Source organism: Ixodes scapularis, unplaced genomic scaffold, assembly GCF_016920785.2.
Source record: "Ixodes scapularis isolate PalLabHiFi unplaced genomic scaffold, ASM1692078v2 ptg000943l_1__unscaffolded, whole genome shotgun sequence".
NCBI classification, from domain to species: Eukaryota; Metazoa; Arthropoda; class Arachnida; order Ixodida; family Ixodidae; genus Ixodes; species Ixodes scapularis.
Window position 1 is genome coordinate 154,796 of NW_024610073.1, and position 72,089 is coordinate 226,884.

A 72,089-nucleotide genomic window follows, 5' to 3' on the forward strand; every position below is an offset into this window, starting at 1 on the left:
GCTTGTTCCGTTGCGGCGGGGGTCAATGCTGCTGGGGTGCGGGTTTGCGACCGCACCGTGCCAGTTTTCGCCAGCACTTGCAGGAGCAGACTGATGAAGATGGTTCGCTTGGGTGGTGATCTCCGTTGGGCCCCAGCTTACGATAGGGCACGGCCAACGACCTCCCACCTGTCGTGGCGACCCCCGCCCGAAACCCTCACGGGCCTCGCTGTGACTTCCGGGGACCTCTCGGGGAGAGTTAGGCGAACATACGCTTATCCCGCACGGGAGTTCACCATGCATGCCACGCCAACTCTCCTGGTTGACGTGGTGGGGAAGGGAGGTCTCGTTCGGACAGTCCACTTGCGTGGAGGCCTCGGGGCCCCGCCATGCGCATGCCGGTTCGAGCGCGTACTTGGCTGGTGGCGGCGGCACGTAGTTCCGCTCGGCATGAAGAGCTTCCTCGATGAGGCGGGCGCCCCGGGCTAGCTCTTCAAGGGTCTCAAAGGTGCGGTTGATCAGGTAGACGCGGTACCTGGGGTGACACTGTCTTCTGACCCGAGCTACTCTGTCCGACTCCGGTGACTTCGGGTCCGCCCTCTTGAAGAGCTCTTGCATGACCCGAACGTACCGGACCAGACTTTCATCCGGGTGCTGCGTCCTTGCCTCGAGCTCTCGGAGAATCTGCGTCGCGTAGCCTGCAGGCAGGAACTCGTCTCGAAGCCTTGTCTGGAAGTCCGCCAGGCTGGTGAAGGGGGCCTGTGACCCCAACCAGCACCTGGCGCTGGCTTGCAACGCCAGCGGGACAATCCGGTCCACGATGAAGGCTTCTGAGGCACCGGAGGCAAGGTGGTACGTCTGCAGCTCGCCCAGGAAGTCTGCCACGGACTTGACGTCGTCGTACCCCATGTAGACCGGAACAGTCAAGTGTGGTCTGGGCTCTCGCGGTGGGGTCTCCTGCTGGCCAGGCGTGTGGGCCAGGCGCTGCATCACGGAGTCGCACATCTCCGTGACCTTCGTGAGCAGGTTCATTTGTGCTGCTGCGGCCTTCGCTTCCTGCTCCCGCGTGAGCATTCCTGCAAGCACAAAAAAAGAAACGCCCCCAAAAACCCAACACAAGCGCGCAAAACGATTGCCGCGGTCACAAAACAAACAGTCAGAAACACGCCAATACAACAAACGTGGACGTGACGGAAGCACGAAACAACGATAGGAAACACGGGGAACATGAAAAAGGCTTACCGAAAGAAGAAACCAAGCCCCGTGAAATTCCTGCGAGTGGGTAGCATACCACGGTTGGGCGCCATTGTGGTCGGTTTGCCTTGCTGCATACCCGACCCGGAGGAATAACACGGAGCCAACGGTTTCAACAACAAGAAACTACATTTAATTGGACATGGACAAGACGATTAACATTGCTACTGGCGCTGCCGGAGTCCAGGCAGCGACTCTCCGTGCGCCGCCTCTGATCTGCCTTATCAAGGCGGCGCATCCGATGTGCGCGTGGCTGGCGTGACGTCGCCGCCACGCGGGAAAAGTTCGGCTTGAGCCTCGCAGTCGGGCAACTTGGCTTGGGAGCCGCCAGGGTGCCCACACAGTGAATGCCCCCTATTAGCGATGTGCGCGGCCAAAAGCGTCGCTGTGGTCAGATTTCCACGATTGGCCAAACCATGGACATATGAGCATTGTCAGATTGTCAACGTTGACGGTGTTAGTTTCGGATTGCGATGGCTCCTAGCTTCTACTGTGCTTTTTAAACACACCATCGAATTCGTCGTCATACCCGATGGTAAGTAGCCAGAATAACAACTGGTGACGTCACGGTGACGCAAATCCCAGTTGTGACGTCACGGAGGGAAACCATAAGAGGGCGCCACCGAAACATCTCGGCGCTAATAGGGGGTATTCACTGGACGCTATATGGGCAATATTTAGAGCGCATGCGCCGAACGAGCTCACATTTTTGCCATATTTGCCATTTGTACAACATCACCATATTTTGGCGCGTTATTCACAGCGCATCCGCGGTAGGCTTGGGAAGTGGTATGGTCAGCCCAGAGCACTTTATACTTAGAGAGTTTGGACTTTTCAGAGATATTGAGAGCCTGCTAACCGCAGCAGAGTAGTCTGACAACCAAGGGATGACTAATTCTGTCCGCCACATTGTGGCTCTGACTCATTGGAACTCTATGCGATTTCTCAGGAATAAACGAGACAACGAAGTAACGCAATTTTGTGTTATCGCGAAATCCGCTGGTTCTAGCGCACCACAAGCTCCGCCTATTGGCCAAACTCTCTCAGTGTGGACAGCTCTGGGTCGGCCCGGCAGAGGTCCCCGCATCATCAGATCGAGCTCCTACATATCGTCTGCTAAGAACAGCGATCTTGATGGTGTGGAATGGACGTTGCGGAAGCACTCTGGATTTCTTCGCCAAACTTAATGATACCGTTCAAGCCCGAGCTGTCTACACATTTGCGCTGTACTTCCGGGAGTTGCCCTGGGGCGGGAGGCATTCAACGTATAACTATACATCGGCCTCAAAACTACCGGGCTTTGTTCATGCAGAAATCGTTGTATTCATATTAAAATTAGTTTTCGAGCGTTTACGAGCGGCAGACTGGTCTTTCTAGGGAGCTGATACCACGCAGTTTCTGGCTAAACAAAGAAATAAGAGCTAACATTTTGTTTCTGTACCCCTTTAAGGGCCAAGGTGTCAATGGGAAAGTTGTAGAGCATATTAAGAACCACTTTTTAATATCCTGCGCGCCACGCGGCATTCTATTGACCAGGTCAGGGCAGCACGGTGCCGCCCCGAAGTGACGTAGAGAAGCCATCGCCAGTCGATATGCTACTGCCGCTCGCTGCCCATTTTCACCTCTCGTGTGTACCCTGTTTAGACATGCTCTGAAGGAACGAAGTCCATTGGTGCGCTGTCCGAAACAGGGCTTTGAGTTGGGATATTCCCCGAAGATAAGCACGGCACGAGACGGTTCATTGCGGCGCCTTGTGCCGCAATGCCCCGTCTTGGACAGCGCGCCAGCTGCAAGGTGGACTTCGTTCCTTCGTAGCACGTCTAAAAACGCTGTAAGCGCGACACGGGGGCGCGATGTCTCGTTTTTTTTTTTTTAATTGTTTCGCGTCTTTTTTTTTTTAGTTTAATAAAAAGAAACGCGCAAAGCGTATCAAGTAGTAAACACCTTATTATGGTGCTCATCAATGCACTCTACGAATTTTCATTTCACACCTCGGCCCTAGCACTATAGTAAGTTTAAAAAATCAGCTAATTAGTTTACTAATTGCTAGGTGCACCAAAAAAAAAATTGTGTACTTTCCCAATACACGTTTTAGCAACATGCAACTGGTTTCACACTCACAAAGCGCTCCGTTGTTGTTGTTTGTTTGTTCTTTGTACAGTGTGTTTTAAGACATTTGGGACACTTGTATATACTTGCAGTATTGTGTAACCACTGTTTAAAATAAGAATAGAAACATTTTAGGTTTTTCTTATTATACTGCAGTGGCACTACGACGCTATGGATTGTGCTATTTTATGGTGTGATTTCGACGAAAATAGTTCAAAATATGTTTCTGGCAACGATATGAAAGGAATGTAGACCTCACGACACGTTTCCGTCATTTAAAGAACTTTTACTTTGGATATAAACTTAAGTAAAGTAAATTTATCTTATTAATGTACATTAGTTTGCGTGCTTTATGTATAAAAACATTTGCGATGTAGAAAGTTTACTTTCTATCCTATGGTCTTCAAGATTGCGTCAAGGCGCGATTGGGGAAATCGTTGTTCCACTTCACCTCAGACGCGATTTGCTTTGCAAAAACCAGAAAGTATTTTTTTTTTGCAAAAGTAAGCATTGTTTTATTGTTTGGCTACCTCATTATAAACATTTTATTTAAAACAAAAAGTAGGCGTAACATCCCTATGACCGTCCTTAAGTAAACACACCCAGCTGTGACGCACAGTGGAAAATCACTCTTTTCAAAAACATCACGTGATGTTTTTCCACTTTTTACAGAATCTGACCTCGATTTCAAGGCTATTTTCAACACACAAACACAAACACGAAAACAATAAATATATGGAGGAATGTTGGCTTGAAGGCCTAAGAAATTGAAAACAGGGATCTAGAGTGACGGTGGAAACAGCAAAAACAAAACAGGAGAATTTATTCGACGTTTTGACATTAGGCAGGCATTCGTATATACCGGGTGTTCATTTTTAATTTGAACAGATTTATTTACAAAAATCCGTAAACGATGCACTGATACGGTTTGTGCAGGTGAGTAATACGGCCAGGGGGACATATTATAGCGGGCTAATAGTAAAGATCAGTTGGCTAATTAATTAAAATCGTTAATTAACTTTTTAATAATTAAAATAGACATATGGTTCCAATTAGAAACTTGCACAAGGTTACCGAAAACCACTAAATCAGTCATTTTCAGAAAGTCTTTGAGCGCGTGAGAAGCGTAGTAGTGCACTAAAGTTACGACTCGTGGAGCAGGTACAAGGCTGGGGCGAGATAAGAGACGGAAAAATCGCGCGGGGCGCCTTACCGCAACCGCTAGCTTTGTACCTGCTCCACGAGTGGTAGCTTTAGTGCACTACTAAGCTTCTCACGCGCTCAAAGTATTTCTGAAAATGACTGATTTAGTGCTTTTCGATGACGCTGAGCAAGTTTCTAATTGGAACCATATGTCTATTTTCACTAATTAAAAAGAAAAATTATCGAATTTTAGTTAATTAGCCAACTGATCGTTACGATTAGCCCCCTCTAATATGTCCCCCTGGTAGTATAGCTCACCTCCACAAGCAGCATAAGAGTAACTTTCGCGGCTTTTTTTTTTTTTTTTTAATATGTTCGGATTAAAAATGAACACCCGGTATATATATGGGGTGACGTATACGTCAGAACACGCGATAATTTTTAATTAGTTCGATAATAATTAGAAATGACTAATTAAGTTTTTACTTAGTGAAAATACACAAATGGCACTCACTGAGCATCATCGAAAACCACAAAATCAGTAATTATCAGAAAGACGTTGATCGTGTGAGAAGGGTTGTAGTGCGCTAAAGTTACCGTTCGTGGAGCGAGTACAATGCTACTAGTTGTGGTAAGGCTCCCGCGCGATTTCTGCACCTCTTATGAGAGCCCCAGATTTCTACCTGCTCCACTTTGGCGCATGTCTCCATATATTTATTTGTTTTCGTGTTTCTGTGTGTGTGTTGAATAAAGCCTCGAAGTCGAGGTCAGATTCTGGAAAACGTGGATAAACATCACGTGATGTTTTCGAAAGGAGTGATTTTCCACTGTGTGTCACAGCTGCGTCTGTTCCCATAAGGACAGTCATAGGGATGTCACGCCTATTTTTACATATATAAATGCTTCAATGAGGTAGCGAAACACGTCCGCACAAGGGAACAGAAGTTACTTCTGCAAAAGAACCTTTCTTGTTTTCGTAAAGAAAATCGCGTTTGAGAGAAGGTTGAACAACGATTTTCCCAATTGCTCAAACACGCAATTTTGAGGAGCGCAGGAATAAAAAGTATAACTGTCCACATCGTAAATATCTAAACACTTAAATCACACAAACTACTGTACATGACTAAGTTAAATTTATTTTATTTTATTTTATATCAGAAGTCAAAATAAAATGGCAAACTTGGCCTTCTGCGCAACTCTTTTATATTGGGGCATTTTTCGGCGATGTTTAGCACGTTTTAAATTATGTTCTTAAAGGGGCGGTGCAACGATTTTTAGACTTGCAAAATTAAGTGCTGAAATTAATCGGTGTCGCCCATGGAACGAAGAACAGAAAACCGTATTTTATTGCGAGCGGTAGTTTTATGTAAAAAAATGAAACAAATCGAAGGTCCAAGTGCCTCTCAACTCTCCACGTCGCCTCTCGAGTGACGTACTTTGAGGAATCACGTGGTTTCCCCGTGGGCACTCTCTTTTAGTGACCCCAGCGCAGAGATGTACAAACTACTCAAAAAAGGTAGTAAAGTTACTGAGTATCGACGCCAAAAGTAGTTGGAGTAGAGTAGAAATTACGCATTTGCAATAGCAATTGAGTAAACTACTGTAAACCCTGCGGGCCTTAAATAAATGAAGTCATTTTATAACTTACGTATTCACCAATATAGTTTATTCGCTAGCTGAAGCAAGAGACCCATCTCACCAGCCACTTGGACTACGCCTCCGATACCGCAATGCATTGGGGGAACTTTAGTCTTTGGGCACGTGGGACAACCTCGCTGGCGCTCTGCGCGTGTAGAGCATGACACTGCACGAGTCCTGTCGTGCTCTCCCGTATGGCTCCTGTGAACTAAATTTATGGCGGCGTCACGCATGCGATGAACGCTTAGTGAGATCTGTCTATTTACTTTCAAAGTCCTATCGGAGAGTTTTACCTTTTTCCTCCTAAAGACGTCCCCAGCCAAGCTAAAAAGACGTTCCACCGTGGCGCTTGGTGGAAAGACATCGTTGAATTTCAGGAACAGGCTGTGCAGGGTTGGGTAAGCGAGTGTCGGCATCTTTGGTGTCCATGACGAAACATGTGAGGTTTGCCTCGGCCCAGACGGTCTTTTATAACAAACTCTCCTCCTTTTTCATGTTTTCTTAAGTTGCGATTGTTATGACTGGCCCCTCTTTATTACCACGACGTTCGGAGAGTACGCTGAGCGAGTGCACCTGACCGTCAAGGGATCAAGTCTCGCGCCACGACGATGAGCTCATCCGGACGACTGCGCGTCTAGCTGCAGTGCTAGTGCTACGCTACTGGAAAAAAAAAGTTGTTATGATATTTCGACCTACGAAACTATTTTCCGCAAGGTAGGGAAATACCCCTAGCACCCCTCCACTTTTCACCCTCTACCAAAAGTCACGTGTCGGCGGGGGCTTCTTCTGTAGCGGCTTTTCCTGTAAAAACAATCCTCAAAAAGCGCGAAATGAGCGGCTACCTGCAAACGCCATAACGACTTGAGACGTGCAGGTGTCTTCCCTCGTTGACGCGGGCACGCTCAATCCGCGAGACTGAGGAAGCCAGCGCGACTGAACGCTTTTTCCCATGAGCTGCAGGCCCGAGGCCGCTCGGTCGGTGGAGATCGAGGGGTCGTGGTGTGCTGGGGTCGTTCCATCAGCCGCTCTCTGGCATCGTGCGGCTGCTGGAACCATTCCCGTGTTTGCACAAGGACTGGCTTGCGCAAGAAAGGGTTCAGGTCGTCGATAATACATTTCTTTCCGAAACATATAAATCAAGTGGCTTTCCCTAATCTCTTCATTACTGTCTGAAACACACATCTCCTCTCACAGGTTGTTCCTCCCATTTTGCACTATTTTCCGTGTTTATTTGTCCTTACCTCTGCTTGATGACTGTTCCATAACTTGATAAAGGCGCGCGGCCTTCTTATCTTGACAAATAAGAAGGCCGCGCGTTCGCACGGCCTTCTTATCTGTCGGCGCTGGAAATGCCGCGACGGCGCGAGTCTTCTCGGGGTCTGGGCGGACGCCTTCGTTACTAACCACGTGGCCAAGGAACTTCAGTTCGTCATAGGCGAACCGGCACTTTGACGGCTTGAGTGTGAGTCCGGCGGTCTGAATGGCTTGAAGAACAGCTCGGAGTCGTCTCAAGTGCTCGTCGAAGTCAGCTGAAAATACTACGACGTCGTCAAGGTAGACGAGACAACTCTGCCACTTCAGCCCTGCCAGTACGGTGTCCATGACACGCTGGAAAGTTGCTGGCGCCGTGCATAGTCCGAAGGGAATCACCTTGCACTCGTACAGTCCATCCGGCGTGACGAAGGCTGTCTTCTCTCGGTCCCGTTCGTCGACCTCGATTTGCCAGTAGCCGCTCTTCAGGTCCATCGATGAAAAGTATCGAGAGTGGCGCAGCCGGTCTAGAGTGTCGTCGATGCGGGGAGTGGGTAGACGTCTTTCTTCGTAACCGTGTTGAGCTGCCGGTAGTCCACGCAGAACCGAAGAGTTCCGTCCTTCTTCTTAACCAGCACGACTGGAGAGGCCCATGGACTGCTTGAAGGTTGGATTATGTCTTCATTCAGCATCTCTTGAACTTGCTGATGGATCACCTCCCTTTCCTTAGCGAAGACTCTGTGCGGCGATCGATGCACAGGGCGCGCGTCGTCCTCGGTAACGATGCGGTGCTTGGCAACCGCGGTCTGGTGCACCTTCGACGACGTCGCAAAGCAGTCGCGGTATTCGGCGAGGAGGTTAACCAGCTGACGCCGTTTAGGGTCCGGAAGCTTAGGGTCAATGTCGAGCTGCGCTGGCGACGTACTGTCTTGCTGGGGCGGCGAGGATTCGTCAGTAATCGCGGTGATTTCGGCGGGGTTTCGGAGTTTCTCGACGTGGCCCACGGCTGCACCTTTCGTGAGGTGTTGCGTTTCGTTTCGGAAGTTCGTCACGAGGGCCACAGTCCGCCCATCCTGAAGTTCAGCTACTCCCCTTGCGACGCGTATGCCTCTTCCCAGGAGCAATTGGAGGCTTCCCTCGAGAAGAACTTCACCACAGGAAGCTTCATCGATCCCGGCAAGTACGAAAATACTCGACCGCGGTGGTAGGTTTACGTGGTTTGCGAGGACTCGGACCGTGGGTGACGTCGCTTGGGGTTCCTCCGCTGGTGGAGCAGGTTTTCGTAGCGTCAGCGGTTTGTTCCGAGGTCGATGACGGCGCCATACTCGAAGAGAAAGTCCATTCCGAGGATAACGTCCCTCGAACAGTCTTGCAGAACGACGAACTTGACAGGGCACGTTTCACCGTGGATCTCGACGCGAGCAGTGCATCTCCCGACTGGTGTGATGAGATATCCTCCGGCGGTTCGTATTTGGGGTCCTTCCCACGGCGTCATGACCTTTCGAAGGCGGCGGGAGAGCCTCCCATTCAAGACTGAGTAGTCTGCTCCGGTGTCCACGAGTGCCGATGCGTCGTGGCCGTCGATGACGACGTTTAGGTCCACCGCACCACGGGAACCTCGTGGTGCGGTGGGCGCTGGTGACGGAGGGCGACGAAGGTATTCCTCGATGTCCCTTGGTCGTTCTCCAACACGAGGTCGACGGTCGTTTGGAGCGAATCCTCGCAGGCCGAGCTGGCGGTAGGGGCACCTCCGGTAAACGTGGTCAGCCTCCCCGCAGTGGAAGCACACCGGGCGTCCGTCATCCGTGCGCCACACGTCGGTCTTTCGAAGTCCACGCTGCTCTTGGCGCGGCGCGTACAGCGGCGAAGAGACTTCTCGTCGGGGTGCAGATGGGTACTGCCGAGCAATAGGAGGCTGCGGACGACGAACAACGGCGGCATAGGTCACAGCTGGTGGTTCCGGTGCGGCGTCGGCGAGAACGTCTGGCTGGAGCGCTTGCTGGACCTCTTCTCGAACAACCTCGGCGATCGAGAGTGAAGCTGGACGTTCGGCGGCAGGTATCAGCTTCTTCAGTTCTTCACGGACGATGTCCCGGACTATTTCTTGGATCCCCGGAATATTGGGGCTGAGGGCGCAGCTTGACGGCGTGGGTGCAGCGACGGCAGGAGCTCGATGGAAGTGAGCGGCTCGTGCTTGCAGGGCCCGTTCAATGTTAGTCGCCTCTGTTACAAACGTTTCGACGGTGGTCGGCGGGTTGCGGACGAGGCCTCCGAAGATGTCATCTCGTACGCCTCGCATCAGGATCCGCAACTTCTTTTCGTCGGTGGCTTGAGGGTCGGCGCGAGTGACCAGGCGCAGGACATCCTCGACGAAACTGGTGATGGTCTCGTTTGCGCCCTGGGTTCTCATTCGAAGAAGGTCCTCGGCCCTCTCCCGTCGATACTGGTTAGTGAAAGTTCGCCTCAACTCATTCTTGCCGGCGGTCCACGAGATCAACGAAGTCTCCTGATTCTCGAACCAGTGCCTGGCCGTTCCTTCGAGCGCGAGGTAAAGGTTCTGCAGGCGCTGGTCGTCCGTCCATCGGTTGTGCTGGGCCACCCGCTCGTACTGTTGAAGCCAGTCCTCGACGTCTTCGTGGGCGTCCCCGTGGAATGGCGTCGGAGTCCGGGGTACGACGGACAGGTAGATGAAGGCAGGAGCGGCCGGGGTCTGCGACTGGTTGGCCATCGTCGTCGTCCTCGGCTTGGGCTTGTCCAGTAACGAACCGCATTCAGTATCCTCTCCCTTGATGCGCCGGCTGGTCCGGGTTTCGGGTTCCGCGGGGACTGGTCTCCTCACTGGGCTTGGAACTGGACTTGCACTGCGGGCTCTTGGAGGGGAACGCTGCACGGGCATGCGGTACCCCGCACCTCCACCAAAATGTCACGGGTGGTGACCAAAAACAATAAATAAACAGAAAGAAATGAACGTTTAATGTGGCGAACTTGTGCCAAAACTAAAAGGGTACAAAGAGAATAACAGAGCGTCGCGGGCGTCGAAGTCGGCGCAGCAGCACAGTCGAACGCTGGGGCGAAAACTGACTCCGGCTTGCCCGCGGAGCCGCTTTTGTACACACGTTGGCTTCTGGAGCATTCGACGTAGAAGGTTCGACGCGTAGAACATTCTGACCTCGAATCAGCTAGACGGTTCTCGATTTCACCAGAACATCACAATACAGTATCATCAAAAATGCATAGCCGCGGCCAGGAATCGAACCCTGGCCCTTCGCGTGGGAGGCAAGCGCGATAACCGTTAGGCTACGGCCGCGCTGCCTACTTGGCGCGCGGCATTATGCGGGGGCTTGCGCGACCAACGCTGTACCGGATTTATCCAATATTGGAAAGATTGGCGTCAAAAGGGTGGAAGGAGCACACTGAAATTCTGGCCTCTGATGAAGACGGCGCAGTCGTAACATAGGTCTTTGCTTCACTCGCCTCCACAACGCCCCATCGCTTGCAGTATCACAACTTCTCAGTAACCTAGCTGTATACCCCATTTTATTCATAGTTACAATACATGTGGCCCCCCAGGCTTTCCCGTTATGAGCGAGTCGACTTTTTAACGACTGGCAACTCTCCTGTGAGAATAAATACTACCTTCAAACGACAACCACCCCTTTCTCTCCCCCCCCCCCCCCCCCCCCCCGCTTTCCCGAGTTGGGGAGATATTAGGCCACTACAGGATGCAGCCTACAGCCTGGGCTTTTTGGCTACTCATCCTCAACACATGCGAACTTCGAAGCAAACACCACGCATGAACTTCGCCCAGTTTATTTACAACCTAAATAATGTGGCTCTAGTGTTTGGAACCAATAAATGTCATGATCTATCATTATTTCTTATGATTTCATAGTGAATGTGTGTTCGTCGTGACACCACAGAAGTGATCAATTCAAAGGGAGAAATAGGTACTCGTACTTATTTTGCAGAAATGCTCGCTCCTGTGACGATCCAGTGCGTAAGGTCAAGCACTCGAGGCAGTGCGTAATACTTTACAACTGTCGTTATCGGTAAAATATTTGTGGGAAGTGCGTAAAATTGTTTACAGCATATTGTAGCCCCCTAAACAAAAGCATACCTTAACACAACAAAATCTCGCAATCGCAAAAAAAAAAAAAAAAATTGTCTCCGAAAACCGTTGCTTCCACCCCCCCCCCCCTCTCATTCTTTTTTTTTTTTTCCGCCACTACAAAGAATAGCGGCCAAGCAACGAATTGCCACCAGAACCTCGCTTCTTGGAGAAAGGACTCCAGTACGTGTATATGATAGTGAATCTGTCAGGGAATTTGTAGAAATAATCGGCGACCATTGAATCTAGCCTTCCGCACAAGTCAAGCTCGGGATATTTCCATTTGTGCGCAATTTTAACTATGTTTATACACCAAAACACTAAACACCAAAATGTCCTTCTGTGCTCGTGATGTTTAAAATCGCTCATCCACGTCGTGACATCGTGAGCAAAGTTAACTCAGAGAAGCACGTGGAAGTGACGCAGACCACCAGCCTGTTAATTTGGATATTCCGATTCAGTTATCTGAACATTTCTTTTTCAACCATGGACTTTAATGCTCTAACGTGAAAAGGCGCCCGACATAAAGATTCATGGTAATAAAACCCGAGTCTCAGGAAAGACACCACTCTCTAAAAAAGGGTGTATTCTTACACCCTCTGTCCCATATAATACACCCTAAAACTTCAGTTCAACGTACAGCGCACTGACTAGAGCACTGCACGGGCCGGAATTTTTAGGCCCGGCCCGGTAGAGACACGGCCCGGGCCCGGTCCGTGCCCGACAGAAGTTTTAATTTCTAGGCCCGGCCCAGCTCGGCCCGACAGAGACACGGCCCGGGCTTGGCCCGAGCCCGATAAAATATTAAAATAAAAGCCTGAACCCGGTTCAAGACAGAAAACCAGGGCAAAGATTTTTTTTTTTTTTTTGCACCATAAATGACTTAGAAGATGTATTTTCAATAATATGGGCGAAATATGCACATCATTTGCGACAGTTTTTGAACACATGGCAGACCGAGAAGTATTGAGACAAAAGAAGGACATTTCTTATTTATGAATGTTTTAAACAGATTATGCATTTTTTGTTGTTGCATTCAATTCGTTTCGCAGGGAACTTTCCTTCCTACATGTTTTTGTGGAGAAACAATAAACTGCCCATTGACTCTTTCTTCAGGCGGGTCCGTCTTGCTTGCATACCGTAGGCCTCCGCGCTAAGGTTCCGTTCGCTGCTAACACTCAGGGATGCACAGGATACGTTTGGGTAGAAGGGACAGTTTAGGGAATTCCTTCTCGTGCGCTCTCCAGAAGCCACAAAGCTAAAACACTCCTGAGCACGAGTAGTCCTTCTTGCCGTGCGGATATTCCACCAATTCGTCGGTGACTACCTTGTCATCCTCGGCCTCACACCAGTCTTGAAACAAACCCAGAACCTTGTTCTCGAAGCGGGATCTCGAACGTCATCGTCAGTCTCATCTTCATCTTAGGTCATTGCTACAGTGACACGGAGTTGCGGAGTTGGTGGAACTGAGGTCAGAGAAATGTGGCGGTTTTGCGGAGGAGTGAAATTTTCAGCTGTGTCTCCAGGAAATAACGAGCAGGGGCCTCGATCTTCTCGATTTCCACTACCTCTACTGCAGACACCGGAGCTATTTCAAGATACTTCTTCAACGCGGAAGCGTTAAACACAACCGAAAGAAGTTTTTTACGTTTCTTACCTCCTTGAGCGCGTCGCTAGCATTTTTAAAGGGTTGCAGGAACTCGATTAACTCGGTGAGTACTGTCTTGTTGACGCTTTCCACTGGTCCTTGATTCCAGTAGAGCTTTATCTCCTCGAACTGGGAGCAGACAGACTTTAGCATGGATACTTTTCGCGCACCGTGGTTGTCACTTTCTCCTTTACGTCTGCGGGCAAGGGAGGTTTAGGGCATTGAGGTGATAAAATATAAAAAAAAAAATACTTGTGCTGTTCGATGAAACCTTGCACTTGTAGCGACTGAGATGAGACGTCCCGATTTTTGAGCGAACGACCCTGAACATGTCTTTTTTTGCACCAGCGCTCTGGAGTTCACGGCTGTCAGAAATTTTTCCCACACAGAGCATTAAAGTTCGTCTTCTCAACAAGGTTATAAAGTGTAGGTGATGTCAAGCTCACTGATCGTCGATATTGACGCACCACCTTCCATTGCTGCCACCGGGACAGATGTTGGCATAGAAAATAAACGACAATACAAGAAAAGTTTCTCCGGAAGGACCCGTCGAGCGTCTATTTCTTATTGGTCGATTGGTAAAACGGGCAGGACATAGGCCGATTTTATTGGTCATTTCGAACGTGGAAAGATTCTAGAAGAAAAGAAGAGACAATCACAACCTCGCTAGTGCATCTTCAAAAGGCTGCGTATAAAAAGAAAATTATCTAGATTGAGTTAGCTTGTCATAGTAAGGCCCCCGGAGAAAGTACAAAGCCGAGGTCACGTTGTTTTTTTGTTCATTTTTAGTTTGAAAAGCAGAGGAAAATACAATTATGTTGTACTCTGCGACCGGAGTGCTCTCGCTTTCTTGCCCGCACTTTCCCATTATGCTGGTGGAGTCCATACGTTTTCTTTTATCCGCTTGAAGGCCTTCTAACTGCAAGACGCCTTTTTGTCATTGTGAACGACGCTGCAGTGACTTTACACTTCGCCTTTTTTTTTTTTTCAATGAATCTAAAAGTTGAATGAGCAGACTTTTTGTTCTCAACGATTTGGAATTTACGGCACACGACTGCCCGGGCCAGGCCGGCCCGGGCGGCCCGAAGACTTTTTTGTTCAAGCCCGAGCCCGGCCCGGGCCCGAAACAATCCCTACTACCTGGCCTGGCCCGAGCCCGGCCGCGTGCCGGGCAGGGAATGGGCTTTCGGGCTGGCCCGGGCCCGTGCAGTGCTCGAGACTGACGTCGATCCGACGGTACTAACTTCCACGAGAGGATTGATAGCCGTGTGGTACAACTGCATAAAGTAGTTAATGTACGTGTTACTGACTACAAAAAAATCGTTTTCTTTCTTTCTTTTTTTTTTTTTTCTTTTTTTTTACTGCAAAACCTCATTGTTTCCTTTCTGTGGTCTTTGATGCGTACTTTAGCTATTTAATGAGTTATATCGCACCGTTATGAAGCCCCTCGTAAAATTTGGGGCCGTCTGTACGTCGAACTAAATTATTGGGGTGCATTCTATAGGACAAAACCCTGTAAGGCGATACCCGTTTTTTTTTTTTAGAGTGCACCAGCTAGGTTTTTTTTTTTAAGTATTGTTGCGAAAAAAAGATGCTGATCTACTGGATATAATACATTATACGTGAAAAAGAAAACAATACAGCAATAATGACGGCTCGAGCCGCGATTTAGTCGGCAGTCACCTCCTTTCCGCTTGTTTTCTCTCCCGGCATTTCGGGCGCGTGGAGGAGAGGTGCGGCTTTGCCTTCATGACTGAGATAGTCATTCCGGAACGGCCCGTTACCTCACGGACTTCGCAAACAAAATTTTAAGTAAATCTCTCACCGTCAATATTGCCCTGATTTTTTTTTCTCGTAAAAATTATTTTTTTGACACGCCTGTCTAAACCAGATCGTTAATTTTTTTAAACAGCCTGGATGGTAAAAGGAAGTTCTAAAACGAATTTACAACGAACGAGAACAAATTTTAGAGCTATATTTAAGGCGCGAAACAAATTTGTAGTTGGCGCCAGAGGGCGCCCACGGAAAAGTGGCCGCTATTTATCACGTGGTGCTTGCGCACTTTCGGGAGCTTCCTATGCTCTAAACGTTGCTTAATCATCTCCGTTTGAAGTGCAACAAAAAACGAAGGTTAATATGTAAATTTTAGAGCTCAAAGAAAGCTCCTGAAAGAGCGCAAGCACCACGTGATAGACCTTTGCAATGGTCAAAGATGGACGGCGCGACGCGCCGTGGCGGAATTCCCTTCCGGCGGTGGCGACGAGGACGAACCAACTCGTTTTATGACATTCTGTTTGAATCTAGACTGTTAAAAAAAGTGTGTTTTTTTTTTGTGTTTTTTTTTTTCTATTTTGCATGTGTCCCTTAAAGGGCAACTCCGGTCAATTCCGGAAATTCTGGGATTATGGGTGATCATCATGTCAAAACTACTAATAAACGGTTCTAGGTCATTCGTTTTCCGAAAAGCTAAGGCCCGTTCAAACACTTGCAAGTCCTTAGAACCCGGTGTTTCATTGAACAAAAGCGTTCCTCCTTTTACCGCTCATTTACACTGGAAGCGAATCCGCGTTCGCAAAGCGGTTGCGAACGCGGTTGTATAAAGATCCAGTGCAATTGCACGCGCACTTCATATCATCGAGTGCGCGTGCAATTGTACTGGATCTTTATACAACCGCGTTCGCAACCGCTTTGCGAACGCGGATTCGCTTCCAGTGTGAATGAGCGGTCAGAGAGGACTATAGCGACCTTGTTTTCGAAAAGTAGAAGCAGCCATCGAGAAGGGAAACGAGAGGAGCGCGGTGGGCTCCGATGGCATAAACAACGCAATGCTCAAGGACCTGGACGATCGTGCATAAGAGCAATCTCCTCGAGCAGGTCAACGTGATCTGTCGCGAGGGGCGGATCCCGGATGAGTGCAAACTTTTGGGTCTGCCCATCCCCAAACCCAAGAAGAAGCCAGACAGACCGCAGAACACGAGGCCCACCTCGCTCACATCTGTCTTCCGCAAACCAGTCCAGAATGTTCATGGCAAAGATCGACTGGATCCCCGACGAGAATGAAGCCTTACACCTAGCCCAAACGGGTTTTAGAAAGCATATCGGCACGTAAAACAGCCTCGCGCTTCTCAAGGAAAGCCTTCTGGGCGCGCATCTCCATAAGACCGCGAAGCCTAGAAACTGCAAAAACAACGGAGGATGCTAGTGGCGATCGACATATCGAAGGCCTTTGACAAGCTCCATTACGCTACTGTACTTGGCACCGTGACAGCGCTGGGGATGCAAGGAAGTCCGTTAACCTTCATTAAGACATTTCTGCACGTAAGAAGGGACAAGGTCAAGTCTGGCGAGCACGAAAGCAGCGAACGTCACAACGCTTGGGGGTCCCATGGGGCGCAGTCCTGTCTCCGACCCTTTTCAACATCGCCATGATCCTGCTGCTATCGGAACTAGGTCAAATACCGAGCCTGGCGTTCACTGTGTACGCGGACGATGTTACTAAATGGACGATGACCGAAACGAGCGAAGCGGAGCAGACCGACACGGTACAACGGGGGCTACACACGGTCAACGCGTTCTTCGTGTGTGCGGGCCTGAAACCGTCACCTGAAAAGACGAAATACATGGTGTTCGGCCCGTGCTGGAAGCGAGCCGGGTGAAGCTCACGTTCAACGGCACGGACATCGAGAAGACGGAGAAACACTCTGTCCTGGGCGCAGTGGAGTCACAAGAACGAGCGGGAAGAGGGGGGGGGAGGGGGGGGGGGGGTTCGCGGCGGGCTACCGCCTGGGTGTCGCTGACCCTAGTGACGCCACTGTCTGGGCGTAATCCTAAGCCGTTTTTCTTTTCGTTCTTACTCTCACGATCACGGACGTCAGCGCTTATAATTTGCCACGCTCCAGTCCAGGCTCTGCGCCCCTGATGAACGCGAAGTACGAGCGCCCGAGTCATCACAATCCCGCGTGAGCAACCCACGCATCCGAGCATATCCAACTCGACGGCAATGCACACCGCCGAGTTAGAGGAAATGACGTAGCGCGCTTCATTCAACTTCCGACAAGCTCCGTGGGATTCTACGAATCATGCTCGACGGGGTTGAAAGCGCTCCACGGGACGTGTGCTGCCACAAAGCTACGAGAGGAAGATGACTAACTTGAGCCGGATCTGCCAGCGGAAAATGCGCTCTTCAAAAGGGGTGCTTTCGGAGCGCTCCGTATCTGCGGGCGGAATTCACCATTCGACTGTGTGCTTGATTCGGGCCTAGAGGTGCACACATAGCTTTCCCTTTGTGTTCAATGTGTGAGTGTCATGTGCGAGGTAGACCAGGCCTCGTAGCCATCGACGCCTTGCCCTTCCATTTTCCCCCTGTTTTTCTGGCATAGTGAACGTGTCTTACTAGATAACGATTTTAATAGAAAGGTCGGCCACGCATGAATGGGATCTTTGATTTTTGCAGGATGCCTAGAGCCTTTAGATTCAATTATAGCCATAAATAGACTGCCACAGAAAGTGGTTTTGTGCCCTTTAATGGGAACGCAACGGTATAAAATAAGAGAGACAGGTAGAGGTAGACATTCGAATGGAAGGTTGTTTACTGGCACTGTTTGAATATAAGCTCCAGGTACACTTGGCTTATGTAAATATAATAAAATAGAAATAAGTGTAACATACGGTCATGTGACGCTTGAGGCCAGTTGTTTCTAACGTTACACTCAGCCGGCCTACACAGCTGATGTTTCAATGCATCAGGTTTGTACGTAGCACAGCTTCCATTTGGTAAGCTTGGTTTTCGGTGGTCGCTAACTTTCATTACCTCTTTTTATGGGTCTTTTCATATCTAACTCAACAAAACTTTGCCGCAAGCTCGTTTTTGGCTTGATCGGGGTTTTCTCGCTTAAATACATATGGAAAAGTAAATTCTAAACGGCATAAGTGAATGCAATACACTGTTAGTTTATTATTGCTATACTTCAAGTTTACTAAAATATATAATTATGTAACAAAAGTAAAGACATAGCATTTGAGTAATCCGTATTGTGGCTTAAATACTACTTCTTATAATTACGCCTACCAGCAATTTGAATTTATTTTGCTTCGATCTGCATTCTAAATAGAAAACTAGTATATACAGGCGGAACTACAAAGAAATATACACTTTCTGTGTGTTAATATTAAAGAAAAAAGAAAAAAAAATACTTCCACGCGGGCGAGATTGGAGGTATTGGTAACTTGAAGATAACTCGAGGTATTGGCAGTTGTATGTGCGGTAGCAATCTTTGCTCAGTTAATCGAATAAGCATTTGGTAAAGGCAGAATTTACTCGCCGTAAAAGCTAACTTTTAGATAAAATAAAGAATATTTCTTGTGTTTTTTCTGAATTTACAAAGAAGGGCGAGCCACATGGTAATAATTAAACAATGAAAAAGCCTGTCTTCTTACATTCGCTTCTCTTCATCGGTTTCGTGTCGAAGATATTAAATCGCCCCCATTTTTATCAATTGTTTTTACCGCGTTTTTAGGGAGTAATTATACCTACCTCTTAAGTCAGCAGGGCGATTACGTCAGTCAAATTTTTCCACAGGAAAGCTATGGCGATGCGGTGGGCGTTTAAAGACAGAGCATAAGTTTGTTTTTTCCTTAGATGTAAATTTGTGCAGATGCTTTCTATGCAGATGATAAATTTTTCTAATAGATATCTAAGCATGAATTTACCTGAGTCAAAGTCGAAAATGAGAGAGAATATGCTATGCACTAAGACCAACCTTTGAGGAATCACCAAAGGCAGTGAAGGGCCGCTCTGGTGTTTACTTTGACAAATTGGACACCAATTGCAAGCAATGTTTGTTACTTTGCCCCCCCCCCCCCACCGTCTTCCTGTCACAATAAATGCCAGAACGACCCACGGTGATAATAATGAAATCATGAAATACTATTTAAACTTCTTCTCCAAATAATAAAAAAAGTTAATGCCCGTCCTTTTTGTACATTTATGCATTTCAGGATAAAACTCGTTGCTTGACCTTATGTCACGTGACTTATATAGGAGTTTATAGTCTCCCCATTAAATGCATAGGCAAACATCCCATCCCGTGACTTATACACCACTCGACTTTCCCGGCTAAATATAGGAGAAAATCGATGTCATTTGACGTCGCGAGACCTTTATGCCAACAAAGTTTCAACGCCATATATTTCGGGGAAACGGAATTTGTGGGCAGGTGGAGTTTTCAGGGGCGGGGCTTCTTATTTCTTTAAGCACCGCGTTTCTTGTTTTTTTAGGTGCCCTTGAGCAGTTTTTCAATCGAACGGCATCGACCGAATTAACAGTCACGCAAGCACCATGCGCCCAAGTGGCGATAAGGACAGCCCTCTGCGGGTTTGCATTGTGGGAGGCGGACCGAGCGGCATCCTTTCTGCCCGCCAGATGCTGGACGAGGGCTTCCAGCCAATCGTCTACGAGATGTCTTCCAGCCTGGGCGGCCTCTGGGCCTACCGGGACCATAGTGAGGAGGGCGTGCCGTCCATCATGCGGTCTACAGTCTTCAATACCAGCAAGGAAATGGGCGCATTCAGGTGGAGAAGCAATTGCGTGTTTTGCACGTTTCACCTCTTAGATAACCGAGAAATGTATATAAATATTGAGAAAATTACCGGAAACCACAAATACCTTAAATGCGTCATGATAACACTTTAATATACGCTGGAAATCATATTTTAGGTCCTTGTTGGAAGTCCATGCTCAAACCTAGCTCTTACTGATTGTCTCTCAAGATCAAATATTCTGATTTGGTGACGTGCGGGCCTGTACGATTTTTATTACCAGTAGTATAGCCTCCTCTATACTCCCAAAGCGTGGCAGTTCGATGACGGAGACATAAAGTGCCCGGTCGCAGATTTGGAGCACGGGGATCTGGTAGCACAGAGCATCTCGCGGGGAGTCCGGTATTCAGCGCACAGCTTTTGCAGCGGGAAGGACCCGAAACATGGTTTTCAAACCCGGCGAGAAAAGAAGCGGTAGCCCGAGGAACGCGAGAAGCACGAGCGGAGATTCTATCGCTCGGGACAAGTGTGTTTCGGTTTCTTGCCGCAGCGGGGCGCCCGTTACGTGACTTTTGTCTGCCGCTCTACCTTTTCACTATTAAAACGTTGGCTATAATACCTTTAACTTGAAAAGAAAACAATAGGATTCGAATCTTTACATCGGTTTCATTTTATTTCCTCGTGGAATACGATAAGAGCAGTCGTGCGGTCGCTGCGCGTCGCTTTCACGCGCCGCAAACGGGTGTATCTCAAAACGTCCCATTCGCATTTGAACCTTGCACATTTCGACCCCTTCTCATTTGGTCCTTCTCGTTTGAACCTTCTCCTAAGATCCGAATCGTGTTTTTCGCAACTGGACTCATTCTCATTTCGCCCGTTCGCGCTACGACCGAATGACACTAGTTCGGCATGCTTCTAACGTCGTTATGCCTTCGCGGCCTTGTTGATGAGCCTTACCCTGATATATGTTATGTGTAGAGGTACGCACAGATATACGTTATGTGTAGAGGTACGCACTGAGAATCGTACACTGACGCCTGCTTCAATTCCTCTCAGTAAACGAGAGAAAAAAAAAGCGATGAACATTTAATTTGGAAACTTTGTTTGAACAGAAATAGCATACATAATAGCAGTGGTTCTCAACCATTGACGTTTCGCGGACCTCTTGTAGAAAGGCGGAGATGATGGAGGACCCCGTTCGGGGTGAGGGGAATAGAAAGGTATAGGTTATCATGATAATGATTTAATAAATGGATATAACTAATTGCTAGTGTGAAGTAGACTTATCTCATTGACATACACACGAGAGCACTCTCACGAAAATTGGAACGTTTCTTCTCAACGTGAAGAAAGACAACTAATATTGCCGTGCCTGACTGATGAGACAGGGCTTCGCGGACCCCTAGGATGCCTTCGCAGACCCTCTTTTGAGAACCACTGCATTATAGAAGTGGTGGCATTGTCCCAAGTCGAGAGACCTCAAACAACGTGACATTTCGGAATATGATCTGGCTGCGATAAATAGTTGGTCTGTTTTATTGTCACTAGCAGCTTTTCACGACGACCTCGACGCGCTGTTAAAATCCTTAGCAGAGAGAGTCTGCCTGTAGCGTGGCGCACACACAGACACACACAAATTATATCAGCATATTTATTAATATTACCCTAAAAACGATTTTGGTATAGAGAGTCAAGTGCGACGGGTCAAAGCGAGATATTTTTGAGAATGGCTGTTTTGAAAAGGGCCAGGTGAAAAGGGCGAAACGAGAACGGGCCCAAATGAGGGGGGTTGGAATGCGAAAGACGAAACGGGAAAGGACCAACGGCGACAGGTCTAAGAGAGATGATCTTTCTGAGAATGGTTGTTTTGAGAAGGGCCAAGTGAGAAGGTCGAAACGAGAACGGGCTCAAATGATAACCACCCGCCGCAAACGGCCACAGCGCTTTGCCAGTCGCCTCAAAGATGGCGTCGGAAGGAAGGTTGGCGCCACATCCGATAGATGGCGCGCGAATCTGAATAAGGTATATTACAGGGTTTGGCGTTTGGACTGTTTAGAGGTTGTGCCTTTGTGTTGATAGTGACTGTCTGGAGGGTTTGGCGTTTGAACTGGTTAGAGTTGCCCCTTTGTGTTGGAGGTGGGCTGTTTGTGGACTATATAAGGAGGAGGACTAAATAAACCTGGTAGCTGAGTTTGAGACGTCGTCCTGTCCCGTTCTGTTTCTTCGACTTTTATGTTCTTTTGTACCCCAGTCTCAGGTATATTCAACATGGTTAACATCCACCAGCTCGCCTGCACCCTTACTATTGTAAATCTGTTCTTTCCTATGATTAATGACCAATTATGAAACTGCACCCACATATTGTGCCGTGCAGGCTGTCGCGTAACAAATAATTCAATGTAAAACAACCCAGTTACTGCACAAGGGGATTCGATGCTTGAACGTCCTGCCACGGGAAAGGCGCCTTATTAGGGAGTTTTAGTAGATCGTTTTCACAGGCCCGCTACCGCTACGGGCGCGCGCTTCAGAGCACGCATCGGAGCGGCAGCGCGAGCTCCCGCTACAAATAGCGTGACTCGAAAACACGATCTACTAAAACTTCCTAGTAACTGCAGCAGTTGTTCATCGTTCTCGTGACGCATGTTCTAATGACACGCGCTTTCGTGTCGCGGCGCTCTCTTGGTCAAATGTCCAGTCAAATGCCTTAAAATCGATATGACGTCGTGGCAGAGATTCATAATGATTCGATTACTTCTAACATGTAGTAACCACAAGACTAAGTTCATTACATTTGAAAGCAAAATAATACTTGTAACCATTATTATATTTCGTGAATCTCTCTCCCCCGCCCTTTCCTATTTTTAGTTTCAAGACTACTCAGTCACCAGGAAGGGATAATGTGGGCATGTGCCCACATTATCCCTTCCTTAATCTTGGGAACGACGGAGAATTAATCGACTGTTAACCAGTTGTGCGAAAATAAATAGAAATTTATGTGGACAGGTTACATAGACGCTTCTTCAGTTTGGAGCTGGGACTCTGAGGACCAGATTTTACCATCCGGTATGTCGGTGGAGACAGTTTTTCACGTTGATAACCGGCGCTGACTTTCGACCTCAGCTTTCACACAAAGTAGGGAGCATATAGCAATAGACTGTTGCGAGCTACAAAATCAATAAAGACCCTGAAATTGTTCTCCTGAATTAGTCTAAAAAAGAAATCATATTCCTCCTCCATAGAATTCGTCCTTATGCTTGTTCAATAGAAATGTGCGAAAAGTGAAAAGTTAACTTGAACAAAATTAGAATCGAGCAGTGTTGAATGGTAGCCAGAATTAAAATGCTGAATTGAATACGAACACTAAGATTGACCTCGCAATGTTCATAATAATAAAAACGGGCCCGTTCAGACGTCTAATCTCCAGTTCGCTCCTTCCTCTTGCGAAACATTCTAAAGACTGCGGCGTATGCAGTGAGCTCCTCGCCTTCTCACCCGCGTGTGAGCGCGGTAAGAAAAAAAGGGCGCCACGTAATAACGATGGCCTCACAAATGTCCTCCTTGGCACATTAGTTGAGCGTCGGACTTAAAATCTTGGTATTCTGGGTTCAATACTCCTTGAGGGAAAATCAAAATTTTGTTTATCTACTTATTGCGCTACCGCGCATGCGCAATTGCTGCGTGTTATGATTCAGAATTTTTCGGAGGAGGCCGGAAAAACATGAATTCTATCACATAAAAAGAAAGCTGCACAGAGTAGACTTGTACGCGTTAGTAAAAAAAGTAAGGCATTACATTTACAATTACTCAAGAATAGACTGTAATTAATTTCAGTTACAATTAACTTTCTATAAAGGTAAGTGATCGTTACCCCAGAAGTAATCCGTTACTTTCGTGGCGTTGTTTCCAGCATTGCTCTCCTGAAGTAAAGAACAAAGGGAAGAGGGTTTTATTTATTTATTAACTTATTTTATTTTTTCTGGCAAGAAACAACCATGCAGGTCTGCTCTTTGGAGCCCAAATATTTAAGTATGAACAAAAAAGAAAGAAAAACACAATTGCAGGTTTCAAACACAAAGCCACATAAACACAATATTTAAAGTTTGGCAACAAGCACTTTCACTTGGTTCCTGAACACCTTAATGCCACGGTATATATCAAGTTCGGCATTTTTAATATTGATAAACAGAAATTGTATCGTGACAGAGGAGATGGCTTACAGATGGTGTAAATGCTGGAAGTACTGCGGGTCATAGTGGAACGAGGGGGGACATGAATGTTTACATCGCGTAAAGGCGAGGCACTGTCAAATACGCATTTACAAGTTTTCACAGAAAAACTAAGTTTCGCTCTGCTCCTCTATTGGTCAGTGGTATACACGAAACATTATGAAGCAAAAAAGTGTAGTCAAAATAGAAACGGCGTTGGAAGTACCAATCATAAACAATACGTATTAGTTTGTGTTGCGCAATTTCGATGGTCAGTGCTTGTGTTCTTTATAACGAATTCAGGCCATAGAACCGAACTCTAGCCTATAGGCGTAACTAGGGCACACAGTAAACGAATAACGGGGGCCGGGTTCTTGAATGGCTAAGTAATGCGGCATAAAATACCCAACATTCGCGTCGCCCTACCAACAGAAAACGACACGTGAGCAGTAAACTTGAGTGCATTATCGAGATACACGCCAATGTCTTTTAGAACAAATGCACACTTGATTGATACTCCGTCTATAATGTAATCGTAGTATACTATACTGCGACGCCTGCAGGAAGTCAATACATTTGTTTTTATAAGATTGAGTGATAAGAGATTTGCTGAACACCACTGGACAACACGCAAGACATTATGTTGCAGAACATGACAGTCAACAGAAAAGATTTTACTCTCATAAAAATCTTGATGTCATCAGCAAACATCAGTAACTCAGCACTACCTACGCAGGCCGCTAGATCGTTGATGAAGATTAAGAACAAAAGGGGGAGAAGAATAGGTCCTTGAGGTACACCAGTTGTTGAGTAGAAAAGGTAGGAATAACTGTTATGAATACGAACACTGTTTGAACGAGATGATAAGTAACTTTTGAATCAGTTACACAGCTCTGAACAACAACCATCTAACAATAGTTTGTGTAACAACAACTCATTATTTCCTTTATCAAAAGCTCTCGACATGTCAAAATATATACCATCAACTTGGCCTTTGTTTAAAAGAATGGGGTAGAATATTTAAAAAAGAGCAAACATTGATTTCAACGGGCCGTCCTTTCAGAAAACCAACCTGTCAAGATACAAACTTTTGACGGAAATAAAAACAAATTCGGGAATGCACTACCCGTTCAAAAACTTTTAAAAATCCCGACAATAAAGATATGGGGCGATAATTACTTGTGACGGAGTTATCGCCTCCCACAACCGCTTTCTTCCACAGTGATGGGAAGACACCGGAACTCAGAGAGAGGCGTTTATTGTGTCCACCTGTCTTAATGATTGAACTTGTGTATATTTAGCAGCAGCTGCTCTCGAAAATCTCGTTAGACATCTTGCCTCATTTCTTTGTGAAGATGTTGACTGCAACGCTGAACACCCTTTCAACTGAGGCACTAGATGGGAGTACTCCCATATTGTTGCTCTCGAACGGGGTCCTCCATCATCTCCGCCGGTGCACAAGGGGTCCGTGACACATAAAGAACCACTGACTTAAGAGAGGTTGAGAAGCGTTCTGACACCTTTTTGTGCAGCAACCAACGAGAAGGTTTGTTGCTATAACACCTTCACTTATTATCACATCGCGTTAGTGGATTGGGGTAGACGAAGCGTCCTCTCCTGTTCTAACCATATGGAAAGGGGGATATCCATTGTAACCGAGAAGGATATTGTTAATGCTTGAACATGCACTTATGCCTCGAGCTTCTTGAAGAGGCACAGAATCACTTGGTGTCCTCCTCTCCCCGTCTTCGATTGCAAAACATACAATAACAATATAAAATACTCCACAGATCAGATAAGCGAACCTGGGTCCCGCCAGTAATGGGGGCGTAGCGGCCTCTTGCGGAGTCGGCAGAGGCGAGGAAATCCGCGTGGCTTGGATGGCATTGGCGATACTCCACGGCACCAGGTACCCTACTCCACGAGCACACACATGTTCGAAGACACGAAGCGACGCCTCAGTCGGGACGTCCGACTTCTTCCCGCGCTCAACGGACCGCCGCTCGTTCTCGCCTTAAACCCCGCCTTGCTCGCTCCGCCGTCCAAGTTGTCTCCGTACAGCGCACACACTGCCGTCCTTTGGAAAATCTGTCTAAGCTAGCCACACGTGTCTCAAAATGTTCGTTCCTACCAGTCTCTCTCGCTCTTTTCTCGTACACAAAGGCAGCTGGCAGCGCACCTGAAGCGCCTGGTCGCTTCCCGAAAACGAGGGGACAAAGCACAGAACGTAGCGTCGTCCCAGCCCAAGCCGACCTTGGCAGACGCGCTCCCAGCAAAACCAGCTTGAGCAGCACGATTAGAAGTGTGACCAGCCCGACTCCAGCTTCACCAGCTTGTCTCTCAGCTTCGCCAAACTCACTTCCAGCTTCGCCAGTTTTAGTCCCAGCTTCACCAGCTTCACTCACAGCTGGACCGGTATGTCCAGCTAAATTACCAGCTTGACCAGCCGAATCACCAGCAAGACCAGCGCGATTCCGTTGCTGCTTTTATCAATAGGGTGAATTGGACAATGTTCTGCTAAATTTAGCGGGGAACCTGGATTGGTGCATAGACCAGGGGAAGTAAATTTTCAGCTGAATATAGCGGGGAACTTGACTCCGCTAAATTTAGTGAGGATCCTGAATCGGTGCAAAGGTCACATGAAGTCGATTTTCCGCTGAATTAGAGGGGAACCTGATTCCGCTAAATTTAGCAGGGAAGCGGAAGTGGTGCGTGAGTCACGCGAAGTACATTTTCTGCTAAATTTAGCGAATAACTTGATTTGGTGCATAAGTAACGTGAAGTCAATATTCCGTGAAATTTTGCGAGGAACCTGATTCCGCTTAATTTATCGGGGAACCCGAATTGGTGGATAGGTCACCCCTACCAAAAAAACGCTGTATAACTTTTCACTATCTGGATTATGTCTAGAACTCTAAGTCGAAGTGTTTCTGGAAACCTGAAATCCAGGTTGGAATTAGAGGAATAATTTCAAAAAAAAAAGGAAATGCAGATAACAACCAGATAGATTTCCAGTTCCATAATCCAGATATCGAAAATTATACTGGGTTTTTCGGTAGAGATGTGAAGTCAGCTTTCGGCTAAATTCAGCGGGAAACTTACTACATTAGAAGCGACACGCGTAAACAAAAACCTGTGATGAGTAGTTTAATAACGATATTGGATTAAAAGCCCCACGTGTTTACTCCATCACAGTGCAAACAGACCGTTGAGAGGCTAGCACGAATAAAAACGGTTTAAATTACCATATGTGCAAGACGAAGACACAGCTGAAGGATGTGTCCACCCATCAACGTTACTAGAACCCTCAGTTGGGGAACTCACCGTTAAAACCTGGGCCGCTAGCGTCCACCGAGACCGAGCTGAATACGACAACAGCGCCACTCTTCATCATTTCTCTGTACTGTGGTCACATTGAGCTTTTAGAAAGCATGTTTTAGGGGCAAAGCTCCCTATTGTCTAGCCTTGTCCGGCGTCCGTGCTCACATCCATTGCCATCTCATCTGTCTTCTTAAAAAGAAAGAAAAAAAACTGTTTGCGCAGTCGACAGGATTCGAACCTGTGGGGGGAGACCCCAATGGATTTCTAGTCCATCGCCTTAACCACTCGGCCACGACTGCGGGACGAGTAGGGGGCTCTGAGATGTGGTAGTAACTCAAGAGCTGGGGATGTCATGGATGAAACGTTGCATGTAGCCTCTCAACGTCTATACAGGAGAGGGCGTTGCGGTCAAATGCTCAAACGCGTATATAACCACGTTCCATACCACACATTCCATACCAACGCAACCCGGAACTCAGCACTACCTATGAGTAACACAAAAAAAATCGGCACCATCAGCACTACCTATGAACAAAATCAGTATCATCAGCACCACCATTGCTTCGGCCCAGTCAACATCATTCACCACGTGGAATATGCGGTCTTTTTTTTTTTTTTTTTAAACAACGGAAAAAAAAGTTTTTCTAGTAACTTTCATCGGGAGTTTAGTTGAAAATGAAGGGCGCGTAATGTTTTGTTTTTTTTAATCTTTAGTTTGCAAGGTTTTGCGGCACAATTAATATTGTATTTATACAAACATGCCTCAGCGGTGATTTCAGGTTGCGCGTCCCGACCTATAGCGCATCCTAACTTCGCTAGTAAATCGTGGCGCGTTCGCTTGGGAGACTCTACCTCCGCCCCTGGATCTTTGTAGCGTATAAATTCCTACTGTATATCTGTTTCCCGGTGTGATTTTCGTCTTACAGTTTACAGTGTCGATACATTTTATTCAACCCTGAAACACATTCCCCCGTATATGTTTTGGCGCCAAAATGGATGATTAAAGCCGAAATAGAAGTCACATGCAGTTCATCGAGTGGCCGCTGCGGGAGAAATGGCGGCGTTGCGATCGCCATTAGCTCTGTTCTCGAGTACGGGTCGGTGCCACTTATTCAGAGCAGTCTCGGTGGCAGTTTCCCAACTGAGTGGTTCTAGTAACGTTGACACTAGTGATGGGACGAATCACCGGAGATTCGGATTCGATTAAGTTCGGAAATTTCCGAACTTCCCGCGACGAATATTCGGCAGATTCGGAGATTCGTCTGATTCGTCGCTGGTTGCAGACGGCGGCGTAAACCTCTTCGTAAACCTCGCGAATGCTGTCAGTTGAGTTTTTTTTAGGTACTGTTACTCCAGGTAACCAGATTTTGTTTTGTTTACTTCAACGTATGGTATGTACTGTACTGTCATTCTAAACCCTGGCACGCGCCCAGGTCCAGCTGAGCCGATCGGTGTGGTTGACGTAGGCCGAACCAATGCACGGTCTCGGTTTCTGCGCGGTTTCGTGGTGATCGGTAAAATAAAATGTAGCGAAATGCTGTTTATTATACATAATGTGGCGCAACGCGCAATAAATATATCAGCCAAGGAATTGATTCATCTCCTTCTCTAGAGGTAAGACCCGAGAGCGATGAAAAGTGTTGCTCGTCCCAACTTCGACCGCATACCGGCACCGGTGAAGAAAAGCGTCGCACTGTCGTTTCTCCGTTCTCGGCAGCAAGTTTTGTATACGTGAACTTTATTTGGTGAAAAAGAAACAATACAGGGTGTCCGACGGAACTTTATTGTTCAAAAACCAACACTAGCTAAGTCAGATATCATTAACGAGAAAGGTACAAATGCAGTACAGGAGACTGTAATACTACGGCGCAAGGAGTTTTAGATTGTTTCCCGTTTTCCGATAACAATACCGGAGTGGACACACGTTTAAGATAATCGAATCGAACATACTCACTTGTGTGGGGAGTGCTACTATGACCGTAATTCTGGGCCCGAAATGTGTTGCTGCCGAACAGCACGTACGGCATCGATCTCTTGCAAAGGGGGGGGGGGGGGGGGGGGGGGGACGACTGCTCCGACCCTCTGGCGAGCACGGTCGACGTCTCCGGTCTCCGGGAACCCCGGGGTACGAGAAGTGATCTTCACGGTAAACATCACCTCGCTCCGTCGACCTACCGCTGCACCGGCTGCACGTCCGCCGGTGCACTTGCGCTCGATGCGCTACTGCGCTCCTCCGGCCGTCTGCTAGCAAGACGGCGCGTGCGACAGCGGGCCTGTGCGCGGTAGGGCAACAGAAGATTACAGTTGCCGTCCATTTTTTTTTTTTTTTTTTTGCAAATGATTTACTTTATTCTATCGCGCAGAATCAAGCAGAAAAAACGCTGACTGGGGAAGAAAAATGTGGCACTATCTTAAATTGCAGCTGCGATTATCGTTTTTCCAAGTCCCATGAAATTACGTTGCAGGTGGGTTTTAATTGATTAAGTGCATCTCCAAAGTAGGACATCGTAAAATATTAACCAAAATCTTTTTACAGGATTTAGGCCGGCTCCAAAGTGTTTTCTTTTTTTTCATTGAGCACAGCTGGTTAAAAACAACGGTAACAATACATGTTAACGCGAAGGTTTTGTAACCTTGATTGGAATAGAAATGTTCGAGAATATTATTTTAGTATTACCGGGCCCACGTAATTCTTTCAAACAAGAAAAGCTGATGACAAGACACCAGTGTTTTATTTATAAATTTTTAGTCTTAATAAAGTGTGACAAACAGTCATATATTTGTCCGGAGAAGTAGCCTGAAAATTCATCGAAAGGATAATCTCAGAGCACAATGTCAGACCCAAAAGATTAATAGTCAGCGTGGAAGTTAAGATTTATGAGCCGGTTCACGGCACCGGTGCGACACACCAAACAGCGTGTTACAACCGTAGCAGCAAGCTTTGTTCCAATCAGCTGAAGTCCGGCTCAGGGGTCCCGAGGGCCAGTAAAATTTACGAAAGAAGTTAATGCCGCGTCATTCTCCCCTAACCCGCGACCACGGCTCTCATCCTCTCTGCTAAGGAATCACGCAGCGCGGCCACAAAGTCTGGCTCTGCCCGAAGCCATTCACGCCTCACCACTTCCCAGAATTCGTCGGCAGTGACGCGGTAGAGGGGACGCCGTGACATGGCTACCTTGAGGCGCCTCCAAACGTGTTCGATGATATTCAGATCAGCATCTTTTTGGGGGCCAAGGCAACTCCGTCAGGCAGCGCTCCTCGGGAAGATACGAGCGTGACAATGCATTTTACACTTGGGCGCCTTCTTGAAAGGCACTGAAGTGCATGTTAGCTGGAAACATTGGGCTGCACGACACACGCGTCGTGATGGTGGTTCCATTGGCGAATATTTTCGCCAGCAGACGGCCGGAAGAGCGCAGCGGCGCAATGAGCGCAAGTAAAAATTTATCTCGGCCTCAGGGCGCGGCGCGTTTGCGGAGCGATGCGACAGGCGGCGCAAGTAGTACGGTGCACAAGCCGGAGCGCTGTTTCAGCTCATATTGTCCGCGATAGTACCCGAATGTTACCACGCGAAGACCCCACAAAATCAACCGTAAGTAACAAAAAGTTCACGAGATCACGCTCTTCGTAAATATATTGTTTTTATACTTTTTTCTTTTTTTAGAATTCCTTTTTTGGAAATAAAAGTATTAATTTTTCCACTGGACGAAAACAAAAAAAGGAACGCTGTTCCTTCTTCCGTCGCTGTAATAATGTAACGAGTTCGCGTTCCTGTTCCTTCGATGCAAAATGGAACGGCGGTGTTTCTTCGTTCCTTCCATGCAAAATCGAATGGCGCTGTTTCTTCGTTCCTCCTTTAAAAAAAAACGCGTTCCAGGAACGTTGTTCCGTACAACACTGGGGAGAGGGGCTTAGAGCGATAATCTGGCAGCTGAATATTACCCCTGATTGACCGCCGCTATGCTGCACATTTCTGACCACTAGACACGTGTCCTTATAGTTTTACTTGTAGAATTTACCGAAGTACCACGCAAAAACAATAGGTGACCGGCGTTTTGCACCAGCCGCAACGCACCTTGGGTATTATCCACTTCCGGTTCCTAGCTAGCAGACGACGCAGCACCATGACGGCTGTGGAAGTGTGTGCGGGTGTTGAACCCGATCAATTCGAGCCACCTCCCTCTGCTGCTGGGTGACTTACAAATTTCTGAGAGTCTGAAGTTACATGTACGGATATGTTAAGTATAAGAATCGGCACGCAGGAGCATCGAGAACGGCCACGAAAGCGCGGAGTGAGGGTGGCATGCTGCACTGCCGCCGCGCTTTCAGGATCTTCGCACGAACACGCAGGCTAGGTTAGCTATTTCGTTTTCCTTTTGAGCCAGCGTTCATTACTGCCTCTTAGTTTTGATGGTTACGTTAGATCACATCACCTAGTGAAATAGGCGCGAGTGTACGCCGTGGGACGCGGCCAGCTGAAATGCCAGATCGGAGCTTTGGCATGCTTATCGCGCGATCGAAAAGACGCTTCCGTTCAAAAGTTCTTTTGGACGACATCGGATTACGCGAGAACCATTGCTTTGAAACACATGCGCGTTTTTTGTACTTCAATTAGGTTGTCCCCCATGTGCCATACTCAACCACCGCACTTTTTTTTTTTAATGATGTTAAGTAAGAAAGCATGTACAAACATGCACCGATTTCGAAGTGCGCTACGCAGAGTCGCACGACGTTTCTATTATCCGTCAAGTTCATTCATAATATACCCAGCTGAGGATCAGGTTTATGTGGCTGACATCCGTCGGCCGAGTTTCAATAAGTGCTCTTAACCCACATTGTGAAAAGCGATCAAGCCAGTGGCGTAGACTTTCCATTATCCCGGGGGGGGGGGGGGGGGGGGGGGGGGCAAGCTGAGAAGTTTTCGGGGGGGGGGGGGGGGGGGGTGCTACGCTTTATTTTTTCGCCAGAACTGGGGATTGAAGCTAACGAAGGCACGCTGGGATTCCATTTCCCATGTATTTTGTCAATAAAGGCAACGTGGACGTTATTTTGTTTACATGCCGCTACTAGATGCTCATTACGTGGCACGTAAACAGCGCCTCGGCAAGGATCACGGCCCAAGCCTGGGGGGAGGGTGCTCTGCCCCCCCCCCCCCCCTTTTCCGGATCTCACCATGGGGGGGGGGGGGGGGGGGCACGAGCCCCGATTCCCCCCCGTAGTCTACGCCAATGGATCAAGCTATAAATCTTGAGAGCCCATGCACGGGAATACATCACAGCGACACCGCTGTCAATGAAACGTTTTGTCGACGAAACGTCGCGCGATGAACTGATTGCCTACGGAGATCGCAAGCAATATAACGTCTGCGAAATCGTATCCCGCGTTCTCGCGGATGCCTTGTACTACAAGCCGTGCTCACACCTTCGCAGGTTAACCAATACTTTTTTCTGGGTGTCACTCAAGAGTCTCTGTTCTAAATCGTCATTTCACGCGGCTCCATCCTGAAGAAAGACAGAGCACGTTGAGGTGACCTGTACCAAAATAGGCCGCTCAAAAACGGACAACGACGCTTGGCTGTCACGGGTTATTAACACCCTTGACGTCCCATCGCTGTCTCCGTTCTTCGTTCTAAGGGGAACCAGAATATCTTGTGCCCTTCATGGTTCGTGTAAGAACAACGTACCGCGGGGCATACCGCGAATACAGCACGGCTACCACGCCTAGAACTCGATGCAGCTGGACGAACCGCGACCGGCACCGGACGAACCGGAAGCGTGAATTCACGTGACGCTTCGTCTCAGATGACGAAACTTCCGGCTCAAACGCCGGTCACCTATTGCTATTGATCGTTAATAACAGTACCGACAAGATAAGTTTTATTTCGTTTGCTTTAAATCCAAAATGTGGTTTTACGACGAAAACTCAGGCAGCTTCGCAATGCCTCCGCTAGATACCGTCAGCCGCGGTGCTGCATTTCGGGTTTTTATTGGAGCTAGACACTGATTTCAGGGGCTAACAATATTAACAAAAATAGTCTTTTTTTTTTTTTTACAACGATTGCAATAATAATCTCGGCTCAGTTTTGCGTAAAGGCCTCAGAACTTTGTACGGTCATGTGTGCAGTGGTCAAAATTGTACGACATGGCGGCAGTCAAGCGGTGGTCACTTTTGCCTGGTGAAGGGGATATCGCTCTAATCCCCTCTACCTCGTCGGTCACGGCGCTTCCTCTCGGAGTTCACGGGTAACTCACAAGGCCTTCGGTTGGCTCTAATGGTTCGTAGCACCCGCTGCGGCCAGAGGTAAGCCGAAACGAAGTAAGCTCCTCGACGCTTCGGAGAGCGACGGATTACTGAAAGAGGCCGGTTCACTTATCGCCGCTATTTGTCCATTGACAATAATTTCTCATGTTATGAACCTAAGAAGAGAGAGTAGGTTTATGGTGCACAGAGATGGGCGCCGGCGACGCAAGCCTTTTTAATTCAAAATGGCGACGTACCTGGTTACGTGTTTTTGTTGACTGCATCTAGGAAGCTGGACCTATGAGTAGCTCCTTCTTTCAAGGGACACGCGTTCCTTGAACGTGCATGTTTCATGTGTAAAACATACCAGAAATATTGTTCCACATAAGCCTAATGTGATACACGTATCACGTTCGCTCGCGCGTTGCGCCATCAAAATCCGTGCGATGTGTCGCGCCTGGAAGGAACTTTAGAAAATTGTACTGATTTCTTAGTTTTGCGTGCTGTTTGCAATGGTTGTTGAAAATAAACTTTTTTTTCTTGTGTACTTTGCCGTTTTTCTTTTCTACACTTTGTGTACCTGCGTGGATGCATCTCTGATGTGCCGTGCTTAAAATGCATCTATGGTATTCGCAATATGATGAGCAGTGAATAATTCTAATAGGTTGGCAATTACAGGCTCTAGGTTTGTGTGCGTGTTAGCACTCGCTTTGCGTCCACCGATATGTCTGATATAGCAGGAACGAGACAAACGTTACTGGAGAAAGCAGCACGCTTTCCCTCCTACGTATATGCTTATGCCGCAGAGACGCGAAAGAAGGATGATCAACCCAAACTTGTGGATTGAGAGGACGACTAGTTTGTAATTTTGATATCCTAATCCAACAATGCAAAATGCACAAAAGAATATTCCTCAAAACGGCAGATTCATAAATATGAAGTAATCGAAAAAGTAACGGTCACTTTTTGAAGTAACGCTCACTTATTTTCTTCTCAAATAATCGAACAAGCTAAATTAATGCTGTCAAAACGCAAATTGTTATGATCGTATTTGATTACTTTTTCAGTAAAGTGTATAAGACTGCCCATAACGCATCGCACAATAACACGCTAAAGCTTCTGCTTTACGTTTTCCATAGCGATTTCCCGCCTCCCAAAGAGACTCCCAACTATATGCAACACACCAAGATGCTGGAGTACATCAGGAGCTACGCGGACCATTTTGGCATCACAAGTAAAATACGCCTTCGTCACGAAGTCCTCCGGGTGACACAAGCCGAAGACTACGAGTACACCGGTCGCTGGGACGTCGTCGTCAAGGATCTCAACGGCAACGTCGAGCGCCGAGAGACCTTCGACGCAGTGCTGGTGGCCTCGGGGCACAACGGGTTTCCCAACGTGCCCACGTTCAAGGGCATGGAGAAATTCAAGGGCAAGCTCGCGCACACCCACAGCCTCAAGGACGCAGAACAGTTCAAAGACAGGAGGGTCGCCATCGTGGGCATCGGCAGCTCGGGCCTCGACGCTGCCGTCGACGCCTCCCATGTGGCTGCAGAGGTGAGTCTGACATCCTTACCGCCTGCTTCTACACACATGCAGAAGCCAGCACGCAGATTTATAACTAAAGTTCAGCCTTTTTTGGATTAATTTTCCTTCGGGTTCAGAAGAGTTTTAGGGGCGAAGCTCCTTAGAGTCTAGCCTTGTCCGTCCGGCGTCCGTGCTCACATCGATTGCCATCCCATCTGTCTTCACACCAAGACAGTATCAGGCGTAGAAAAAAAAATTGTGAGCAGCAGCAGAAGCTTTATTTGACGTTTCGAGCAAAGTCTGCTCGAAACGTCGAATAAAGCCTCTCCTGCTGCTCACAATTTTTTCTACGATCTTCTACACAAGTTCAATCTGTCGTACCTTGAATATTTCGTTTACCACATTATAGAACATTGGAGATGAAGGTCGCTGCCAATTTTATCTCTGATTTCTATATAGTCTGGCTTTCGGCTAATTCTCGGGGTTAATCGCAAATGGGGTGTTTATTTTAAGATTTACTGATTTGTTTAAAACAAAAAAGCCCTGAAAGCTACACTTATGCGGTTTGTGAAGGTATTTATACGGCCAGGGGGACATAGTATATGGGGTCAATCGCCCCCGATCAGTCGGTTTATTAAGTAACGTTTGTTAATTAACTTTTTTATTCGTAAATATCAGGCTTGTGCCAATCTCAAATACTCTACACAAGATACTGCAGTTCAAATATTTTTTCAAGTATCTTTTTTATCTTGCAAATATTTTTGATGGGGAGTACTTAATACAGTATTGTAATTACATTTCTGAGTCTCCTGTACTCGTAATCTCAAATACATTTTTGACATTCCACCATTTTCTGGGTTTTTCGGTTGAGGTAGCGTGGGCGTGGTACGAGCCAACTTGAACATTCTTTCGCGCAAACCAGTCCTGTTGCTAGCTCCGATAAGCTCCGATGACTTCAATAGAGCTCGTGAAAAAATCCTTTTTGTGCCGACTGTGGTTGATATTTCACCCTAAAGTTCGTAAAATAAAAATGACCCCCTCGCCTTTCAAAAGACGGCTTTTTTCCACTAGAGTTTTGCCAAAAACTCCTCAAGCGAAAGGGGTAGTTTTACGGAAGCATACTTGGGTAGTAATTCAATTACAGCAATTGAATCACTGTAATTTAATTACTTTTCTCGTAATTTGTAGTTATTACTAATGACTTTCGGCTAAAAGGAATTGTAATTTTGATTTAATTACTTTCTAGTGTAATTGCGAAATTTTAGGCACAATTACAATTACTTTTACAAGACTTTGTTGAGACGATGAAACCTCTCTGAAAGCCTCAGCGCTCGCACAAGTGGCCTAGCGCTCGGTGACACACTCGCGCACATAGACACGCATGCACATGCATGCACAACAAAGAGAGTGTTGCGTTGCTTGTTGTTTTGTTGCTTACACTGCGGGCTGAGAGACAATCCTCCTTGGAGTCTCCCTCAACGGCGCCGTGTGGAGCCGCCTGCGGAGCGTGCAAAAACAATAGCGTAAGCATACCGAACTATTGAAAAGAAAAGAAAATTGAGCTCCAGCTTCCAGCCGAGCTTAGAAGTTTTATTTGTCTACGTTTTTTTTTCTGCCAGTTTTATACGTTTTTCTTTCAGTACTGTCGCATATTTATATCTGTATTATTTTAAAGTTAATTTCCAGTTGGTGTTACTTCGGATATTTCTTGCATAAGCATGTTGGAGAGTGACTTCGCACCTGTGATTATGGTCAGCAGTGACTCGGAAGCCTGGATTCGGTTCTTATAGATTTCTGAGCGATTATAATTTCAACTCGATGTAAATAATTTATAATACCATGTTATTTGTATTTGAAAGGAGCCGTATTAGCGCGTTTGGATTAATACTTGTAAAATTTTCGTATATCTGACCAATTGTCGCATTTTTATTGGCCGAGCTAACAATAGTCTGTCAAACCAAGTTTTTCGTTAGCCGCCTAGCGTCTTCCAGCCTAGGAACAAACTTATTATTATTGATTAAAAATATAAAAAGTGGTACTCCACTACCCCAAATTGTGAATTTCTATCGTGAATTTAACAAAATTCATAAAAGGAAAGTACAATACGTGACATCTATGCAGCGATGCTTTAGCCTCCTCAACCATTGGGGCAAGGAATGAACAAATACGTTGCATTCTATACAACTCGTTTAAAGTTATATAGCCCAAGTCGGTTCGCTTTCAGAAGCAAGTAATGGTAAAGTAATTTCATTACTTTTTAAAAGTAATCTGTAATGGTAATTAATAACTTTCCACGTAGTAGTAATTCTAGTTGTAGTTAAACTACCTTTGAAGCAAGGTAATTGTAATTAAATTACATTTTCGAAGTAATTTACCCATGTATGTACGGAAGTAGATACTGCCACACTGAGGCGCCATACAGAACGGGAAACGACTCACGACAACAATGCAGACTTCAGTGTCAAGAAAATAACAAATAGAAGAAAATGAAAAGTGGACACAAAAAGAAAATACTTTTTTTTTTTTGCTTGTTGTATATTTGACCTTGCTATGGCAAAACGTCCAGGTTTCTTTTGTTTCTTTTCTTTTGTCGTCAGTCCGGCACTTATTGCTCTCGTGAACACTGTCTGTTAGCGAACATTGATAAGCAGAGAAGAGGACAGGAAACTAACTACGAGCAGGGTGACCTCTACAAATGCCAACAAAGCCTTCCCCAACGTTTAGTGATTTTCTGAACGCAACCTACTTGAAGGATTTCTGCGCCGAGTGCCGTGTCTATCATGTGGGATTTCTTTGTTATCCCTTCATCATTTCCGTTCCGTATCCCAAGTTCGTTTATAGTAAACTCTCCATATAGGGAAAAATGGATTGTAGTTAAACGATGCGTCTAAGGTTCGCCACAGAACGTGATATTCAGCGGTATCACTATTCGCAACTTTCAGCGATGGTAGAACCGCGGTGTGAGAACCGCGCTCCCTAGCTCCTGGATGATCGGCTTCACAAGAAGGGTGCCCGACTACACCTTCCTGGAGGGAAAGAACAATGTAAGGCTCTAATACGATCGTATACACCAAAACTACAATTAATTAGGCGTCGCAGACCCCACCTCTTAGTGCTGTTCTACGATGATCATCCAGATGACAGCCATTTTGAAAGGCACCAGCGCACCCCTTATAGACCTTTCCAGCGGCAGTCTCGAACGAAGCGATTTACAGCGCGCGTCCCTGGTTTTGAAAGGATACGTCAGTGTTGCCCGACTGCGCTGGGCTGTGGGTTTTCTCGTCAGTAGGCTGAGGCAGCCTGCGTAGGCGCAATTCCGGACGCTGGTGGAGGCTAAATTGCCTCGTTTTATTTTTTGTTTTGTGTTTTATGGTAAAGAGAATTTCTCGCCGTTTTTAGAAAGGATTGCCCAAATTTTGGGAACAAAAACAAAAAAATTAAAGCTATTTTGGCGAGTCCGTGCGCGACAGAACAAATTCAACTGAAACGTCTGTTTGATTTTATGTTGATATTTTTTAACGGCACCATGCATTCAGCCGTTTCAATCTACTAAGGTCTTAACTGCCCAAAATATTTCACCCCACCACAAGATAGCCGACCAGCATGAGTATTCCCCGCGCTTACAACATGAAATTCAACGTGTCTCATCGATCGAACAACATATATTGTACGTACCCCACGGTGCCGCGTTATCCGAATAGGATTTGAGAAAGGAAGATACATTGTCGACGATAGTCACTTCACGACGATCGGACGGAATCCGGCTCGTCTTGGGGTGCGTTTTGAAGAGTGATGTCTTTTTACACAGCACTAAAGCAAATGATCGAGCGCGTCTTTTCAGTCCCCACACCCCGGACCCTATCAGCTACTTCTCGCCAAGACCGGGAACATAGCCGGGAAGGTTTTTCAGAGATTATCTCAACGAAAATAATCCTCGAAGAACGTCGAACGGCCTACGTCGTGGGCTGCTTAACGTCCGATCTCTTCGTTCGTTTCCTGCGAAAGTCGAGCAGGCTACGAGCCCCGGTAGTCCCTGGTTCTCACGGTGGAAGATAACACAAAACACGCAAGCATCCTGAAGAGGCAAAGAAAGTAAAAGCTTCCAAGGAAATCCGGCGAACTTCGAATGCGCAATGCAGGTGGGGAGCCGCGCTGACAGGGTTTCCACAGCTCAGGCGGGTGGCAGAAAGTTTTGGCTGATAGGGGTCGCTCGAGTCGCAAAATGGCGGCGGCCAGAGAGCTCTATTTGCAAAAGCCTATAGGTCGTTAAAAAAATGCTGAACCCAAATTCGGATTTCACAAAACAAGCTTGCATAAGTGTTCAGCAGGGCGCCATAAACCACAAAACATCACTCCTATAGACATATATCGAGAAGATGGCCGTATTTCTGGAAAACAAAGGAGCGAATGAGCGAGAATGCTTACGTCACCTTATCGCAGAAGAGTTGAGAAGGAGGAGGAATGGCCTCGCTCCCTTTCCTCTCCGCGCCCTCGCGGAGTCAAAGCGAAAAGAAAAGGAAATGAGAATCGCGAGGTCAGGCGTCTTTTCGGCCTTGTGCGAGCGCGCTCTTCTTTTACAAAAATACGACGATCCGTTGGAGATACCGCGTTATGAGTTGCGTTTTTTTGGATTTGTAGCGTCCCGCCTATCGACTCTGCGTTGTTTTCTGAAATTCGATAAAGTTGCGAATAGCTAAAGCGACCTCTTTTTTGTTTGTTGGTCCCAGAAATATTTTGTAACATGTATCAGCGATATTCTGCTCCTTATGGTTGGACTCTATAAAAAAACCTACGATATTTTTTTTTGCCGTTGTGTGTTTGCGTGTTAATATACCATTTGGTAAACCACATTTGCGCAACTGTATAAATGTGAATGTCACTGACGTTGCTACAAATTACGGAATTCGGAAGTATCTTCAAAAGTAATTGAATTACATTTCTAATTAATTGTACTCTACTCAAGGTACTTTACAGTGAAAGGAACTCGAGTAGTATTTTAAATACTTTACGAAGCCGATATTTAGTAGCTTAATTTAAATACTTTTATCGAGTATTGTGCCCAACACTGGAAAATATACAGATGGTCTCAATTAGAAACCTGCTACGCGTCCTCCAAGACCTCTAAGCCAATAATTTTAGACATACTTTGACCACGCAAGAAGCGTAGTAGTGCGCTAAATGTACCAGTCGTAGATGAACACAGAGCAGGTTGGCACAGATGACTTGAAACACGAAATAATAAAACACGTAGGGTGTGTTCGTCTTCATGTATTTTATTCTTTCGTTGTTCCAAGTACCAGTCGCGCAACAGGTACGAAGCTGTGGCTATGATAAGAGACGGAAAAACCGCGCGGGCCCCTTATCGCACCGTTAGCCATGCTCGTGCTGCACCAGCGACAGCTTTAGTGCGCTAATGCGCTTTTTAAGCGCTCAAATGTTTTCTGAAAACTGCTGATTTAAGGAGTTAGTGGTTTTGATGATGTTCAGCAAGTTTCTAATTGAAACCATATGTCTAGTTTTTAATTAAACTGTCAATTAACAAATTTTATTTAATTGGCCGATTGATCGTTACGATCAGCCTCCTGTACTATGTGCCACTCGCCGTTTAACTCACCTGCACAAACTGAATTAATGTAGCTTTGATGGCATTTTTAAACAAATCTGTACAGCGTGTAAAAAAAACAAAAAAACTAGCGCATTCCAAGCAACATGCGCAAGGTAAGAATGGCGAGTTGATTAACTGATTTCATTGTGCACCTCGTTCTGGATGCCTCTTGAAATACGTGTAAAACACTTGGAGACACTTCCGGTTTCGAAGTGCTATATATTTTATAGCCAGAAGTACGGGCACAGTGGAGTCTGATTTTTACCAAGCGTCTAATTTTCGCTAAGCGTCTCACAAGCGTCCAATGCTCTAATTATGCTAAATGTTAGAGACGTTAGCCTAAAAGCGAGATAAACGCTACCCTGTGTTTGTGGCCCTATATTTGCAAAGGTAGGCTAGCACAGATATTCGAGCGTGAAATTTGAAACGAATGGGATTTCTAGAATACTATGATTCGTTTTTCAAATTCATAGTATTCAAATTTAGAATATTTCGGCCCATCGGCTATTTAGAATGATTCGGCTGCTAGAGAAACCAATTTTTTTTGTTTATTAAAGTACTCTGTTCCTATAGTGAGATTATCCAAGCAGGTCCCCGCTAGGTCTTAATCATACTAGCATAAAAAAATCTTGACTGTCTAACCATTCTGATTAGAAAAAAAAAATTTCTTCCTTATATTCTTCAGACGAAGTTATCGCACTCGTAATCCTCCGACGCGCTTGAAAAAAAAAAAAAAAAAAAAAAAAAAACTTTAAACCACGTACATTACGATTTTGAATTCATGTATCTTGATTCACTTACCGCAAGGTCTTAGCGCTGCAAGCCTATTGGTGACTTTATATTATGACTATACGTTTCGAATGTGCGCATCACAAAGACAACTCAATCCGCGCGTCGTCGGCAAAGCCGTCGTTTTCCGCGACATTGAACGAGGTGCCGCGGTCGGATGTCAAGACGTCTGGCCGATTCAAACTCTTCTGCCATGTCTGCCCCAGGGGCGGGTCCAGAGCACCCCCTGAGGAGGGGGGGGGGGGGGGAGGACTAATATTAAAAGGGAGGAGGGGAAGAGAAAGAACACTTGCTGCACACCTCGTAGCGTGTTGGATCATTGTTTAAACGCACGTATAAATAGTAGAGAGAGGTCTTTCCTGCCCAGCGACACTAAGAGTCGCAAATCATGACATTATTGCGATATCTCCTCTTGGAAAGGAGGAAGGGAAGATAACGAAAACTTGATTTATCTTTGTGCTCACTTCGCATGACTTCAGACTATGGTTTAGTGTGTTCGGTGAAACCCGATAAACCACCGAAATTAACCTCCAAGTCAGTTTTCTCAAAATGGGTCCACTGGTCTGCCCATAACAGCATGCTGCGGACGCTGTGTATTGACTATATCGACGCGTGGGCGATTGAACACCTTCAGCTGCGTCTCAAGTTTGTCTTTGTCAAGTTGTCCGTCACGCCATTTCTATTCGTGCTAGTCTGTGGTATTTTAGGTTAACACACAATTTCTGCTGCTGCTGCGAGGCTCGCCAGTGTTTACATTGGGGAAGAGCCGTGTATAGAGAGAGTTTGGTCAATGGGAGGCGTGGGCAGAGCCAGGGCGTGCACCAGACTCGGAAAGAGGGCTTGGTGGGCTCTCTTGGCCAACCAGAAGCCGAAAAGAATCCCCTAGCGGTGGTACCGAGAAACAGTTTTGATCAAAGGTATATGTTCGTATATGATTTTATTAAGCCCGTAAGAGTGAAGTGCAGTAACTCTTTGTGGTTGAAAATAGGGTGCACGTGATGTTTCGATCATGATCATGCAGAAAGATGTAAGAAACGAACGGGCCGCTCGACTCTGTTTTGCTCGGATAGAGTGTGACCGCTCGGACGGCAGATTCCCGGCCCTCGGCGCTGGGCGTAAGGATTATGTCGCTCGTTCCGCTAGTCGCACTCTTCCATCATCATTTTGGATGACCGTGATTGAAACATCACGTGTACCATATTTTCTGTCACCGAGGGTTACTCCGATGCACTTATCAGGTTTGTTTCTCGCGATCACCGCCAGGGTATTATTTCCGGCTTCTGGTTGGTCACATTCGAATTTGTGAAGACGCCTTGGAACACGCCCAGCCCGCTTTCGGCCAATGGCGCCTCCTCATTTGTCTTCTATACTTCACAACGAATGGCCAAACTCTCTACATATACGCCTCTGCATTGGGGCTCAGTGCCCGGTTCAATGACAGACAAAAGGTGGCGGTAACAAAGGGGTTTGCCGCGGTCAAGACTTCGCTGGATTAGACCCTTTTTCAAAAGTGGGCGCCATCTAGCAGCAGCTGCGCCGATTATACGAGTTCGCCATTGTCGGGACGCCTACTCTGAGTGTGAGTTGGACGCCAGGGGTACGCCAGCACTCGGCGTCAACACGCCGAGTGCTGACGTCTTGTATCGAAAACTAGTGCTGAGTCAGCGTTTGGCGAGGATTCAGATCATATCACATACACCTTAGCTTTCAAAAGGGCGACTACCAATCTGGTTTGATAGATTTTTAAAAAGGGTCGATTTAGAACGACCCGTGGGGTGATAGAGGGCATTCATGACAGAGCTCGAGCTCCGTTCGTCTTTTATGCCTCCGTGGCGTCATTGCACGTTTATAATTGTTACTTTGTTTTTTTTATAAATATTACTTCAGATTACTACACAGCCGCTATTCGTTCAATGTATCCACGAACCCCCGAATCCGGGCTAAGCTTTTAAAGTGACCCCGTAAATCGGCTTGATCACGTATCGAAGAAAATACGCTACATGTGAAAACGAAGGCAGTATAGATTACTTTTTTTTTCAGATGGGGCTTATTTTCTTCGTTGCCTGGTGTTACACTTAAGCTTTGTGTGAAAAGTGAGTCATCTATAACATAACGCTAACATATGGGCACTGCTACATCGGACAGACCGTTCGATGTATTAACGACAATGCTTGCGAACATGCAGTAACACTTAGGAACCTCCCGAGGACCAGGAAATTTAGCTGCCCATTGTCGGACATGCGTGTGTAAAGCAGAGCTCGACCATGTTCAGATTAGGGTGCCTTCATGTTCGCTTGCTTAGGGTGGAGACTAAAGCCCCTTGATAAAGGTGTTTTCACAAGTACCGCCAACCATTGTTGTGGAAATGCACAAGACACGTGCCACGAGCGGGTGCTCCGCCGCCATTCGCTTCCAAGGACCGCTCATTTCAGTGCTGCACCGCCATTTGCTTCCAAGGGCCGCTCGAGACCTGGGCCACGTGCGCTCGCGCATTTGGCGCTACTTGCAAAGACAAACAAAAACATATCGAGGGGCTTTAGTGGAGACATCTGGGCATTTTGTCCCACACGTTTATTTTTCTTTTTTGTTCAGACGCGCGTGAAAGAGCGTGTCCCTGCACGCGCTTGTGGCGCTGACTGTGCTATGGCGACATTTTGTTTTCGTCGATTTCTTTTAATTTTATCCGTGAGCTCGTGCTGTCGGCATCGGGTACTACAAAGGGTGGCATCACCATAAACAGAAGGGCATTGAGGCACCCTAGTTCAGATAACAGGACACCATAAAAATCAGGTTGCAGGTGATGCGTTATTGGCCCTTGCTATAGACGACGATGACAAATGCGTGAGCACCCTGTCATGTTCGCTGAAGAAGAAGTGGGAACGGGGACTGACGGAAAAAAAGGAGGAAGAGTAAGGGATAAAATAAAGATAGACGTCACGCAGGGTGACTAAGAAGAAGTTCCTTTCTGTCTGTTCTTCTATAATGCAACAAATTGGTGCTGTCGACAATGAAGCTGGAAAGGCCACCGACTTTTCTACCGGCTCAAGGTGAACAGACATTTCCATGGGTAGAATGGTACCCACTGTTGGGAGCCCTTCATGGTGGCGAGCGGAGCGACTACTTAATCAGACGGCAGGAAGAAGGCAATACTTCTCAACTGCCTTGGAGTGGAGGGTCAGCAAGTATTCTGTTCTCTAGCTGCTACCACATAAGACCCTCAACCATCGACTTCTGTGGACAGTGCTTCCACTACTCATGTATTCGGAGACACAGTACGTACTGTGAGCAAATTCTTCACGCCAATCGTCATCGAGACTGTTGAACGCTATCGTTTCCGTCAAAGGGAACAACTACCGGGAGAAACGGTCGAAGAGTATGTCGCAACATTACGGAGCCTGGCCAAGACATGCAAGTTTGGAGAACTCAGGGATGATTTAATTTATGGCCAGCTAGCAGGGAAAGCCAGCAGCAAGAAAGTGCGAAAGGGGCTTTTGCTTGAACAAGAATTAACACTGGACACAGCACTCGTCATTGCTAGACAAGTGGAACAAGCTCTGCGCGAGTCTAAACTATTCAACGAAAATAAGAAAATCTCAAGCACTTCTGAGGTTGCAGCTCTTTCAAGAACTACTGCGAATTCTCAAAAACAAGTTCAGAAGTGCTACAGATGCGCATCTTCGGCTCACTTAGCTGACAATACTTCATGCCCAGTGTAAACATAGATATGCGAGAAATGCGGTACGCGCGGTCATTTCGCGCCAGTATGCAGAAAATCAACCACAGCGAAGACCACGTCTTCCATGAAAGCCAAAGGGCTGATGAACGTTAAGGGACTTCCAAACACCTTGTACTGCGAGGCGGTCATCACTGGTGTACCGGCCAAGTTGCAAGTGGACACAGGATTGCCACTTTCTATCATATTTTCGGCGATATACACTACGCAATTTCGACGCATCAAGCTCGAGCATTCTAACCCGAAACTTAAGAATTATTACAATGGGTTGATCCAGGTAGAGGGCATGTTCAAGACAGAAGTACCGTTTGGTGCAAGACAAACCGCCTGCACATTTCATGTCATATGAGGCAAACCATTGGCTGATTAACGCATCCTTCGAGGCATGCAGATAACGGTAGACATCGAAAAACAGCCGTCCCACCAACTATCCACAGGAAATAAAAAAATCCTCAGCAGCATGAAAAGAAGTTTCCACAACTCTCTTCAGATGATTTGGAACTCGCGAAGACCTTTGTCCACGGCTTCAAGAGACGAACCACTGTTCAGCCGGTGCAACAAAAACTTCGTCGTCTTCCACTGACAGCACGAGACAAGGTATCTCATGAATTACTAAAGTTAGAGGTAAAAAGCGTGATCGAGAACATCGACGCCTCAGAATGGGCTTCTCCAATCATTGTGGCCGGGATGAAAACGGGGAAATTTGACTCTGCGTGGACATACGGAAACCAAATCAGGGAATTGTCATTGACAGTCATCCATTTCCTCATCAAGTAAATTTTTGCATCGACTGACTGGGGTGACAGTATTATCCAAGCTTGGCCTCTCATCGGCCTATCATCAAATGGAATTGGCCGGGGGGAGCGGAGATCTATCGGCGTTATAAGTTATAACCAACGATGAACTTTTTCGATACAACAGAGTTTGCTTCGGCCTAGCTTTGGCAGCAGCAGCTTTTCAGAAGAGGCTGTCGACAGTGCTGAAGAGATGCCGTGGCACCGTCAATTACTCAGATAATATTCTCGTTGCAGGAATATAACAAAAAGAACATTACGAGGATCTAGAGCAAGTCCTGACACGCTTACAAAAGAGCGGCATGAAACCAACAATGCTTACATCACCAACTGGTGTGCCTGTCAGCAACATGACAAAACTGCAAAAAACAGCACCGGCTCCCATGAAATCAGCTCGCAACCCCGAGGATGCGTGGAAGCAGCTCGGAATTGATTTCGTCGGTCCGTTCACAAGTTATCCTAGAAACTGACGATACGCCATTACCGTTATAGATTATTACGGCCAGTGGCCAGAGGTTGGGTCCTACTAACACCCAAAAACTGATGCAGTAATCAGCTTCCTGCAAGAATTCTTCAGCAGGGAAGGTTACCTGGGAGTTCTGGTATCGGACCGCGGTTCACAATCCATATCTGTAGAGTTTAAGGCTGCGGTCCCACGGCAGCCATCTTGAACAAGGCGTTAGTTCAACCAATAGATGGCGACACGCACCCGTGGGGTGTAAAGCCCCTTCATAAAGACGCTTTTTACAAGTACCGCCAACCATTGTTGTGGAACCGCGCGAGACACGTGTCACGAGCGGGTGCTCCGCCGCCATTCGCTTCCTAGGGCCGCTCATTTCAGTGCTGCGCCGCCATTCGCTTCCAAGGGCCGCTCGAGACGCGGGTCTCGTGCACTCGCGCATTTGACGCTACTTGCACGGCAAACACAACCATATCGAGGGGCTTTAGTGGGGTGGCCGAAACATCGGTTCACAGTGGGATGGCTCGAGCACCATCACGTTCCCCTCATGGCCTTGCTCGCGGCGCTGCCAGCTGTGCTCAGCTACAGACGCTTTCCACACGTGCCAAATTACAGCCGCCACTGCTGACCTTCTCTTGTCTTACCGAGATGCCGAGCAACTGAAACGGTAGTTGACGATCCTCTACAAAGGCCAATGCTTTAGAGAAGGACACAGTTGAATCTAATGTGGCAATAACCTGGCCTGCTATGGTATAGATGAAGTGAAATAAACGATAGCACAAGCTCTCGTGCGTTAAGAGCAGCTCCTAGCGCTATGAGCTCGCGCTTCTAGCCTTCTCTGCGGTACAACATCAGGTGAAACATCTTACCAAGAAGGAATCAAATGTTGATTGACGTGTTAATATTCTATCAATGAAAATTTAATCTGCAGGAATGCACGCTCAGTAGGCTCAATTTTCCAAGACACCAGTGGAAGCGGACGTCAAATAAACTGCTTCGCGATTTACGGTACTTACCTCACCATTTTAATGACGACTAAAATAGCGTCACGAAATATTGTGTTTCACGGGGTCCGGAAGATGTTGTAAAGGTTGTTACATTATAGGGAGTTCCCAGAAAACAAACGCCGTTGCAATATTTTCGGAAGCACCGACACACATAATGTCGTAAGTACAGCTTAGGAGGAATATGATGAAAACCATCAGAAGAAATAGGAAGACGTTTATTTGCAATGATGACGCTATGAATGAACGGCGTTTAGCGACGGCAAGTTATGAGCGTTCGGGAATTTATAAGTTCACGTGATTGCTAGCTATGGACATGCGTTTTTGTCGGGAGATGGTGTTGCGGGGATGACCTGATATCGGACGACTCGTGGCAGACGAACAAGCAAGTTTCTTCTCAGCGAATGGTAAGTGTCCAGTGTCAAGCACAACACGAGGCTACCAATCACGTTGTCCACGTTTCGAACACTTACCGCTTTCGACAAAAGTCCTGGCACCTGGGCTAACTTTCTGGAAAGACTCGTAGTCTTCCTTGAGTCCAACGCCATCATGAACAGTAACTGAAAACGATCCACTATTCAATCGGTGGGTGGCGAAACGTATCCGCATCTGCGGAGTCATGGGCAATGCGTATTCTAAGTGGCTGGAAGTTTACACGATGCCTGCCACGACGTCCAAACACGTCATTGACGTTCTACGGTCTCTTTTACCTACTTTCGCCCTGCCGAAAATACTTTTCCCTGGTAACGCCCCAAATCTTGCTTCAAACAAAATAAACAAGTTTTTGAAAAAAAAAAAAAAAACGTCATCAGGCATCACATTAGTGCACCATGCCATCCTGCAACTGACGGGCATGCAGAACAGATGGTGTGCGAAACAAAAAAAGCCCTTTTGAATCTTACGGAAGAAGCAGTTCAGTGAAGAATCGCCAGGTTGTTGTTCCAGCAGCACGCGACGGTCTCATCTTACACGGTAAAAACACCCGCCGAAGCAATAATCGGCGGACGAAGAGCCACACCCCTCGATTTCATGATACCATAGCTTACGAACGAAGATCGAGAGATTCCCAGATCGGGAGTCATTGCAGTTTATTCGGTCGGACAACTCGTCTACGTGAGGAATTTCAGCGGAAGTCGGGCCTTCCATGTAAAACTTGAGTAGAAAAGTCTTTATGTTGGTTGACCAGAAGGTGTCATCTCTCTGAATACGTTGGATATCAATGCCCTTGAGTGTAAATATAACTAAATCACAAAATTCTGTTTGTGTATTGTTTATCCGCCCTTGCATTTGATAGTAGAAGCTATGGTGGGTGATTTGGACCTTTCACACCAGGCTCCTTTTTCTTATTTTTCGCCTCATACTCCTTTGCGGTTTACTTAATACCTGATTTCTTAAATAAATATCCCGCTGTTAGGGAAATAATTTCAGACTGTGTATCAAAACACAGCTTTAAAATTAGTATAAAGCGGTACCTTCTGTCATGTCACGTTGAGTAAGTACTTTTAGATCGTATTTTCATTGCGTATGAGTTGTATTACCTGTTTCATTTACTTCCAAAGTGTTAAGTGCACTAACGATTGTATGGGCTGTGTACAAAATCTGCTGTGTTGATTGATTTTGGTGTGCTATTGTATCTTCTTGTACTTCTTTAATGTTTATTGTTCTTGTTTTCGCCTGCTGAGCATTGTAAACGGGTGATAGGACCACGTCAGGTAGAGATAATCTGCCTTTTGTCCTGTTCGAAGACGGACACTGTTCGAACGCCTCGAAGCTAACTAGAACGGTTGCTCAACAGATTCCGGTACTGCAGCAAAGGTGCCAATTACCGAATACTCCGTCAGGTCCAGACCCAAGAGGAACGCACGGCCTCCTGACTCTCCTGACACTGCCTCCTGACTTTCCATAGCAGACTTTTTGCGAGGGGGTGGGGGGTATGTCATGTTGGCCGAGGACGAAGTGGGAACAGAAACTGACGGGAAAAAGGAGCACGAAGGGATATAATAAAAATGAACGTCACGCAAGGTGACTAAGTCACAGTTCCTGCCTGCCTGTTTTTTTCTAAAATAGAACACACCCCTTCAGTCACCTTGCAAGCCATAGAAAAACTTTTTCTAAACGGCACTCTTTGTGGTTAGTGGAATAAAACCAACAACAAAAAATAAAAGCAATGGGGAAAAAGAAGAAAAAGGCAGAGGCAAAAAGGAAGAATGGATATAAACTAATAGAAGAAGAAGAAGGTGAAATAAAACAGTTAGTAGTCCAGCGGTCGGTTCGCCTTTCTTTTCTGCGGTCTCCCTTTGTTCAACTGGTTCCACCCGAGGCGCCCAAGGAAGACGAGACTAGAAATTTCGCGAAGTTGGCCAGGCTCAAGTTCGACAGAGGCCTACATTTTCGAACCTTAAAGTCATGTTCGACAAGGGTTTGATTGAAGTTAAACTTCCGTGCGCATGCGCGAAAATTAAAAAAAAAAAAAAAGAACAGCATGGAGGGAGGAAAAGTGCAGTATGTGTGGGGTGTACTGGCATCACTGGTTCACATTGCTAAGGAAAACATTGAAGGTGCATATTTTCGCTTTTATATGCTGTGAACATTGGTAACGATATTATAACATTTAAAATGAACTACTTTCTACATTATTTGCTTCCCGAAATTCAAAATATTTGTGTAGAAGCCGGGCGACATTGCCCATAATTCCGAATTCTTAGAACTTTCGTCAAAGCTCGAAGGTTCGGTGAACCACTCAAACCTTAAGGTTCGACGTCAAAGTCGAGATTCGACAAATTTCCGACACAGCCCTAGCTGAGTCCAATTTCACAACAGCCGCTAGGTGCGCAAGCAGTTGAATGAGCCGCTGGAGCCTAGGTGGGTGGCCACCCTACGTGACACTCTATTACTCTTGTTAGCTACTGGTCTTCGTTCATATCAGAAGGTAGAAAAAGGGTACTCGCTTTAGTAGAAAGAAGATAAAAGTAACGTTTTAATACTTAAGCGGTTGGAGTGGCCACACAGGCTGTGGTTTCGTCGGTCACAATCGCCACACAGGCATTCCAGTCTCACATGTGCTCGTGCACACAGAGTGCTCCGGCTCACGAGGTCTCGTCGTCGTTTCTTTTCTTTAAGGGGTCGCTTACTTGTGGGAAGTCTACACTCTATAGACGCTTTCAGGCAGCTGTGCATGGGCGCCGCCATAACCGACCTTCAGTTTTTGTTTCCTCTTATTCCGTTCGATCCACTTCATCATTATCACAGCAGGACAGGTAATTGCCATTTCAGATTCTACCGTGTCCTTCTCCCCAGCATAGGCCTTTGTGGAGACTCGTCAACGCCCGCTTCAGTCGCTCGACATCTCGGTAAGACAAGAGAAGGTCGGCTATGGCGGCTGAATTTGGCGCGCGCTGAAAGCGTCTATAGGTACGGCACCAAGCCGATTTATGGGGTCAGTTTTAATCCTTCACCGGCATTCGGCTGCACGCGGTCTTTGAGGTATAAGCAGACAGGTGCTGTAATCGTGACTGTGTATTTTGTTTACTTTTCTTTTATTGATGCTACATATCTTAGTAATCGATAATTAATTCGACGTTAACCTTTTGGCCACTATTTTGCAGCTTTATTTTGATTCGAGCTAGCATTTTTAATTCATATGCCTTTCATAAGACAAACAAACAAAAACAGAAAGCACTGAACGTTCAACAGCACATTTAGCTACTAATTACGCAATGGAAAATTTAGCGGCACTAACTTTCGGCATAATGCATCTAAAAAGTGTCGTGTGAATGTTGTGCAGATCACCGCCCCCTTTAATGCTGACATGAACCAATTGCCTAGCGCTTGCGTTCTTTTCGCCTCGCCATAGCCAACTTGTGTAGAGAGTGCTGGCGATTCCCGTAACAAAGAAAATTAGAACGACAGGAAGGTGATTAAGCTTTCCCACATCCAGAGCCACAGAAGATCACGAGAGAATTCTGAATCCAGGAACATCAAGAAAAGAGACTCTGATTTCTTTGTTCTTGAGTCACTTAGTCCTGAAAGTTTTCTAAGCCGCTTGCGGCCGATGCTTTCAGGGCCCTCTTGTACGAGTGAATTTTAAACCGCTTTATTCTAGCTCACTTTCGCAAGATGATGAAATGTTTCATGCTACCATCTATTCTTAACTTCGCCTTGCTGATATCGGTCAGGTTACACCATTTCATTTTTATGCCCAAGGGATGCATTATTGAATAAATAGAAATTCCAGGGTTACGGTGACCAAGGAATTTCGGTGAAAAACGGGGGGAGGTTATCAGGTTCATTACTGCTAGCTCCGTTTAGGCAAAATCCCCGTAAGATATGGCATAGTCAGTAAAGGCGACGCCCATTCAGAATCGTCAACAAAGCGCAGTGAATACTACAGGAGTACGTGCTACTCACATGATAATTTGTTTTCGTCCAAAGACCTAACATGCTGGATTACCGTGTTTTTTTGTCCTTTTTTTTTTGTGAGCCCTGGCCTCGCGCCCAAATATCGCCAAGCTACAAGTATTGTGTCCAGGCCTACGTGGTACACGAACAACGGATAATCTTGATTTAGATTTGTCCTCCATTGCCTTAGAACTTTCGCCAACAAAGCGCTTTGCTATACACAAAATCTGCATCACACAACACCTTTCTTTTGATCGTCGAAGTCGTCCCTCTGCAAGGCTGTCCTAAACGCATTGCAGCTCTTCACTGCATAGTGATGAAGCTCTTCACCGTTTACTGAAAAGCGAATGCTCACGTCACTCATTGCAACACATGCCGGGATGTGTTGCAATCCCCGGTGGGACTCCGGGGATGGGGATATGTAAAAAAAAATTGTATACTTTTTCTGTAGGATATTTTCGATAACTGATGTTGTTGTGCTTCGGTCTTTATAGCATCTCTCACACCTTTTCTCTCTTTCTGAAAAGGGTGCGACTGTGAGGAGTGTTTGACTCAGCATGGGGATGTGTTTGGGCGTATTAGGGGAGAGGACTATAAATCAGACATCACAGAATCTCCATCACTATTTAACGTAAACGCGGGGAACGTTCTTTGCTATGCGAGTTCGTGTACGTTTTAACGGTTGCGGAAGAAAACCTAGCGATTTAGCGTAATAACCAATAAACAGTGCCTGTTGGTCATTGTTTCAAAAACCCTTTTCTTCTGCCGCAGGTCTACCTGTCATCAAGGGGCGGAGTTTGGATGTTCAAGAGGCTTGGGCCAAACGGCATGCCGAATGACGCAGCTTTAACGACAAGAGCGAGGGACTTGAAGACACGACTGGTGCCTACGTGCATGAACCTCGAAAAACCGGAATATCGGTTCACTAACTACTTCAACCACGAGGCCTACGGGCTCCGGCCCAAGAACCGCGTCAACAGCCAGCGTGCTACCATAAGCGACGTGCTGCCATCCTTGATCTTGAGTGGCATCGTCATCCTCAAGAGAAACGTGGTCGAGTTTGCGGAGGACGGCATCCTCTTCGAGAATGACAAGGAGGTAAGGTTGAAACTGACACTAATGCGCATTGAACGTTTCCGCTGAACAGCATCAAAGTAGAGGCAACCTTGTACCGGCGGGCCATTGAAGAATGCTGCCAATATTTTTAAATATTTTACTCTGATGAAAAAAACATAGACCATAATTTCTCCGGGAGAGCATTTGGGGGGGGGGGGGGGGGGGGGCAAAACCATTTTTTCGTAGCAAATTATTGCAGTCGGTAGATGGTCGAGAGAAAAAGTATAAAATAGCATATAAAAGCCTGCCATTTCTGGTCTAACTAAATAAATTTATGTAGTGCTAAGATATTTTGTGGTGATTGTACTAAAAAAGATATGAAATAATCTGTTGAAAACATGTTTCTTATTGCAGCATCCTTGGATACTATACAGATTAGAAGCACAAAGTTTCTTACACTGCATTATTTAGGCAAAACGGTTTAATAAAAGTTTGATAGACTATCCTGCATTAAAATAAGGAGAAATGCAAGTCAGTCAGGCAAATGACCCCCTACATATTATTATTTTAATTAGCACTCAGTAAATGCGAGTACTTTGAGCTTAGTGGGGTGAGCTCTTTAAAGGGATACTGAACCAAGGAATTTGGTGTCCATAATAAGTGGCGAACGTTCTTTCCACGAGCCAGCAGCCGCCGGTGTGCGCTAGCACACGCAACAAAAATGACGTCAAAGACCTCCATTCGCGGTTAAGAGGACAGTGAAATGTATGGGCTTCTCGTCAAAGGAGAATAAAGACAAGTTTTTCATGTACACAGCGGTGTCTGGTGTAAAAGGTAAGCAATTATTTGATCAAACACGCACGTAGCTTTCACTTGTAGAGATGAAAAGCCTGTCTTTATTCTCCTTTGGCCCCAAGCCCAAGCATTTCACTGTCATCTTAACCGCGAATGGAGGTCTTTGACGTCATTTTTGTTGCGTGTGCTCGCGCACACCGGCGGCTTCTGGCTCGTGGAAAGAACGTGCGCCCACTTATTATGGACATTAAATTCTTTGGTTCAGTATCCCTTTAAGACAAGTATAAACACACGTGCACAGGTGACAAAGTTAGACGCCGTCATTCTGGCCACGGGTTACAAGATCAAGTTCCCCATGCTCTCCGAGGACGTGATGCTGGTTGTGGACAAGCAGGTACAACTTTACAAGCACGTCTTCCCCCCCGGCTTGAAGCGCCCGACCCTGGCCATCATTGGACTCGTTTTGGGCTATGGATCTCCACTCCCCCAAATTGAACTGCAGGTGTGTGCTTTTTGATGAACTTGTTAGTCATTTTCAGATATGCGCGCAGCGTTTTCTCGTCTGTTCCCTTAAAAGCAAACAAGAGGGAACATAGCTAATTCGTAGTGCAGATTGTTCTCTCTAAATCTGTTAAATCACAACGCACATTATTATTGTTTTAAACTTACTTTGTTTCCCTAGAGACACAAAATAATGAAATGCGCTACCAGTACCACTGTATTATCTAAACCACTTAGCGAATTGTTTCAGTGCATCGAAGCGAATATCTCCTGTCACTTGACACTTGTCACTCATAAAATATAATATAGGTATGTACGCATCAGGTCCGGGACGTTCGTTTCAGTGTGGGAAGCACGAGACACCTCAAGAAGGCGGTCGAACGGCCTCTTGAGTATTCGCGCCTTGTCGAGCTCTTCGTACTTCCGACATTCAGGGAGAAGTTGAGCCACGGTCGGTGAAGACTTGGGGGCTACGATGGAAAATAGTTCTTGTGAGAGCACTTTGAATAGGTGGCGGATCTTATCGTCTTCGCTCATTTCGGGGCCGACACGGCTACACATTGCTACATTAAGGAATGGAAACGTCATGTTTGCTTTGCTCAATGTCACAACTAAGACTGCGTTTATCGGTTTAACATGTTTCAGCATCGTCATTCGCTGACCTGCCTCCGTAAGTTGCGGTGATTGGCCCTCGGAGTGTTGTGCAGGAAAGAAGACGCACGTTCTTTTTTTTAGAGTGAAGAAAGCCGCAGGACAGTTTCCAGGACTGTGTGCTTATTATAGACACTTTGTGAAGTGATTTTCTCCAATCGCCGAAGCGCTCACTCGACAGACACAGGCGGATGCTTCGGTTATGTGGACGGAAGAGCAGCTGAATGCTTTCCAAGTGCTCCGAGTCGCCTACAGTCGTCACTAGTTCTTGCACATTACGATGAACTCGCTGATACCGGAATCTACATTGAGGCGTGCAACATTCGTTTCCGAGCCGTTTTAGTCCAGTAGCAAGACGGTGCCAAACAAGTAACCGCATACGTTGTCCAGGACAGAGAACTAAGAAAAATAAGTGCCTTGCAATTGTGCGGGCCACTATCAAGTTTCGCCTTTACGTCTACGGAAGGATTTTCAAGATAGTCAGTGATCAGCATTCACTATGCTGGATAGCCAGTCTCAAAGACCCTTCCAGCCGTCTTGCGGGCTGGAGCCTGATTCCTCAAGAATTATGCTCCTGTTTACACCCTGCTTCAGAATACAGTAAAACGGACGACACTTTCCTCATTGTCATCAATACCGCGTGTATGACCCTACAGTAAGAACAAACCCTGAAACCTGTGCCCTTATTGAACACCAGGAAGGCCAGGACCCGCCTGTGCCATGGCAACCGCATCTTTCAGAGGTCTGATGTCATTCTGCTTACAAAACATTGTACAAGAAAAAAGTTCCATCGTAACGCGGCTTCATACATAATGGGTGATTTCATCTGAAATCGTGCAAGTAAAAATGATATGGGTTTTCAAAATATTTTGGAAAAATGCATGTTGGTGGAAAATGTGCGACTAAACAAAACTGCAAATTAGAGCTACAGGAATATTTTTGCTCTTCAGTTTCGGCTCCGAAAGGGCAAAACGTAGGTCTTGCGATTTCCGTAGTTTTCATTAGTGATATATTTTGGAGTCTCGCAAAGTTTGGACTATCTTTTTCACAATAATGATACCTTTTTTACTGATTTAATACTATATATAGAAAGGTCAAACTTCTCTAAATGTTTGTTTTACTTAAATTTGACATCATAAAATAAATATACTTGAATCATTCACATTTGACAACAATGGGCCATCTTTGAATCGAGCTAGCTTTCTATGTACCATTATTTAATGCATCAGAAATATATTAAAGGAAAGCTTTTACCTAAGCATATTTAAAAAAGTATAATATTGTTAATTGAAGGCCAAAACCCCCTATGTAATACCCTCTCACGAGGGCCTTTAGGGGTAATATGAATAAATAAATAAATAAATATATACTGTTTATCTAAAAGAAACAAGACTCTAAACATGTGAACCAAAGCTAAAAGTAGAAAATTCAACGTCATTTTAAGAAAATATGTATTTTTTATTTTTTATTTTTATATGAAAAAAGTTTTATCTGCTCTTATAAATGTAAGAATAATTTTTTTACGGATATCGTTTGTCATATTAAGCAGTGCATTTGAAAATAAGATATATTTGAACCTTAATTCCACGAGACCTAGCTCTGTCATTTCGTTTTTCACTTACATATTAGGTATTTTTGTAACATGATCATACTTTTTATTTGTTCTCGAATCCAAAAGACAGTTAAGCGAAACTTATACATTGATACTATTTATGGTATTATATGATAAGGGGTTCTTCCTCACGTTCACTTTGCTTACTTAGTAAACTCCAGAAATCGAAACAGTCTTAAATGTTTAGGCGTTGTCATATGAGATTAACAAACATTTATATAGGAGAATTTAAAAGTTTCACGCGAGTTAAAGGGGCGATGCAATGGTTTTCTACTTTGTGAAAATACCGTGTAGAATGAATCCCTGACGTTAATGACCTGTAAAACCTCCGTTCGTTTTTCACCACACGCAATCGAAGTCTCAGAAAAAAATTAAGGAAAAAGCAGCAGCGTTCACCCCCTCAACTCGCAGCCCGAAAACGCAGCCACGTTATCTTGAGCCGATTTTATGGCGTCAATGTTGATCATAGCCACGCGCTGAGGTTGGCAAGGCACAGGACACGCGCTGAGTTCCAGACATTGTTATGGTTCTGCTTTTGTTGTCATTGCAGCGATTCGACACCGGCCACTACCCGTATGCCTCTTCAGCAATTGACTATCACAAACCTAAATCGAGTGCCCACGCAATGCTCGGGTCCAATTAATTAGCCGCATTCAACTCTTGTCACTGCAATGCCCCAGTTACGTCATCAAGTTTGCCAAAGGATGCGAATGAAAAAGCTCGCTTTTGGCCTTGGAGTAGAGTCTTTTCAAAAGTACGTCCGGCAACATTGGTGGTCGCCATTGCTTGAACAAGAAGTGCGTGATTGGATCCCAGACCTCGCCGAATGCTGACGCAGTCCTCGTGTCCAATACGAGGCAAGTCGAATGGACACCGAAAGCTGGCATCCACTCGAGTAGGTGAACAATCAATGGCGGACAGGCGTTGACGCGGACTTTTGAGAAGGGTCTATTACACCGCAACAAAGGAGTCTCTTGACCAAGGGTGTTACGTGCGAGTATCCTTGACTTCAACTAGGGCCATTAAGCTTGTTTAAAGTGAATAACATTCCAATTGAAGATCGTTGCACCGCCCCTCCTAATAGAATACTTCTGGGAAAAAACATATCAAAGCGACGACTCTCCGAGCACGTGAATAAGCTTGCATGAATTTTTTTTTTCTTCATTCGAAGAACTTGTTGTATAGAGTAGATAAGTTAGGCTTGTTGAAACCTCCCAATACCCGTCTTTACTGTTTGCACTTCTATGTTTTCGAAACGAAACGTACGTTTCAAATCTCGTAGAATGATGTGAGGTGAAACTCTCAGCTCTGATGGCATTGCGCCGCTTCTCTGCGTGCTTTCGTTTTTCTGCAATGTGCGCGACTTTCCTAATTTCGACTTTCTTATGTTTTTTTTTTCTGCTCAGATACAAGCGCTTTCAAGGTTCTCGTAAGCCGCATTAGGCACTTTTCTCCGACCGAAAGGGGGGAACGAGAGGTGAATCCACGGGATGAGCGGGACATAGATGGGCCGCCATCCTATTTAACTCATGCTCATTCTTTGCATGAGAAATGCATGCGAATTGTTAAACCTGCAAAGATCCGTACGTCCGTATGCAAACGTTTAACACCATGTTGATTCCTATTACTGTGTCAGAACGGGTAAACCTGTAAAAATATAGGTTTCTCTATCTGAACAGGTGAATCTGTATAAATATTGGTTCCTATATCTGAATGGGTCAACCTGTAAGGTACGGGTTCCTATATCTAAACGGGTCAACCCGTACAGGTACGGGGTCCTGTATCTGAATGGGTCAACCCGTACAGGTACGGGTTCCCAGTAGCATACGGGAGACCCGTATCATATAACACCGTATGAGATATACGGGTCAACCAGTATGAATTTTTATACGGGTTTTTTCAGTAGGGTATGAACGCAGCTGCGAGCGTTGACGGCGGCAGCAGCGAGCGACGGTGCGTCGGCGTGACAGCTGGCTATCGCGAGAATCAATCGGAGATTTTGCGCTCGGCTTCTTATCTACTACACTGGTCATCTTGAACATTCGACCTATAGTGTTTGGGAGTTAGCTAGGGCTGGACTGACTAAGCAAGGTCGTTCCGGCTTCCTTATTTTTTCACTCCGGGTACGAATAAACACGAAAGTTCTGGACGCAGGGAAAAGCGTTCCTTCTCTCTCATGCACTCGGCAGTATGCGTCTTTCAAAACACTTGAACCACTTTCACACATCAATGTTTGTTACCTGAGAAGTGAAGTTCGGACTTTCATCCCAAACCCACTAAGGTGTTTTAAGTGCAATCGGCACGCCCATCAAACCGCATCCTGTCGAGGCTCAGAATGCTGTGCAAAGTGGTCCAGCGAAGACCACGATGCGAAAGAGTGCTTGGTGGCCGCCATGCCCTTTGTCGAAGACACCGGAGGGCGTTGTTGGACGAGTACGGTTTCTGCTCGTCCGACGGTGCCTCCTGGCGTCTGCGATAATTTTGATGTAAGCAATGTTACTTAACACTTTTAATTTAAAAAAATAAGCCGCGCATGAATGTAGTGTTTGTACTTTTGGATGCTTAGAGCCTATAGATTGAGTTATGACGATAAATAGACTGTCGCAGAATCGCATAAAGTGGTTTAGGGCCTCCTTCAGTTGGAAGGAAAAGTGGCCATTCCACCATGAACGAGTAGGAATTCCAACAACAGTAAAAACAGGAATCACATAAGAATTGCAGCACTTATATTAACAATTGAGTCTAGAGGCTATAATTTTTTTCAATCTCAATTGGGACATGACCTGGAGGATATCACTGCTACGTTTCTTTTTGTCGCTAGTCTAAGCAGAGCAGCCCACTCCCATATTTAGAACGGAGCGAAAGTACACTGACGTGGCATTTCGTCCGTCAAAAAAAGCTGAAAATATGTTTACCCCAAAATCTCCAGAAATAGTCCACCTAAAATCAAAAGTCAATCCGTTGAAAGTAAGCAGTGGGCTGGCTTCCGGTGTGCGACCAACAAAGTAGAAAGAAATGATAGTTTTAGATTTTGGATCCTGCGGAACTTGTAATCGAGGGGAGGGGCGATGAACCAAAGACAAATGTTCTTTCCAGTCCGCAATGTTCGCTTATCTCCAGCTTTGGCTAAAGAACACCACTTCTGCCGAGGTCACCATTGGCCAGGGCCCTGCAATTACCATATTTAGGTTACATTTCGGTATTTTTAAAGAAATAGCAAATCGGGTCAAAAATAGGGGTAAGTTATTTTTCAGTGGTGGGCAGTTTCTCGGGATTTTACGGTAAACTTTGTGTTTTAGTGAAACTGTGAAGCTCTTGACAAGCTAACAATCCGAATGCCACTTGTTCAAAACTTTAGGACATAACGGTTGACTCGTGGAAATAAACATCTTTAATTTACATGAATGTTTATCGAAAACTTCACAGCTCTGAAGCACACAGCTGCATGTGTCGCCTACCAAAGCATCTAATTTCTAACTCCGCTTTTATTTCCCCGCAGGCCCGATGGGTGGCGCAGCTGCTCGCTGGCAAGTGCAAGCTCCCTCCGCATACCGAAATGTACCAGGACATTGCAAAAGAAAGAGCTGTAATGCGACGTCGTTATGGAAACTCGTACGATACCACCCTATGCGTGGATTGGATGGCGTACATGGATGATCTAGCGGACAAGATTGGCTCCAGTCCCAAGATGCTCAAGTACTTTTTCACCGACCACAAGCTGTTCCGTGCCCTACTGGGGCCTTGCGTACCCTACCAATTCAGACTCGAAGGCCCTCATTCATGGACTGGAGCACGAGACGCCGTCTTGGGATCCCAAATGAGAATGCTCTTTCCGCTAAATAGCGACTGCACGAGCTTCCAAACAGAGAAGCGCGGCTTTTCGTGGTTTTACATACTCCTATCCGTGATTGTTCTTTTTATCGCATTCTTCGTTTATAACTAGAGCATCAAATAGGTAATCATGTCGTATTACACCTGAGACTGCGGTGGAAGAAATCGGAAGAACTTTCAGTAGAAGGAACAGACACAGAGAACGTCTCTGTTCCTTCTACTGAAAGTTCTTCCCATTTCTTCCACCGCTGTCTCAGGTGTAATACGACATGATTAGCTACCACCAGCTCGCCTGCACTATCACCGTCTTTTCATCAGATAGGTGTTGTGTTAGAAGATAAGCTCAAGTGTTCTCAGTGGTCGAAGACACCGATTATATCAGTCGTGCGTCGACATGCTGGAACACGAGTAATGGCTCCCTGTAGCTCATGAAATGTTTTAGGAGAAAGTGAGGGCTCTCCGAGGTATTATATTTTAGTAAATATGAAAAAAATGCCATCTGAATTATTGACTCAAAAAGTAGAGAGTTTCAGGTTACACTTTTGCCTCATTGACCTGTCGTGTTTTATTACCATCGCAAACGGCGTGCGCGAAATGAGTCTTCGCTTCGTTTAACAAAAATGTAATATGTCTCCTCTCCACAACGGGATGGAAAATCTGCAAATATGAGTGAAATTAATTTTTTTTTTTTTGCGTACTTGAGGAAGGATGCACAGTAAAGGTATTGCCGAAAAAGGCTGCAACAAAAAAAAATTAAGAAAAATGTCCTAAGCTTACATTTGCTGGAAATGTTTGTATACCTCCGGAAGGGTCTAGAAGACCGGTAGAGTGGTGACCGGCAAAAAATAGAAAATACTTGATGCGGTAGTCTAGAGATCCTGTGCGTCCCTCTGCGGTACGCAGAGTTGTGGCTTTCACTCCCCAGGGGGGCTTTTTTTTTATGCCCATTTTTTATTTGTTAATGCACCACACGTAATTTCAACATTAGTTCGTGCTCTAACAATTAAAAAAATAGTTTGTTTTCTTGCGTTCGCAGTATCGAATCAGTGAGAAAAGTTGCCAAATCATTTTTATTGTCCTGTCGCTGCTGCTGCTCCCTTGTTAACAGAAAGTTGAAAACGCAGCAGGACAGTACAGCGTGTTTTATATGTAGGGCTCCGTGTTTTCAGATAAATCCGAAAAACTCCGAAAAACACCCGCCGGTAAAATTTTTGTCAATTCGGATTTATCCGATAAACTCCAAATTGTTATGTGCCCCATGCCATCCCCCCCCCCCCCCGCCCCCCTCCTTTTTCTACAACAAAAAAAAATATTTTTCTTTTTTCTTTTTTTACAATTTGAGCAGCGCAGGATCAATGGTCCTGGGAAAAAGACACCATAATTATCTTTCAAGCCTCGGACCGTTGTCAAAAGGGGGTCTTACGGCTTGTCTCGTCAAGGTTGGTTCAGGGAAACAGGTCATCGTACCATTCGTGTCACGACAACAGCCACTCTTTTGGCTTCCAGTTTGGGCCATGGGGTTTGGAATTTAGAGAAAGGAGAGGGTATGTTTCTGGGGGTAACAGTGAAAACTATGGACCATAGAGATTGTATAAAATAGGGAAGAGGGGCAGTTGAAACTTCTCTATTACATCCTTAACCACTCCACTTCGCGCGGCCGCGGGATAGATAGATGGGATGACTACGAGCTTCCTTGCGGCTACCTCCGGCAGTTTATTGATTTTAAGGCCACGGTCCCACTGAATGTGGCAGTTTCGGTACTTTTTTGGCAGGTCATTACTCATCTCCTTTTAAATACTGTTTTCTGGGATTGATGTCATTCGAAAAACAATGCAATCCTCTTTCATTTTATATTATGTATGTGTTGGTTTTTACTGTTCATACGCGTTTGTAGCGTTGCGAATATGATGGCGTCACCCTCACTTGCTCCGCTAGTTCATGTTTTATGAACGATCCATTAAGGGTAGCACGGTTCCAATATAGCAGTTTTGTTAAGATGATGTTGGAGCAGAATGTAACGATACACTTTTTTGATATTTGCACTACTTTGTTTTTTTCATCCCTCCAAATATTGCGCTAAAATTGACATTTTACAGCACAAATATGTTTTTAATGACAAGCGCTAGGGTAATGAAATTAGCTACAGATGTAGTGATTATGATTGGTAATATGCAGAAAAAATTTAATGTTGTGTAAAATTTTTTTGTTTAGATATTTTATATCAAACGTAGCACTTTTTTGTGCTTCGAGTCATGGTACTTCAAATGCCGCTGAGCAAATAATTAAACTATGATAAAATATTTTATAACATTTAGAGCTACAATGGTTGCCCAAGAGGTGGACGATGGCTTTTTTTCATTTTCAAAGTCATAACGCTCCAGGAGCACTTCAAACTTACCTGTTTTTGACGCATATCTTGTTTGGACATCGAACAGATTTATTGGCATCTAATAACATTTATTGGTTGGAATAGATATACATTGCGATGTATTACATTTCCACAATGATCTTGCTTTGGTTTCTTAATAGGTGTAGAACTTAGCTAATTTTAAAAACATTAAAACACTGTTTGGGTGTTTTGTTGCGCTACCTGGCGGATGGCAGACAAACTGCTGATTTCTAATGTTCAAAAAATTTCTGAGGGCGGCGTTGGCGTCTGTATCATCATCAATCTCCGTGTCTTTTTACCTTCACATTTAAAAAATATATTGAAAGATTTACTATCGATAAATGAATGGTTTAAGTACTGGGTCAGGTTAATAAATCTAAGAAAAATAATTACACAAGCGTAGCGTGATATATTGTGTTCATTATTCGATATGGTTGAAATCAATAAACAATAAAGACGAAGAGGCACTTCATTCATTGACTCTAGGCACTTCATGCCTAGAGTCAATGAATGAGCTTTAAAGTATCGGCACTCCGTTCCCCAAAATTGTTTTGGGCGCCGCCATTTTGGGTCTTGTTCAGAGCAAGCGCAACTGCCAATCGTCATGATCCAAAAGTACGACTTCCTCAGCATTAGATGCGGTGCTAGGAAGCTGATGCACTATTGCACTGCTCTGTCGAGAGACGGAGAAGCGCTTCCTGTGATTTTAGATAAAGCTTCAGATAACTGGCAACCATGATTTTAAGCCACAATATGGCCAAGTGTCGTTATTCTGAACCGTAGCTAATTTACTGGCACAAGCGGGAACACTGAGGAAGAGGCAGGTGTCAAAAGGTAGTGGCTTGTGGAATCCACGGGGCTTACTTCATGGCCCCTACAGGTTATACAAGCCTCTTGAACAAGAGCATGAATAGAGTCATTAAATAAGCTACACTTCAGAGTAGCGACACTTGGCCATACTATTGTGGCTTAAAATCATGGTTGCCAGTTATTTGAAGCTTTATCTGAAATCACAAGAAACGCTTTTCCGTCCTCCAATTTAAACAGTTTGCGACAAAGCAAAGCAACATTACATGAGCTTCCTAACACCGAATCTAATGCTGAGGATTCCGCACTTTTGAATTATGACGATCGGCAGTTGCGCCTGCTCTGCACAAGCACCAAAATGGCGGCGTTCACAACACTGTCGGGGAAGAGAGTGCCGATACTCTAAGCGCAGCTCATTTATTCGCTCTAGTTCCCGCGAAACTCCTTTTCCCTGACTGAAACTAAAAGTAAATATGAATAATACATCATTATTATAGCTTATTTAGTTATAACCAACTCCACATAATGAGAGGAGGAAGCGGCCGGGTAGGAGAAACCCGGGTTTTATGTGCGACTAGGGTGACCACCTTCCTCCTAGCGAAATGCGGGACACGCGGGGAAAGGAAGGGGGGGGGAGGTTAGAGGAAATATATTCACACGCACACAACGAACCTAGGCTCTGTTAACAGATTTATTATCCTGCACTGTTTATACACCTGGTAATTGTATTGCAGCAGTTAAGCTCGAATAATTTCCACTCCCAGTGATATATTTGTCTTAATGCCAAACATGTTATTATATGTGTCGGGGTTGAAAGCATAAAAATCGACGATAACAGAACCCAATGCATGAAATGGAAATAAGAAACAGGATATCTTTTTCGAGTTATTGTTTCCTGCCAACGCTTACTTTTATCAAAAAAAAAAAATTGGGTTGTGTGTGTGTTTATACAGCCTAGAACTTGGTCTGCCTCACAGGGGCGACGAGTCTCCCAGCTGTAGATGAGAAATTTAGCCAGTGCGGTACAACCGCAAGCCTGGGGTCTTTAACGTGCATCACGCAGTAGTGATACACGACCGCACGCCGGTACGATGCTCATCCAGATCGAAACGGGCAGGGGTGGGGCTCGAACCCAGGATCCCTGGGTTCTGCAGCGCGAGCTTTCGCTCCACGTGCTCCGAGCTGGTGTGCGCTAGACCACTCGGCCACCGATCCCCCTTTACTTTTATCAACATGGTCATACACAGTGTTTTAAGATTACGTTCTTTTCCGACCGATGCAAATGTGGCTGCCTTCGCTAAAAGAAAAAAAAAAAATATCCACAGCAACCTTTTCGCATTGGTACAGGAATTTAAAAATTGTTACAATATTTTATATTTGAACTTTTCGCGAGCAATTTTTCTTACGATATTTTGCCACGAAAGGGAGAATCATAACGGCGCATGCGCGTCGAATCTCCTGCAAGAACGAAGGTCGCTTCCCGCAATGCTTGGATAGAAAATGGCGTATCATTGCGGTTCACACGATTACCATGCGACCTGTGCGCTTTCCCGTGCCCCGTTGTTCGACAGCACCATGAGTTGCAGAGTGAATTTTACGACCGACAGTCTTTATGATTTTCGAATTCCTTGCCGGACGCGGGACACGAGCCCTCAATGCGGGACAGTCCCGCGAGTCGCGGGACGGGTGGTCACCCTATGTGCGACCGTTCTAACCGTCTCAAAAGAGAGTACGCGCGAGCTTGCGCTGGTTTTAAAACAAAAGGCATCCAAAGAAAAGAGGCGGCGCGCTGTGTTCTTCGTTATTATGCTCCTAATTGCAAATATTTGTGCGTATGTTTATACAGCCGGAAGTTAGTCTGCCTTAGCGGGCGTCTGGTGTCTCAGCTGTAGATGAGCAATTTAGCCAGTGCGGTACAACCGCAAACCTGGGGTCTTTAACGTGCACCACGCAGTAGTGATACACGACCGCACGCCGGTACGATACTCTTCCAGATCGAAACGGGCAGGGGCGGGATGGCTTCTGCAGCGCGAGCTTTCGATCCATGTGCTCCAAGCTGGTGTGCGCTAGACCATGCACTCTACCACTTCCCCCCCCCCCCCCCCCCTTGTGCGCCTAATTTATATACAGGTATAAGTATTTGAAGATCGACGATGGACGTCGATCGTCTTGAGGTAATGTAACGTAATAACATTATATAAATAATAAACTTGTTGAAGCACTGAACGACTCAATTTTTCAATTATTGGATTGTAATATGGCGGTGGCCTATTGTACTTATGTTGATGAAGAGCAATATGAGGTGACGAGGTAATGATTAAATGATGAGGCTCTATAAGGATGACGACATTAGTGGGTGTCGAACCACAACGTACGGTGCCAGACTTGTTTCAAGCATCGTGTACCCAAAGACTTTCCTCACCCGCAACAGAATACGGTAGAATCAATGAGGATGCTGCTTTACAACTGTGCGTGGAACAGAAAAACTGCACTGTGCAGAAGTGCGGCTTATTCGTTAATATGAGGGACGAATTTCTGGCAGCATTCCCTGATTGACTACTTGGAACAAATGGCCTCGTTGACGTAAAGTGTCCCCGTTCCAAAAGATTCTTGAAGCGTACTTAAACCACGAAGGAGTATGATGCGAAAAATAAGAAAAAGGAGCCTGGTGTAAAAGGTCCAAATAACCACCATAGCTTCTACTATCAAATACAAGGGCAGCTACACAATACACAAAGAGAGTTTTGTGATTTAGTTATATTTACACTCAAGGGCATTGATATCCAACGTATTTAGAGGGATGACACCTTTTGGTCAACCAACATAGAGCCTTTTCTACTCAAGTTCTACATGAAAGGCCCGACTTCCGCTGAAATTCCTCACGTAGACGTAGTGGTGTGGCTCTTCGTCCGCCGAATATTGCTTCGGCGGGTGTTTTTAGCGAGTAAAATGAGGCCGTCGCGTGCTGCTGGAACAAGAACCTGGCGATTCTTCACTAAACTGCACCTTCCGTAAGCTTCAAAAGGGCTTTTTTCCGTTTCGCACACCCTCTGTTCTGCTTGCCCGTTAGTTGCAGGATGCTATGGTGCACTAATTTGATGCCTGATGCCGGTTTTTTTGTTTTTTGTTTTTCTTTTCAAAAACTTGTTTATTTTATTTGAAGCAAGATTTGGCGCGTTTTCAGAGAAAAGTATTTTTGGTAGGGCAAAAGTAGGTAAAGGAGACCGTAGAACGTCAATGACGTGTTTGGACATCGTGGCAGGCATCGTGTAAACTTCCAGCCACTTAGAGTACGCATCGACCATGACTCCGCAGATGCGGATACGTTTCGCCACCCACCGACTGAATAGTGGATCGTTTTCAGTTATTGTTCATGATGGCGTTGGACTCAAGGAAGTCTTCGAGTCTTTCCACGAAGTTAGCCCAGGTGCCAGGACTTTTGTCGAAAGCGGTAAGTGTTCGAAACGTCGACAACATCGGTAGCCACGTGTTGTGCTTGACAGTGGACACTTACCATTCGCTAAGAAGAAACTTGCTTGTTCGTCTGCCACGAGTCGTCCGATATCAGGTCATCACCGCAACACCATCTCCCGACAAAACTGCTCTTCATTGTCCGCATGTCCATAGTTAGCAATCACGTGAACTTATAAATTCCCGAACGCTCATAACTTGCCGTCGCTAAACGCCGTTCATTCATAGCGTCTTCATTGCAAATAAAAGTTTTCCTATTTCTTCTGATGGTTTTCATCATATTCCTCATAAGCTGTACTTACAACATTATGTGTGTCGGTACTTCCGAAAATATTGCAACGGCGTTCGTTTTCTGGGAACTATAATGTAACAACCTTTACAACATCTTCCGGACCTCGCGAAACACAATATTTCGTGACGTTATTTTAGTCTTCATTAAAATGGTGAGGTAAGTACCGTAAATCGCGAAGCAGTTTACTTGACGTCCGCTTCCACTGGTGTCTTGGAAGATTGAGTCTACTGAGCGTGCATTCCTGCAGAAGAAATTTTTATTGATAGAATATTAACACGTCAATCAACTTTGATTCCTTCTTGGTCAGGTTTATTGCGAAAACCCGTTACAACCGCGGAACCGCATCTCCCTATATCAGAGAACAATTTATACCCAGCCTGACATTCTGGCATACATCCGTTTGCTGGGCCACGCTACTTGAGCTAGCTGAGCACAGCCTGGCACAGCTGGCAGCGGCGCGAGCAAGGCCACAAGGGGAACGTGATGGTGCTCGAGCCATCCCACTGTGAACCAATGTTTCGGCCACCCCACTAGAGTGCCTTCATACACACGCGCGCCTTTGCTTGAGTGGTGACATCTCAGCCATTTTTCCGCTCAATTGTTTTTCATGCCTTTTGAAGTGCGCGCAATCCGGTGTCACTCAGCTCGAGCGCGTAGCTTTGGCTAATGCATAGACGCCATTTTACCGCCCAAGTCATGCAGAGAGTGCGCGAGAGCGTCACGCGCTGGCACATTCAGTGCAACAATGGATGTCTTCACCCTGAGACAGACAGACATGCAGGCACCCTACACCCCACGGGTGCGTGTCGCCATCTATACGCCTGGCAAGTGCGCTCATTTTGTCTTCTGCGCATGAGAAAGGAAGTAGTGGTGACGTCAGAACACCGAGCCCTGATTGGCTGATCGCGACCCCCTATCTGAGCGTCGTCTGCTCCTTTGCAACGTCGTCTGCTCGCAACGTCGTCTGCGTCTGTCTTACCTTTCCTGCGACTTTCGGAAGTGCAGGTCTTTACGAGCGAGCTCGGCTTCGCCTTTCAGAGAGGGCAGACGAAATAACTCGAGCGGTACGTGGTTTTTGTCTAACAACGAGCAGACGCGCATCAAGGAGGGAAGTCAAAGGACTCACTGGCGAGGTGTCCCGAGGTGCCGAGGTTTGTTTGCTAAGAACCGAGAGTGAACGTGTTAGGTTCCGCAAGTTCCCTCCCAAATACTTTTTCCCTCCTTTCGTTTGCGGCGAGACCCCTCACTCTTTAACGGCGTCGGCGGGTTGGCGCAGTTAACGTCGTCTGCTTTACGTGTGGTAGTCAAAGCGATGGCTGATTTACCTTTCCTGCGTCTGTCGGAGATTCACCGCTTTTTCACCGGCGAGAGTCACCGTTGTCTCGGGAAAAACGGAGACAACAAGAGGAAGAAATTGACCTCTTAATCTAAAATTGAGATCAGCGATCAAAGTATAATGCGGGAAGTGTTCACAAAGGTCACGCGGGCATATTCCATTCAGCACGCCAGCCGGTCGTGGGCAGACGGTCGCCGAGTCGCGGAGTGCCTGCTAGGCCTAACTGCCGTGCTCGCTTGGTCGCGTTCGGTGGAATCGTGGCCGTCGGAGCTTTTCCCGGGTGTTTGTGGATCCAGCGTTCTTGTTCGTCGTGGTCTGTTTCAAGTACTTTTTACTTTTTTCTTGCTGCTTGAAGTCGGGACGCGTGAGAAGCGCACGTAGAAAAATAAACGTCCGTGGGTCGTCGCGACCGCGACGCTGTCGGCCATGCTCATTTGATCGTGAGAAATGCGCGAGACAGCTTCGGAGCTGTCGTAGGATTTCGTCGTAACCTGCGCAAAACTTACGAAAATTTCGTTTCGTGAACACGAATTTGTTCTTAAGTTTTGTCATACGCACATTTTTGGCGTAAGATCGTTTCGTGAATCTGGACTCTGCACTTCCGAAAGTCTCAGGAAAGGTGAGACAGACGCAGGCGACGTTGCGAGCAGACGACGTTGCAAAGGAGCAGACGACGCTCAGATAGGGGGTCGCGATCAGCCAATCAGGGGTGCTATTCTGGTCACAAACGGTCACGTTCGTGTTTCTCGAAAACTCCTCCCCCCTACGAACCGTGCGCTCCTATTGGCCACAGCCCGCGTGATAATTCCACGCGGTTCCCATGGAAACGTTTGCGAAACACGAAAGCAACCGTTTGCCGTAAATATCTCTCTTCGAGTTCGGACCGTGATGACAAAGTGACGTATGACCACGTCCGACCTACGTAGCACATAGCGGAAGTCGCGTCACTAGATTAACTGCGGTATTACTCGACACACCCTACTCTCTGTTTCACTATGAGTGCGAGCTAGTGCGGGTGTAGGAGCTACAAGAACGTGCTCCGGGCTTTCAACGTCCCTGTCGAGCAGGCGCGCTTGCGCAGTGCAAGCCAACGTTCGTGCAAGATCGTTCGGGGTGATGCGCTCGTGCTTTTAACCTCTCTTTCTATTGCACGAAGCGGAACAAGCTTTGGGCAGGATTCTAGAGCGTAGAAAATGGCGGCGATGCTTGTTGCTCAACGATGGCTACGCGTACAATGACGGGTTTTCCGCGAGCACCCGGTTGCCTTCGCGATGCACGACGACTGTTTCTGACGACAATACCGCTTGTCGAAAAGCACCGTGTGATCGCAGTGTGACAACGAGAGACGGCGACGATGAGAGATGATGACGGTCGAGCAGCAGCTACTAATTGAATCGCACTGAGATTTTTCGCAACGGGGAACTACAAGGGCGCGGTTGCCCCCGATGATCACATAGCTAATGCCCAGTGGATGGTGATCAGAGCCTTGACAGCCGTCGTGAGTGTCGCTGTCAACCGGCTGGGAAGAGACGGTTGGGTCGACAAAACCCCGACCGAGGCGCTGAGGCATGTGCGAAAGAAGGCTTTCGTCGCCACCATGACAAGCACACCGACGTCGTCGGGTGCGTTGACTAAACTTAGACTCTAACTAAACCTTTGTCACCGTCATCATCGGTCTGAAGGAGACCGTCACCTTTCTGAAGGACTCCAACACTTTGCCGCAATCATCATTTTTCCATTAACAACATGGTGGTAAGTTGACGTTTAAACTTCAGGGTTTCTACCGCTTCGAAGTTAGTGCACGCTTAGTACCTATGTCTTTAGTTGACAATTTGTTGCGGTCTGTAGCTACTGTCAATTACGCAATAAAATCTAGATGGGTTGCTGATGGCATTTCGTTGTGTCAATTAGATGTTTTACCTTTTCACGCCAAAGCTGCTGGAATTGCAAGTCAGTCATCGGAAAGTTATAAGGACACTTTTCAATGTCCTGCAATAAACTACGAACAGGTCTGTCCTAAAATTAATCGTTACTTGTCTATACAGCAGCAGTTTAGTCTGACAGAGTATGGTAACATTGTTACCCACTGTAGACGAGAAATTTAGCCAGTGTCTTGTGGATGGCTGTCATCTTCGTGACCAAGAAAAACAATAAAAATAGAATTGTCCTACAGTCAACATACGTGTTATGATAGCAATTCAATAGATTGTCGTTTCAAAAGTGACAGTAACTCATTGAAATTAAAGAGTAGTGTGAGCTGGATTTTTGAAATTTGCCTGTGATGCAGAGCAAATACGCACTGTTGGCCTATCACCATCAAGTATAAACGACAAGCGGAGGCAGAGTAGATGTGTGAAGGAAAAGCGAGCATATGTACAAAAAAGAAAGAACTGCTACGTAACGTGAAGAATGTCAGCAACTATCTTGCCATTGTGGTACGAGCTCGGTGGTTATGCACATGCTTACAGCAGCCTGTGAATGTAGGATGCTCCCCTTATGTGGCAAAGCCGGGGATGAGTGGGGGGGGGGGGGGGGGGCGAGGGGGGGGGTTTATAGGGCTTCGCTCCTTCCCTCCCCAAATCGGCGGGCCCTAGAATATACACACAAATTCCGAAACCATCCCCCTCGCACCCCAAGTCATGAACATCCCAGCCACCTCAACCCCCCCCCTCCCCCCATCCTCACCCCCTTAGAAGTTCCTGGCTACGCCAGTACTATCAACAGCACTCAATAGATAGTCAACATTATCAAGATAAACGAAATTTCTTTTATTTTATGCACCATATAGGCAGTGTTTTTGTCTTTATATGCATGCAGCCAAAGCACACACTGTAGAAAACACTTGTGTGAAGCCTGCGTTCACAATGCGGTCCCCGTCAAACGTTCAAGGCGTTAACGAATTCCACAAATTAAATTTTCAACGAAACGAATTTGTTTTGCAAAACGCTGGCAAACTTACGTTGCGTTTTACATCATTCACCGTTGTCGTCCGATTAATCAGTAGTCAGCACTGCACAAATTTCAATGAGCTTGTCGTTTGTTTTGTTGCCGTTGGGGCGATCTCTGGCGGTCGTGGCGGCGGCACAATTCTTTCTCAGACCGTTGGCTGCTGCCTCCGTGCTCGCGGAAACGTCGTTCCCTTTGTGCCAAGGTGAGGTTTTGAATTTTAATGCACGGCAACGCTGAATAAAGGTCTATCACCGTCTTCATAATCTCAGCAACGGTACCGTACGAGCCACAACAACACCACCACTTTCAAGCTTCATAACACCGGCACAAATAGAAGCCAAGTCTTGCATCTCTTCAAGCGTTACATCGGAGACGTTAAACGCCAGCTCACTGTGCTCTTCGACCCGGTCCTGTCGCCGAATGGGCTCATCCAACAGCACGAAAGTATTCGTGTGCGCGTTGATCAAGTGACCGATCGCATGTCAAACCCCAGCCGCGGTCGATCCGACGAGCATCGCGGCCATGTTCTTTCGAGTTTAACTCGCCAAGGGTACGGTTGTCGAGTTAAAACAATGCAAATAGTCCCGTGCATTCTTGTTCTTACGTCATTTTGTCGTCACAACCCGAACTCGAAAAATGACTGTTAGCGGCAAACA

The 72,089-nt window shown here is 46.2% G+C and overlaps 1 protein-coding gene across 1 annotated transcript; it reads left to right on the forward strand.

The window, feature by feature from the left end:
• The first annotated feature begins 19,467 nt into the window (after positions 1-19,467).
• LOC115309581 (flavin-containing monooxygenase 5) lies at positions 19,468-60,301 on the forward strand. The gene is made up of 5 exons (XM_042288037.1): positions 19,468-19,700; positions 34,573-34,990; positions 52,515-52,841; positions 53,896-54,096; positions 59,858-60,301. The coding sequence occupies exons 1-5, from the start codon at positions 19,468-19,470 to the stop codon at positions 60,299-60,301; spliced, it is 1,623 nt and encodes a 540-aa protein (XP_042143971.1).
• The last annotated feature ends 11,788 nt before the right edge of the window (positions 60,302-72,089 follow it).

Bases quoted from the DNA above. Each gene is read 5' to 3' on its own strand.
- LOC115309581 (XM_042288037.1), top strand. From the start codon at position 19,468: ATGCGCCCAAGTGGCGATAAGGACAGCCCTCTGCGGGTTTGCATTGTG. The intron at 19,701-34,572 runs GTGGAGAAGCAA...CGTTTTCCATAG, and splicing joins AAGGAAATGGGCGCATTCAG to CGATTTCCCGCCTCCCAAAG. The intron at 52,842-53,895 runs GTAAGGTTGAAA...ACACGTGCACAG, and splicing joins TCTTCGAGAATGACAAGGAG to GTGACAAAGTTAGACGCCGT.